Genomic DNA, 72,089 nt, shown 5'->3' on the forward strand with positions numbered 1-72,089 from the left:
CCTAATAAACTGTCTTTATTTCAACCCCTAAGAACCCTTTCAGTTCTCTACCTGATACTGCTGATGGAGGAGTGAGCAAGTGGCTGCCTAGCGCTTAGCTGCTGGCTGGGGTGAAACCACAACACCATCTCACAAGAGGGAAGGCTGTCATGAGAGATGGTCACATCAATAGTTTTTGCAGTTCATTCTCCATCATTTTCACGTATACCTAAGGGAGAGGTTTCTCATTCCCAGTCTTCTCTAGTGCATATTTTATAGCCCCAATAGGGGACTGGTGACTTTAGTGCTGAGGTGTGTGACAGCTGTGTGGCAAGCACAATTTATTTACCTTGCTGGATGTGTGCTGGGTCCAGATAGGGTCAGGTTGCTGCACCAAGTTCTCAGCTCTGGAGCATTTTATGTCCTTTCATGTCTCCCCAAGGTCTGAGTTCAGGGAGATAATCTGTCTTGAGGTTCTTCTATTGAGGCAGGAGGGAGGATTAGTTAGGCTTCCTTGTTTTCAAGTAAGCTGAGGTTCTTTGCAGTGAATTTGCTCCAAGATCCCTTCTCAAGGTACTGCATGCAACCAAACACATTTGGCTACCCCTAGTGGTTCACTAAAGAGTTTTGTAATGAAACACTTGGAAAAAAGCAATGAAGTATGATCCCAGAAAAAGAAATACTGCAAAGGAGAAAGGGATTCAACCCCAATGCAAACTGTTGATCAGAGCTTTGAAGGTGATGAGGCACACAAACGCAGTCCCAGGCACTGGGTAAAGATTTCTCCTATTTCCTTTGTGCCTAAGCATCATTTGGAAGTAGAGAATGTGGGCCCCTTGTGCACTCCACACACACACAGTGAGAGACAATCTCTAAACGGAAAAGATATACTATAAGCAAGGGGGGGGGTGGGAAGCCGGGAGGGGGAGGAAGGAAGAAGAGGTTTTCTTGCTCTCATCTTTGGTTTCTGCCTTACATCAAGCAATGTGTTGAGTTCTCTGTGGTCCAGTTCAGTGACCTACTCAATCTCATGGCCTCTACTTCTTGGTAGAGGGCTAGACGGAGGGTTACAATTGTATTTCCTCATCGCCTCCAAAGAGCTACAAGCCGATCTATAGACTGACTTTGCAGCCAGAGCCCAGATCTGTTCCCTGGGAAATCTCTTGTGGGTTATTTCCAATCTCTCCAGCAGACTCTTAACCCTCAGGAGTCACTGCAATGCCTGCTGTGCACACGGGAGTAATGATGTCGGGATGTAGGAAGGCCAGGCAAGGAAAAATCAGTTCTGGATGGTTATGTTGTGTGTTTTCCTTATGGGGTTATTGCAGCACACTTACATTCAGACAACATCTGAGTATGCAGGCAGCTCTGCTTGGTGGAAGTATTTCATGAGATGGGCCTGTGTTTGAGGTAGGAGGAATAAAATAAGAGACTGTATCAGTGTTTGGGCTTATCTGCTTAGATTATGACTGTGGTCCTAAGAGCAAATCTAGAAAATTCAAAGTGGGAAAAAGAGAGAGAAATCATATCCCTGGCACTGAATTATAGCCCTGACCCCCAATAAACTCTGCTTAGCACCTTGATGTTCTTTGCCCTGGCATTGCAATGGTTAAAAAACACAGCTAAATACAAACTGCTGCAACACTACCTCTAGTAGGCAATGGCTGTCACATGCTCAGCCCTCATCTGAATTCATCCACAACTCACCAGAGGACCCAAACAAAAGTTTATTGTACTCCAAAATCATAGTCAGCACACAGAAAGTGTTGTGTATGAAATATTTGTGACACAGGTCAAAAATTTGGAGAAACTATGGGTCAAACCACTGCCAAATGACACAAAATGTGTAATAGGAATGAAAGATGTAGGAGTCTAAAAGAAAAGGCTCATGTCACTTACCAACAGTCAGGTTTTTCTATGGTCTGTTCTGATTTTAGTATTGCTCCCCAGCATATAAAATGTGTAAAGACAGGAGTTCCTGAGTTATTAAAAATAGGTTAGAAAGCTGAGGATGGTGGCCCAGAGACACTGAAAGAAGTTACTCTGCTTGCTGCATCAAGGGCCAGGCTGTCTGACACACAGTGAAGCACAGGGACTGGGCTTGTCCTCTGTGATGCTGAGCACTGAAGCAAAGCCTATAGGAGCACATCCCTGGAGAGTCCCTTTTGTGGTTCACTGAAAGAAAGAGGTGTTTTCAGAAGAAGTGGGCTGAAATGCCCTCTGACGTTGTCTCTGTTGGGTCAAGGGTGCTCCTGACTTTAGTTAGCTACTTGAGCTTGTATGAAATGAAATCTAAAATCCACAGATCTAAATTGAGAGACTAAAGGATAAGTCAAGGTAGAGCAGAGGAGGTGGAAATGGTCGCTGACTGGCTGGAGGAGGAGGGGGTCCTAAGTGGAATGATAGACTAGAAGTCAAAGGCAGGAAAATAATACGCCTGTGGAGTGAAGGAGACAGGAGGCAAAGCTCATTTCCTGGATAAAGAGGAGAACAATTCTTCACAGCCATCCCCAGCTGTCCAAATCTCTAAATTGTGAACCCCTGTGCTCCCATGAGAACTCTACCAAGAGCTGTGAGAGTAGGAAAAGTGAATTCCCACCTATGTGAAAGTGCAGACAGGAAGTTTACCAGGTACCACCAGGATGCCAAAAAAGCCATGGAAAAAAAACAGACAGAGAGATGCGACTAGCTGGAAATACAGAGATGAGTTAGTTGCATGGGACAGAGGACTCAGACAGAAATGTAGCTGAATCCCAGCGCCCACATTTTTGGGAACAGATGTACTCTCAAGAACACACCAGAAAGCTAGAGGTGGCTCATGCTGGCCAAGTGCAATCAAGGATGTCTGAGGTCTGGTGAGCAGATGTTATTATACAGTCAAGGAAATGCTGGCCAAGCAACAAACGGACAATGAAAATATACAGCATCCCCAGGAGACTTTTGAAGGAACCAGGAAAGAACCTTTTCATCACAAGACACACAAACTACCTCATCGTTGCAGACAAATGTTCAGACCAAGAGGTGGTAGGTGAACTGTCAGATGAAATGCAATAAAGCAAAGGAGCGTTTCAGCAGGCATCTTGTTTGACTTGAAGTAACTTTGCATGACTTTCCCAATAAGAGAAATCCTGTCCCAGCACATCACCCTCCAACCATGACCAAACAACAAAGCTGAACCAGTGATTTTATTTGATAAGATTGTGCTGAAGGAGGCAAAGACAGTGCATGGGGAGTCATTCTCTAGGGGAGAAATACTCTTTTTGACTGGCAGCATGGCTCTCCAATCCAAGCATCAGAGTCCAAATACTTGCACAGCTTGAAGGAACCAAAGAGAGTGGAAAAAAGTACAAGATGGGAAGGAAGAGACCCAAAACCCAGAGCTCACCCTTCTCACAAGCCAGAGACCTTGTAGAATATCTTTTGGGAGTCTTTTCCAGGACCAGACTATTTTCTTGGAACAAAACATGAATGTGTAAGAGACTTCCATATGCTGACATGTAAAAGGCGTATAAGAAAACAGTTCTTTGAAGCCACAAGTATATTTGCATGTTGCACATACAAGCTTCAGAAGCAGGTATAAGAGATTACAGATCTGCTGAGACTTGAGCAGAGGGGCACAGAAAGAAAGATGGGCCATGAGCTAGCAGTGGATAAAGAAATATATGCAAAATACCCCCACAAGAAAGACATTCTGGAAAGTTTCCTGTTCTAAAAGCAAAGGTCAGTCCCAGCTCACTTTAAGACATTCATGAAAATAGTCAAGGTCTTTGCATCAAAGGGTGATATCTCTGGTCCAACCCACTGCTAGACCTTACCTCTGTCTTTTCTTACTCTGTGAGCAAGCTATGGGCCCTACGTTACCTATACGTTAGATAGCTAAACTACAGACTAGGTAGAGACAGAGAAACCTCTCTGAACTTGACATTTAGTCATGTAATACTCCAAAAGTAGTTGGCCGATCTTCCTCCAAAAGCTGCTGCTGTAAAAAATGCATAACACAACCAAAGATAATAAAGGGAGCATGGTGAAATGTGAAGTCTGAGATTTATTACTATCACCTATTTGTACTTTCAATTTTCCTCTTGACAAAAAAACCCAACCCAAACCAAAGAACTTCCAAACCCAAAACTACACAGAAAAGGGGACTTTACCAAAGGTAGCATCTGCCCAGGGGAAGGTAACATGATAGCATGCTTATACTTCAAGCAGTTTTGGGAATGTAGGGACCCCTGATTGTTGGAAATGGTCAAATAGGGAAGGACTGCAATGGAAAAAGAAAGTATTAGGTCTGACTATTGAAACTCCCTGTTTATGCTTGAACTCTGACATCCGGTACAGCAGATTTACTGGAGGATAAGTGAGGAGGGTTATGGTACAAAAGAAGAGGAAAAATGTGTGGGCTGGGAGTAATTTATTGCTAGTGTTTTAAGATTGAAGAGATTTGGCAGATTCCTTCCCTGAAGTTCCTTATTCCAAGTGCAGAGGCTGGTGTAGAAAAATTATCCAACTCTCTGGTTTTTGTATACTAGAAAATGCACCTATCTGCCTGACTGTCATGGTCTTTAGATCGAAACATAATTTCCTTATTCAGTAGGAGGATGGGGTGCACAGGAAAGTGATCATCTGCAAGGCACTAAAAGCTGCATGGAATTGGAAAAAAAATCCCTTTCCCTGCCAATCTGTTAGATTGATGGACCAGAAGGGATATTGAACCCATCATCCTGGGTGTGTGTGTTTAGTGGTAATGGAACATGAAACACATTTGAGTCCCATCTGTTGGGAAATTCAGATGAAAGTTTCCCTTCAGGATATCACAAACACCAAAAGCCTACATGGAAGGGGACCTGAAGGATCTGTGCTGTTGCTTCGTGTGAGGATTGCACAGCTAGGATTGGGCTCCATTAATAAACACTGTGTTCAGAAAATCCTCCTCTGTAGGACTGTGTATACTCTACCAGGAAAGTGAAGAAGCAAAGGTCTGCAAACCTGTGACTGATGATTTTTCACGCTTATTTAAGATGCTTTGATTTTCACAGGGTGCAAAGTGGAAGTTTCAACCTCTAAAACTTGATGCACCTTCAATCAGCAGTGGTTTTATCTCACCAGTTTGGCTCTAGTAATTTCATTCAATTAAGTCCACACAACGAAGACATCTTGCATCTAAAACCAGTGTTCTGAAAATGACCTTCTCGTTTCAGACAGGTAATATATGCCAAAAGGCAGCAGCACTGATGAAGCCCTGGTCATACAGCAGATAGTTGCAAAACCTGGTTTGACTTCAGTGAACAAGGAACGAAACTGCTTCCTACCTGCTGTTAATTTACTAATTTCACGCAAACCTGTGTTCCTCAGTCAACCTCCTTGCCTTATTGGTTTTGTCTAGCTGGATTTTATAAAGCAAGGCTTCCTGTGATGCATTTTAGACATTGCTCATGCTTACCAGGTAGAAGGGACTGTCCCTGCCAGTCCTGTGCATCCAGTAATCCCCAAATCATCTTGAACAACAATGATGTGACATTTCAACACTTACTTCATGAAACTCCATTGAGTGAAATATTCTGAAACATTATGTAGCACAAAGGATCCATTCAGTTCTGGTTTTTATAAAACTGTTGGGCTTTAGCCCATAAATTTCATGTTTTCTAAAGCCAGAGGTCTTCCAAGAGGATGTGAGAAATGCACATATGCCCAACTTTGACTTACACACCATGCTGACATGGGCAAAAATTAAGTTACTCCTTTGTTGTCCATTCCTCTCCCTGTTAATGTTTAAGACAATACCTCTAGGAGCTCCTAGCTGGGAGAAGTTGGTGGTGGTCACATGCAGAGGTCTGTAAATGGTCCATGTTCTCAGCTAATATAAAGCAGGGAGGTTGCATTGCTTGCCTATGGAGATACACCCTGGCCTGGTTCTGTTTGAACACTTTCTGCTGTCACGTTTGGATGATTTTCTCCCAGTCTCAAGCATAAAAAGTATATTTCATAACAAGCATTTTGTATAAGCCTACTTAAAACTTCTATTTTTAAATATCATGGCTAGGAGCTGCCTGAAAAGCTTACTGGAAAGTAAGCTCAGCACACACTGTACTTGTACTTAGTCTGGACAGAACATCACCACTAAGAGAAGGTTGTTTCCATCTCCCCAGTGCTCTCCTTCTGCGTCTAGGATGGTGTGAAGGCCAACTTGGTATTTCAAAGATTCAGGCTCAACGTCTCACCTTGCCACTCACTTCAAGTATGACCTTGGCCAAAGTGCTTCTTCTCTATTCCCTTTCTGGGACAATAATAGTAAAATCAAGAGCTGATGTCACAAAGTATTCAATACCTTGACTGAGTATCTCAGACATGGACCTGCTGGAGCGAATTCAAAGGAGGCCAAAAAAATGCTCTGAGAACTGGAGCCCCTCTGTTCTGGAAACAGGCTGGGAGAGCTGGGAGTGTTCATCCTGGAGAAGAGAAGGCTCCAGGGAGACCTTAGAGCTCCCTGCCAGTGCCTAAAGGGGCTCCAGGAGAGCTGGAGAGGGACTTTGGACAAAGGCCTGGAGGGACAGGACAATGGGTTGACATTCTGATGGTGACATTCTGATGTTTCTGAAGCTGGGACAGGTATTAAACCGATGTCTGTACTTAAGGTTGAGACATAAATTCTACCCTGCCAGCTGCTCTTGGCCTCTTTGTTGGTCATTTACTTCCTCTGCAAGATTTCCATGCCCTTACTTCAAGGAAAAGAAATAACTGCAGTGTGAAAAAATACAAAGGGTCTGAGGACCACCCTTCCCACAACCAGTGTGATGCCAGCATTGCTGCATCTGCTGACATGACTCTCTTTGCTTGAATATTCACATGGGGTTCTGTGGCTGGTCTCCCTTCATTTCCAAAAAGACCTGGCTTGTCCACAGCTGTTGGTGAAAGCATTAACAGGAACCATATTAGGACTGAAGCCAGCAATGACACAGCTGAGTGATGACATCCTGTCTTCTGTGACAAAGGCTCCTTCCCTCATTCCAGGTAACAATGGTGGGGGTTTATTTATGAATAAGCAAGTTTCCAGAGGACAAGAATGAAATCAGCTCAGGCTCAGCTCTTTGGGGACACAGAAATTCATGCTAAATGGGATCCATTCCACAACTGTTAGTGTAAATTAAATAGTTTCTGGTTTAAGTGCCTGGAGATGTACATGCTTGTCAAATACTAATAATTCTAAGTAAGTGATGACCCTTGTGTGACTTGGGTAAGCTTTGTCCAAACCCTTACACGTTTCAGAATCATTCAAGCCTTGATCTGACATCCACTAATTGGAATAGTCTTTCTGGCAGACTAAATATTTGCAGATTCCCTTTCCCCTGATGGTGCAGGCAAATGCTGGAGTCTCAGCACTGACATTCTCCTGGCACTGTGTTCTGGGTAGCAGCCCCAGGGAAGGTGATACTGGACTTGGACATTATCTGGATTAGATTACGATCGGATTTTCTGTCATCCATCCCAGTCTTCCTTTCTGCTATTCCATTTTTCCATTATCCTTAAATTTTTTCAAGCAAAAGGAATTGTTTTTAGCAGCATCAGATTTTGAGGGAGACTAAGCATGTCAGGAGTCACTTAAAATTTTCAAGGCAATGCTGAGCTTGTCAACTTTTTCAGGGTTATTTCTTTTCCCAGAGGGAGGTTATTGTGACTTAACTGTGGCAAAGATTCCAAGGTAACATAGGTGCCAGCCACAGCTTTGGGTTGAGGTGGTCAGCTCCATGGGAAGGTGCTACTGGAATCACAGAGATGTGGTTAGACTCAAAATAACTGCTTAATTCCCCATTTTGCTATAGTTTGTCTTTATAGCTTCTGCTGTCTCAGCTCCCCGGATGAAAACCAGAATGAATCCATCCTTTTTCCACCCTTTCATCTGCACTTCTTACTGCATATCTATGTGGTTTTCCCTAAATAATAATGTAGGAAAGACTGCACGGGGTTATCCTCTCTGTCCTACTTCTGAGAAGATGTAGGAATTCATGGGAAGAATGATCAAGCATGAATACAGCAAGAACTATTTCAGTGTTGCCCTCATTTTGGTCCAGGACCTTAAAAGACATTTATTTTCCATCCTCCTTCCATTGCTGGGATTTTTTATTGAGGCAGTAGACTCAACATCTGAGGAAATGGCAGTGACACATGGTGTGACTTTTGTGTTATCCTGTGCAGAGCCAGGAGCTGGACTTCAATGATCATTGTGGGTCCCTTTCAACTCAGGATATTCTCTGATTCTATGACTGTGTGCTGGGTGCTCCTATAAGAAGTGTAATGGAGAATCCCAAAGGTACCTTCCCATCAGCAGCCAGATGGGTCAGTTGCTTTCACCTTCTTTCAAGCCAGACACACAGCACAGTTGGTTCCGGATCGCTTTTCCACCATTGCAATATTTTCCAAAACTGTCCAAACTATTTGATGGGTTGCTGGGGGCAAAATACAAATGCATGATATCACCAGCAATCCCAGAAACAATGTGAGATGACTTAATTTTCATTTTCTCTAACAGCTTAAGAAGTACATGAGTGCTTCTGGAATTTCTTTATTCAGAGATGTTAAGAGTGGCAGAAACTATGGAACTCCTAATTTGAACTTGCGCATAGTGCAGAACAGATGCTTTCACCTCAAAAAAGGACAGAGCCCAGTGACCTGGATTTGCTTAAAGTATCTTTTCCTGAAGGCACCCTAGTGATCAGCCAACACTTTAACCATTCCTTGATAGACAACCCTAGGCTGTCAACCTCCCCCTTCAATTTACAAGGCTCACTTGCTTGTAACCAATGTTTTTTTGGCTTCAGCTCCCAGCTGTTGGCTCTTGATATTTTTTTTCTATGAGTAAAGCTCTTTATTATCCCCTTATGTTGGGCCAATATGATTGTAGCTTTTGCTGGATGTGTGGAAGCAGTTTTCTCCTCTGAACTTATGAGAGCTCTTGCCCCATATCATGCTCAATTAAGAGTTCCATAATCAGTAACATGGGGTAGGTTTGAACTAGCGGAGCCCAGAATTTGGCAGAAGAGATATCCTCTTTTCCCAAAGCTCTTACCCAGCAATGAACTCACCGTCAGTTTTCTTTCTCAGGAGTCAATAGCACAAATTCAGGATTTCTACTCATGAACATATTTCAACATGTACCAATAGAAGACTCTTAAGTGTACCAGAAGAACAGGTACTTAAGCAAGTCTTCAAGTACTCTCTTCTGAAGGCAGTAAGACTGAGGCAAGGTTAAATCCCTGCTGTATCAGACTATTGCTACCCAGAAAACACTTCAGTGAGAGAAGGCAACCCTATTGCTTCTCTGCTGTGAGGTCATAGAGTCATTGAATGATTTGGGTTGGAAGGAACCTTAAAGATCACCTTCCAACTCCCCTGCTGTGGGCAGGGACACTTTCCACTAGACCAGGTTACTCCAAGCCCTGTCCAACCTGGCTTTGTGCACTTCCAGGGATGGGGCATCCACAGCATCTCTGGGCAACCTGTGCCAGGGCCTCACTACTCTCATAGGGAAGAATTTCTTCCATATCCCATCTAACCCTGCCCTCTGTCAGTTTGAAGCCAGTCTTCCTTGTTCTGTCACTACATGTCTTTGTAAAAAGTCCCTCTCCAACTCTTTGTAGCCCCCCTTCGGGTCCCAGTTAATCTCCTTACTCGTTGCTTCAATGACATTCCAGATAACCTGGCAGTTTTGTCAGTGGTCAGATGGGGTGGGAGATGTTTACAATTGGGTTTCTGAGTACCGGGAGCCCCATGGATCCACCTCACATACTGCCTGGCATCCTTCTGCTGTCCTTTTAACCGTCCTCCCTCTCAGATGAGCCTCCAATGTTGTCCAAAGCCTACTGAAGTGTAACATGTTTTTATCAACTTCAACAGGCTTCAGCTCAGGCTTCCAGTATACATATCTCTCAAACACAGCTACCCCAGCTCAGACACAGTGTGTCTGAAAGCTCCTGGGACTCATGTCCTGCAGCAAAAGCTACTCAGCTCTGAGCCACATTGCCAAGGACTTCATATCCTGAGTACAGGCCATTGTCTGGCTGAATGAGTGTCACCATCCAAACTGCCAGCATTAGCGCCTTGTCCATATGCAACTTTGACCCTGGTCAGTGAAGCAATGTGGCTGTGCTGGTCGGGACTGAAGCTGCACATGGACAAATTTTCTGGGGGCCCACCTACAGCTCTGCACCCCCTTCTCTTCTGTCATACACACATATAAACACATATGTATATGCAGAGCCATGTGCATTCCCTGGCTTTGTTTCAACTAGCAGAAAATAAAAACGGGGAACCTCTGGTCTAATCTGCAGGGACAAGATTCCTGAATTAATAAGTCTTCAATATCTAATTCACCTCCCTGTCCTCAGGAGCAAGCATAATGATTCCCTCCTTGCCTCTAACAAGAGCAATAATAAAAAAATTAAAATAGAAAAAAATTACGATAAAGAAAAGAAAAACATTGTTCAGGAATTTTCTTTTTGCTTCTAACATCAGTAAGTGGGGGTACTTCTATGCTCTTTAAATTAAAACAATCCAGACAAACAATATGTCGAGCTTTGTCCTGCTTCCTGCTACAATTATTCCTAATGTTTGGCCTCAGATCAGAGGCAGCAGCAATCTCTATAAATACAACAGCGTAGCAGAGAACTCTTTCCAACAGAAACGGCTCCTGAATCATGTCAGGAATTTATGAGGCTGAGAACAGGCCAAGTTCAAAATATGTTCTGGATCAAATGGCATTACATAGGTGGCTCTGCTCAGCTTTGCAGTGGTGGGATGAAGATGGAATCCTCCAGATGGAGGAGTGGAAGGATATTTATTGATTTAAAAAAATAATAAAGCTGAGAGTGACAAGAAAAGGCATTGGTATTTTAAAACCCAGGCTCTGCCAGACAGAGCCAGCAAGGAAAAAGCTTTAACAAGTCTAGATTCCACTCCATCTTGTGTCTGTGTGTACTATTCTTACTGCTAAATCTCCTTAGACCACTTTGTGCCTGGTACATAGGAAGAAGCAATACCCATACTATAACCTTTTCCCCTCTAAATCACATTGTTCTGGGGAGATACTTGCTGATTTGTTGCCTGCTGTCATTGCAAACCATTTGGACAAGGTGTCATCCAGTGGGTTTTGTTCAGTGTCTGCCTCCCATCAAGTGTAAAGTAAAATATTTTGCCCATCTGAGACCACATCAGGTTAGACAGAATTCTCCTCAGAGCCACATCAGCTCCCTACACCTCAATAAACAAAATGAGGGAGGGAGGGAGAGCCATGAGGAGGTGGGCTGGAATGTGGTCTCCACTAACCAGCTTGGAAGGTGCAGCACTGAGAAGTATTGGAAGCTGCAAAAGAAGCACCAAAATTTATTTTCTTTTACTGCACTTTTTTGCAGGAACTCATGCCTTCTGATCAAGAAATCAATATGATTACGCAGAAACTTCTTAGTGTTTAAAATACACTTCACTCACACATCTCACAACTTTGATATAATACCCTACTTATACACAGTTACACAGTTCACTTACTTATACATTCTATAACTTACAACCTCCACATATCACACTACTTACACATCTTACACTTTTTACAACTTTTACCTAATACAGTACTTATGCTTTTTACTTACTTATACCTATTACTCTACCTATACATTTTCTTACTTGCTTATACCTTCTACAACTTTTACTTAATACACTACTTATAGCTTTTACTTACTTATCTTATACTACTTATACATTTTACAACTTATCCATAATACAGTACATGTACATTTTGCAACTGCTGTGCACTTACACATTTTACAACTTATCCATAATACAGTACACATACACTTTGCAACTGCTGTGCATGAGATCACACATTGCTTGATTGGTTTCTCTATTTTGTCCCTGAGCTCCACATGCACTTTTCTGATAATATGATTGGTTTTAATATAGTGCAGCACAGTCCTTTTTTATCTATTCCTTGCTGTCTTGGTATTTAGTTTTTCAGCTTCTTCTTTCCCAATTCTTTTCCAAATTAGCACAGTTTACCTTTCATTCCTTGATGAATTCCTGAGGGCTCTAACAGATGAGGCTCCTGATCCAGGCAAGCAGCATCAAGATGATGACAGCAACAAAACCCATCTAGCAACCAAGTTAGCCCAGGAAATCCAAACAACAAGCCAACAAAGGACAGAAAACAAATACATACACCTCCCACCCCCAAAACCTTCAAACTGGAGCTTAAAAACCCTCTTGGGGCTGATGTGCTACAGCTGAAGGTGGAAAGGCCAGGTGAAGCGAGTGAGGGTAATTCCAGCCTGGTCCCACTCTGAGGGCTCTGGTAAAAATAACTAAAAATGGTTTGGCTGGGGCACACTATCAAGATTCAAGTACTTTACAACACTTTTTAGACCTTTCCACCACATTTTCCTGAATCATGAGATAATCAGTGCTGCAAGTCACAGATCTCACTTGTGCACCGGTCCAGACAGACCAACACTTTCTTTAATAAGCAAATTGAATACAGAGTGGCTGCACAGCCCTAGATAAGGATTTTCTAGGGGTGAACTCTTGATTCAGGTTTTTTGGGCAGGGACACCTGGGTCATGATATGCTGAGTTTGGCTGGGGTTGAGTTAATTTTCTTCATAGTAGCACAAACTATGCTTTGGATTTGTCCTGCAAACAGTGCTGATGACACAGGGATGCTTTCATTATTGCAGTGAAGGACTTAGACAGAATCAAGGCCTTTTCTTCTCCCCACTCCACCACTGAGGAGACTAGGGGTGCACAAGGAGCTGGGAGGGAACATAGCCTGGACAGCTGACCCCAGCTGACCCAAGGGATATCCCAGACCATATGGCATCATCCTCAGCATATAAAGCTGGGGGAAGAAAAAGGAAATGGCAGGAGTAGAAGGGGCACAAAAATTACCAGAGGTGAAATGTCTCTCCTATGGAGACAGGCTGGGGGAGGGTAGAGGGGAGAGGAGAGGGAAGACGAGGCAAGGTGAGGTGGCTTCAGGGAGACCTTAGAGACCTTTCCAGTGCCCAAAGGGGCTCCAAGAAAGCTGGAGAGGGACCTGGGACAAGGGCCTGGAGTGACAGGACAAGGGGGAATGGCTTCCCACTGCCAGAGGACAGGGTTAGACGGGATATTATTATCTCAATCCATTAGTTTCCTCACTTTTACCTTTCCAATTCATTCTCCTATCCCACTGGTTGTGTAGGGCTTACTTGCTGAGTGATGTTAAACCACAGCACAAGTTTTGGAGCCAGACTCCATGACCTTTGAAGGAGATGTGACATTCCCAAAGGCCCCAATTAACATTTTGTAAAGACTCCACTCCCAGATGTCAAACCCAAAAGAGAAATATAATATGTTGATCAAGGTAGCACCCATGCATGCACAGGGAGTACAGGGGTCATGGAAAACTCATGTCCTCTGTGAACTCTTGGACCAATTTGCTGATTGTTGTGACAAATTAGCATTTGGTGCAGCACCAACTATGCTTCCTCTACAGTCAATGGAAGGAGATGGGCAATTGCAAGAGGATCATTTATTCACCATGGACAAATAGTGAAGATGAGATATTAGGTGAATGTGGAGGAAATTTTTCTATATGCCAGTGCTTAGAAGCAATGCCTGTCCTTGGCTTCTCATTTATATGCCAGCTGAGGGATGTGGTATAAATGATTTTTCACACTGTCCATACTGTTTATAATAAAAATTATGAGGGAAACTAGAAGGGGAAAAGAAGAGGTCTCTTTATAAATAAATGAGGATATCCTACAGAGCCATAAGGAAGTACGTGTTCAAGAGAGGGAGACAAGCACCAAAAAAAAAGGAATATTTGTTAAAACAGCTCTTATCTTAAGGCTAAAAGCTCCTTCAGCTTCAGCAGGAGTTCCAGAGAATGAAATGTAGGCCTGGTATTTTTGTATTTGAATACAATAGAACTGTACCCTAGACTTGCCTGTGTCAGAAGCCAGGATGGTATTGCAAAGGAAAGAGTCATTACTTACTTTTTAAATACTTTTTCAAACAATTGTTTCTAACAATAGATAGGTAGGACACTGTGTATATAGGGTCCAATTTAGTCTTTTTTTGATCATTTCTTTTGTAAGGACAAGGTTCTGTGTAGAGATGATTTTTTAAAGTGACTCTCCCCAGCTTGTGAAGATTTAATTTTATTCTCCTGTGGAGGAAGATGAAGTCAGTTTAAGAGCAAGATGTTGCCCCGGCTCACACCTACACAGCCTGCAGGGCTGTGCTGTATGCTCATGTCTTCTCCAGCCCCTCTGCACATAAGCTGCAAATATTTAGACTTCTTGGCTCTCCTTCAGTGATGTGTAACTTAAACCCTCATCTGTGTGACCGCTGACTTTTGCCTCAAACTTTACAACTTGTATATCATTACTGAGTTCCTGTCCCATCATTCCTGGGCCTCCTTTGGACTTTTCCATCAGCTTCACTGGAAGTGGAGTTCCCACCTTTTTCCAATATACTTCCACCCAGCTCTGTAATTCCTGGGACTAGTCCATAACGCATAATATTCCTCTTCATGCTCCTGCCAGGTAGGCCTTTATTAGTTTTTGTCTGAGACTCAGATCGTTGTCTGGATTGTTGTGTGACTAAGTCCTGGACAACAACAAGATCTGTGCATTCATTAGTGTTTCTGTCATCATTTCCAGGACTAAAATAGCCCCAGTTAAAATAGTGTAAGAAAAAAAAAGAAGAAACAGAAACCATCCATTTCTACCCTTTATTTCCAAAAGCCATCTCATCAATGAAACAATGCTCCCAAAATTTGGCTCGAAATATTACAGCTCAAGGTCAACAGCTTTTGTCACCTTTGGCAGCTTTTTATTGCTGTTTCCTTCAATGCTGGTCAATATTATTAGCACAATAAAGTCTTTGATGCTAGAATGCAGTTATGTCTTTGGAAACAAGTCCTGGATCTGTTGAGAATGCCTCTTAATATGAAAGAAATATCTGAATTTCCTTAATTTGTGCAGGGATTTCCCTTTCAGTAGCCTGGCTGGCCTTGGTGGAATAATAGCTAAAAGAAAGACTGTGCCCTGTTATTTGCTCCTTTCTCTTTGTGCTTCAGAGGTCAAGATTGCATAAGCTGCAGGTCTGCTAAAATGGAGGAAAATCTGAGAATCACTGTAAAGGCACAACAGAAGATGCAGCTGGATTTTTGTAGGGGAAGCAGCTGTGGGATCTGTTTTGAATGTGTAGGATTTGGGGAAATTCCTAAGGACTGGGAATATGTGTGGCGTTTCTGAAGTGCAACATACCTGGCAGATAGAACATGAACTTCAATGTTTGTTAGAGTAATAACACATGGCCTCCAAAAGCAGAACACTGTACAGAAGGCAGATATTCAGGGGCTCATAGGCCTGCTGGCATATGTTTTGGATGCTAGTTCAAATCCAGCCTGGTTTGTCAGCAGTGAAAACCTGCCATCCCCTCACTACCTAGAGTCAGTAAGGAGACGTATGTCCATTTTATAAAAGCCAGAAGTTGCCCTGTATGATCTCCTTGTCGGCAGAGAGATGGGTGCTAAATGAGCTGCTTCCTTCAGGCTCACTGCAAAAGAGGCTTTTCCTCTTTCACGTTATTTCTGAAGACATATAAAGCCTCTCATATTGTTTGACTGAGACACACCACTCTGACACTTGCAGATGAACTCAGCTGGGGAGCCTGCCTTGTTTGCCTTATCTGACCAGGGATCTCCAGAGAAACTTTCCACAAGGATGCCTAAAGATTAAATAAGGGCACAGCTGTCTTCTTTGAGGTGGGCCAGATGCAAGTCATAGGAGTCTTGTCCCAACACTTGCAGAAATGGGACAGCAGTGTCCTTGTACTCTCAGGGATGAAAGGAAGAGGCTCACGAAGCAGACTGACTGGGAGATGAGTTGTTGGCCTTCACACCTTCACAGGCTGGCTCTTCCAGGCCAATGGGAAAAATGTTGCGTCAAAAGATGCAAATTCATCAAGTCACAGCCTGGATCACTTTTCCAGTGGTGAGTTTTCAGTCATTTGCTCATTAAGCAAACAGAGCCTGAAGTGTGTCCATGTTTTTATACCAGTCCATTGCCTGAGGCTTCTACCTACCTTCCTGCCTCTTCCTTCACAGTCAAGTCACTTATCTTCCTGTAGACCACATACAGGCTGTCTAACTGATTCAGATGATAGGCACTATGGCAGAAAGTCCATTCACATATATAATAGCATATCCGTGGTCATGCTGCATGGGGCCTAGACATTTGCTGTAACACCTACAACAATGTCAAGATACACCTGGAATGTCAAATCCATGCATTCTGGTTTAAAGACAAGCTGAGTTTTCTTTCTTGAAGAGCAGTCCACATCTACTGCCCCTTTGTGGAGACAAAACCCACCATTTGTGAATAGCTGGATGCTGGGGCTCAGAGTCACCACCCAGTTATGGGAGGCTATATGGCATTGCCACATGTTGGCTGAAGTCTAGGAACTATCCCAATGCATACTCTCCATGCAAGGCAAGTAGAAGTTGGACACTTCTGCATAATAAGCTGGGTTGATGTGAATGACCTCACATTTGGCTGCCATGGTTTACCCTGCATTTGATAACCCTGTTATATAGTTTTGTTGTGCTGGGGACTTAACCAGGGATACTTCTGGAGACTTGCTGAGTTTAGAGTGTTGCCATATGTCTTACCAAAGGAAGATTTCTTGGAGCCACCATTTTCATCACATAAGAGGGAAGTGGGAAGTCAGATGAATATACATCTCACAAACTATTTCCAGTGTCTTCACTGGCAAAAGTGTTTCTTGCTTTCTAAGGACGTGGTTCCCCTAAATCCACAATAATTTCTTCTGTAGTGCTAAAGCAAAGAGGGTTGTGCTTCCAATTGCCTTGAAGTCCAGTCGCGCAGCCTGGTTTTTATCGTCACACACAGCTCGGGGTTGCCAGCAGACTGCCTGGTCCACAGCACATGGCATTTAGCATTTGGCCTCCTCTGAGTCCTGCATGATGCCTCATGGCCCGAGTTCATAGTAATTATTGAAGGAGGAGTGGGGGGAGGTTCAGTTCAATGTGTCTGAAATATTAAGTGGGCTGTGCTGCAGCCTGCCAGAGCAATGTTTTTATAACAAGAAATTGAGGGTTGGTGTTATGAGCTCTGAGATGTGGCATAAAGACTTGTGGGGGTATTTGAAGGTGCAAAGCTTGCCGGGACAGTATTGAAAGACTGCGCAGGATAAGAGGGAACCAAAAGTGGTATGGTCTCATCAACAACACCTACTCTACTAAACAGAGCTGAGCAGGGCTGATTCCTTGGCCCTGAGGCCTAGTGTCACAGCATAGCTTATGTCCAAACACCTCAGCTCTTCTCTGCCTGAGAGCAGGGCTTGGGAGTGAGCTAACAGCAAAGCTGCTTGGACAGTTAGTACTCCAAGACCTGAGCCTACACCCTGGAACCTCTCTTACGTAGCAGTAAAGATACTCTCTGAATCCCAGGAATGAGTTCAGGGATATTTAAACCAACTCCTCTATGGCTTAGAAGCAGCAAGGACCTTCATATGGGGACTCCTAAGGCCTTCAGGTTGTATTATAAAATGTGATCTGAAACTTAATGATTGCCCAGCTCTCCTCATCAAACACAAGAGCAGCAGCACCGTTCACCTTCAAGTACAAGGACACTCCAGAAGAGAAGACCATCACTTCTTCTGATAGCCCTTTCCATCGGCCATTCACACAGACTGTACCATTACTAAACAAGGCTACAATTAAAAGTGTAATTTCACATGGGAGCATCAGGCTCAGAACTTCTCAGACAAGGAGAAAACATTCACTGATCTCCTGCCACTAAAACAAAATGGACCCACATTCTTGGAGGTGTCTGTTTCTCATTCCTGTTACATGTGAATGATCCTCAGGTAGATAGGAAAGCAAAAATATTAGCTTGCAGGTAGGGGATAAAAGGGACTACAAGAAATATCATAAGAAAATGTCACATCAATAATCTGTGCCTTTCAAGTAAATCCTGTCCACACCACTGACAAAGGTCGCCTTGTTGGAGAAACTCAAATTTTGTACCATGTAACTCAATAGTTTTAAACAACATCATAACATACCAGTTATATCTTCTCAGCATCTTCCTTCCTATGCTATGCAAAAGTTGGCTAATACATCCCAAATGTTCCAGATGTTTTATGACCAAATACACATTAGCCTGGCTAGCTATCACTCAGAAGAAGGCTTGTTAGGCAGCTCTTTGCCATTAATATTTTTGCCCAGATATTAAACAGCCTCATCCACCTAGATCATAAAATGTCTGCGCAATCCTGCAGATTGTTAAAACGTATGCCTGCAGACATTTACTGTCACATCAGGAAAAGTCCGTGCTATCATAATGACTTCAATACAGATTTCATCAGAAGACACATGGAAATTAAGCTGGATTCACCCAATCTCTTGCAAGCTGTTCCACACTAAGTGTTGGGGTCCCTCCCCTGCCATGGAGCCCTGGGAGAGGCGCCCTGAGGGCACAGACACGGGGCTTCCCTGTCCCTGCTCAGCCTCGTTCCCGTTGGTTGGTTTGTGTTCCCTGCGCGGGCAGAAGGACCCTTGGGTCCCGTGACTGGAACAGTTCCTCGGCAGAGCTCCGGCCATGCGGCTGGAGAAATAAACATCTCTGAAACAGCTATCAAGAATCTGTCTGTCCATATATATTTCCTTTCCACGGGACTCCTGGTTTGATATATGCATGTTGCAGTATCCCCACTGCAACAACTAAGCACATAAGAGCTGATTCCCTCTGCTTCAGGGTCTGCACACGTGGTGGTGCTCCACTTTGTTTGCGTGTGAGTCTCCAGGAATTGGATAAAGCTGCCAGGCTAGAGTTACGCAATTTTCCCTATTCCAGCAATTCTGTCCCTGACTCTGGCTCTGCACATTTTGAATTCCTGAATGCCCCTGGGACCCTGGTGCACAATTCCTTCTCTGATATTTGCTAGCATGATGAAGTCATATTTTCTTCTCTGGAAAGGAAGAAACACCAGATCTGACTTTGACTTATTTAACAAGTGATTTAGGTCAAGACACAGTTCCAGTGTTTGTTTTAGTGCTAATAAGGACTTGGTGCTCTCTAGTTATCACAAAATCACAGAATGGTTTGGGTTAGAAGGAACCTTAAAGATCACTTTCCAACCCCCCTGCCATGGGCAGGAACACCTTCCACTAGACCAGGTTGCTCTAAGCCCCATCCAACCTGGCCTTGAACACCACCAGGCATGGAGCAGCCACAGCTTCTCTGGGCAACTTGTGCCAGGGCCTCATCACCCTCACAGGGAAGAATTTCTTCTCAGTGTCTAATCTAAACTTGCCCTCTTATTCATGAGATGAGATGAGATGAGATGAGATGAGATGAGATGAGATGCCTACTAATTCCTCCTCTTGTTTTCTAGTTGCCTTTGCTCTGTGGTGTGGTAAAAATGCTGCAATGAATTGCCCATGATATGATACAGTGATATGGCTTAATGGTGGTTCCAGAACCTCACTACCACACACCTTGTGGGCTGCTCTGGCAGTAGCTGTGGCTGGAGGAGAGCAGACCCAGAGCAGCCCCTGACCTGTGGTTGCACTGCTCCAGCTGATGGGGCACAGATCAGTTGTAAGATGGTCATGCATTTGCAATGCTATCTTCCAAATGGTTGAGGTTGCAGGGTCATATTTTCCTTGTAAATGTCTCAGTCTGTTCCTGGGGCTCAAAACACATGACTTTGGGGACTTTGCCTGTGAAAAGGCTGTTTCAACACATAAGATATATAGATCAGTGAAGACAACGTGAAATTTTGCAAAACATAGAATCATAGAATATCCTGGGTTGGAAGGGATCCATAAGGATCATTGAAGTCCAGCTCCTGGCCCTGCACAAGACCACCCCAAGAAACATACCATGTGTCACACCATTAAAAACATAGAAATATTTCTTCCTTTAAAAAAGCCTCCAATGTCACAAATCCAGTATTGGAAATCTTTCTGAGAAAAGGTCTTTTCTTTTGGTGAACATAGACAGGTTTTCACTCCTAAGTTTGATTTCAAGCCAGGAAGGACAAAAGTCCTTTTCATGGAAATTAAAAAACTGGGAAAGAAGTACAAAGTTTACAAATTCCTTTCAATGCTCCTCCTTATTTTACCATCATTACTGGAAACCCACTGGACCTGAAACCTTTCTGGCTTGAAAACCAATCAGGTGACATTTTAAAATACAGCCTTGAAAAGCAATCAGTGACTTCATTCCCTGCTTTTCCTTGATTGTTCCACTTAGTTTTCTCCATGGTTCCCAATCCTCCGCCTTCCAGACCACCCTTAAACTTACTACCTACCTTTTTGTGCACACAAAGGACCCAGACTTCCCATTCATTTCTACAACTAGGACACAATCAACTACATATGCTTATCAAAATCACCCACACACTGTGTGAAGAACTCTGCCTTGAGCCAACTGACACTTCTGATTCCCTTTGCAGATCCTTTCCCAGGGATGCAAAGCAGTGATGAAGTGGGTATCAGTGCCCCCACACACACTCTCTTGCACCCTCTTTGCAGGCCAGGCAGTCTGCAGACTGTGAACTGGCCCAAGAAGAGGTCTGTATCTTTTAATATTCCTTCTCCTGGCAGGGAGCTTGGCCAGCTCTTAGAGAAGAGTTTCTCCAACCCGCTCTAGAAAAGGTTACAACATCTGCTTGCCAGTGAGGAAGAAAACCACAGTACAAAGATCCCATCTGTTTTCTGCTTTGATGTGAAGCCAGAAAAGAGAGTTTGTTTTTCATTTCCCCAGATGCTTGAGGAGCTCAGCTCCTCATCCTCCATTTCATGCAGCAGAAATGGAGGGTGCTAGAAACTGACAAGGTTTGGTGGTGCCATAAAGATCTTGTGGTCTGATTCACCAGCCTCCTGCCTAGTTTCTCAAGACAGATAGGCCTCTACTTCCCCTGCAGACTTCTTCTTGTGAAACCTGAACTTCTTCATGCACTCGGGGGTGGGGCTAAGAGCTCCACCTGAGGCATAGACCTCTGTGGCCTAGGTGATCCTCATGCAATGAAACTCTCAGGAGTTTCTTCTTGAAACCACAGCTCCCAAAGTTAGCTGAGCTGCAGACACAAGGAAACTAACCTCTTCTGAAGGATTTTGTGATCAATCCATGGTCCTTGCTGTGTGCTCCTCTCTCTGAACAGCATATAAAGGGATTTCATAAAGGAAGAACAAGCATAATAGAGGTGCAGATGTTCCCTGAGGAGGGATAAAAGGAGAGACCTACAACCTGTTTGTTGCTTGACTTCAGGCCACAGCTATAACAGGATATCCTTCTTCTGCCTCTGTTTTGCATCCTTGAGGATTGCAAGGGTGATAAGTGCATGAAAATGAGAGGATGTCCTTCCAGGACATCCAGGAAGGATGAAGAGGGATATGTTTCAGTACAAGAACCTTCTCTTGGAGAAAGAGGACTGATGGACAACATATAAAGCTGTTGGGACACAGGTTCAGGACAAACAAAGGAGTTAGCTCTTTAGCCAACATCTATTGGGATACAAGAAGGTGTCGGGAGCCCAAGGGGAGAATGGACAATTTCAGGAAAGGGAAACCAAAGGCTTACAAAATCCTTTAATCTTCCAAGGCTATGTCTATATTAAAGAGTCAGCTAGAGTCAGAGCAATGTCTCCAGCTCTGTTCCATGACCACAAAAACTGCTTAAATCTTAGCTTACTCCCCATTGTGGCTAAGCACTAGTGAGTCCAGACAACATCCAGGCATGGTCACACTAGCAACGGACAAGGATCATTGACAAAACTCAGTAGGGGTGAACTCATCTCTCTGGGTGATAAAACCCATCTGGTTGGAAGTTCTGCAGTGCCACTTGCCATGGGCAGTGAACAGGATCCAGCCTGGTTTATTTACTGGTCAAAGGCAGCCAAAGATGCAGGTATCTCGGGGCTGTGCACAGGCACTGGGCTCCAAGAAAGAAGTGTGATTTCCAACACATCTCTCTCTTTGGCAGTGCCTGTTGGCTGGACTGAGACATTCCCCTGTGAAACACTTCAGGCTGCTGTGATGCTGGGATGCCAGTGGTCCTCACTTAGGCATGTCCATCTGGCCTTGCTCCATCTGCTCATAGGGCTGTGTCTCCAGTAGACCTTTCCCCCTTTCTGTGGTCCAGGGAGTTTTAAAAACAAGTAAAATAGAAGCTGGGATGGGTACCTAAAGCAACATGGCACCTGTGACAGGAACACAGTGTCCCATTAGTACCTCACACCTTCCATGACCAACAGACCTGTTCTGGTAGAAACAGTTTGTCTGATGGGGTTTCTGCAAGTGAGAATAATATGGTCCATCTGGTAGCTCCAGAGCTGGGATTTAAGCCCAGCAGCTTGGTCAAAGTCCAAACAGAAAGTTCAGCTGTAGCTGGGACACCATATTTAAAGGATGTTGTGGTTTTCCACTCTCAAGCACACTCTTTTGAAGTTCTGGTTGTAACCAAGCACAAAGGACAGCAGGAAAATTAATTCATGCTTCAGAGCAATGCCTTCCTTTGACTTACTATGCCCATACATTTAGCACATTTCAAAGGTGACTTAGCCAGAACTATCTGAGTTTATCAGGTCCAAGAGTTTGGGATTATTATCACTAAATTAATTCAAATAATAAAATTAATTCACCTAGCTCCACAAGGAATACAATAATTTTGGTTTTTTCCTCTAAGTATCCCAAATATAATTGATCATTTAGTAGACTAATGCTGAACTACTCTGGCAGCTTGCTACCTTAATCACAGAAGATCTGGGCTATTTTACACAAGGATGAAACATGTCCCTGATGCCAATTTCTAAACACTGCTTCTGAAGGGAATCCAGGATGAACTAGCTCAATTACAGAGCTAGCATATCTAGGCAGATGGGATATTGACCACCTTGGATTCTCTTGAAACCTCAACTCACTGCCAAAGTTTGCTGGAGCTGGACATGGAGAAAAGGTGGCATCTGAAAGGATGGAGTTTGGACAAACAGACATTCATGAAGGTGGAAGAAGAATGTTAAAAAATACTCATATCTTTAGCAAATTAGGGTCCAAAATGCAGTTCTTCTAACTTACCGGAACTTGCCACCTCTCCTACAGCTCCTGGCTCTGAGAGGCAAACTCTGGCCAGGTTTGCTGGGACATTTAGGATAGTGCCGCTCCCAAGAGTTCATTCCTTTCCTAACTCTCTGCCAGGCCTAAGCTCACCCTGTGAGAGGAGCAGAAAAGTCTCGTGGGTTCTCAGATGCTCCTATCAGAGGAACATATATAGATTCTCACTCCTTGAATTAATTTGTCCCAGGGACCAATCCATCCGTTTTGTGAGAAAATTAAATACCCCAAATGCCACATCCTATTTTACTTCATACTGTACTGTTCTTCCCATCCTTTCATATGCTGGTTGGACACCTATTTCCACGTTCTTACCACCTGAGTATCCAGCCTTTGGGCTGCATCTGTCACAGTTCCAGATGCGTCTGGAGGCCCCTTACATCCCTGTAAAGCACTATGGACTCCAGTGGGCCTTCCAACTGTCAATGCCTTGTATGGGATATTCAGCATGGCCATGATGTAGGAGGGAGCTGAGGCCGTTATTACCCAGCTCTGGTCTGTTCTGCAAAGACAAGTCCATCTTTCCACTTTACAAGACAGGCCCTCAAAAATCTGCTACCAAGTACCAGAATTCCTATCTTCAGCTGGTATAAATCATTGCTTCTGATTTACACCAGCTGAGAGGCAGGTCACAATTGCCTAATTAAATTGCTTCTCTTTGAGCAGAAAGCTAGACTTTATAGAAATGTAACTGTGAATTACTTTATATAGCCATTTGATGGAAAGAGAGAGAATGCAAGAAAAGACGCCAGGAAAAGTAAGAGAGAGAAGAAGAAAGAAAAGGGAAGAAAATAAGGAAAGACGGAAAGAAAAAGTGAGAGAAATTTATTTATACATTTTGGGAGTTCAGTTCCTTTCATTGTGAAAGAATGGGAAAGTTTGGGAAGCCCAGACTAAATAACTCACAATGATAACAGGGTGATACTGAGAGCAGTAAAACTAATTTATTGGGCTGAGTTTATCTGATTCCAGGGAAAGTGAGTACTGCTGAATGCAGCTCTGACTGTGCTTGCGTCTGACAAGACATGCAGTTCAGATGCAAAATTACATTAAGCAGATGTAGCCCATTAAGAAGCTGAGCTTGAAAATGTACTTTATCCTGTCAAGGCAAATCCTAGTTGAAAACCTGGGCCTCAAAAAAAACCCCCCAGAACTGCAAGATGTTCTATTTTGGGCTTTATTGCTTTAATCTTTTTTGTGTCAGTCATAGTTACAGGGTGATGATAAATAGAAACCCACCTCCACTGTATTTCTAACATAACTCCATTACCTACCCTCAGCTAGAACAGAGAAAAGCCTCTTAACACAAAACCCAGCAGAACCAGTCCTGGGTTCAATTATAACCCAGATTTGGGTGAGGTTGGCCAGACCTCGAGGCCAACCAGCTAAACCACAAATCATATGTTCCTACTCCAGCCAGGGCTAAAACGTAGAATGGCAGAGGAAGCACATCCCTTCCTTGCACCTATCCATCATGGAAACAGTGCTGAGTTAGCTCACGTGTGGGGTATCCAAGATGAGATGATTCTCACTCCAAGTGCCCCTCTGCATGAGAGCACCTGAAAATATGTGGGATATGGTGCAGAAGGAGAAAATGGATGGGATTCAAGATCTGTGGAGTAACATTTAGTTGTGCTAAAAGAGGGTATGAGTATTATTTCATAAAAATGTGAATTGCCATACCAAATCTAGCCTATTTATGCATCTGTATTAGTTATAAAATCGGGAAGTAACACTTGTTCTGGATTAAACCAGGCTAAAATATACATCGTGGGACTCAATTCTCACTACTGAATTTAGGTGTCTAAAAGGCACTTTGGAGTATCTTCCCCCGACAGCTGTGGGGTTTTTTTGCCTTTGGAGTATATTGTGATTCTTCATGATTCCTTTATTCTCATGTATTTCATCCCATCACACACCACTGACAGAAATGTTCAGAAACACCAGCAAGATAACAAAAAGAAAGAAGGTCAACCTCATTAGACTGGCCAAGATCATTTTGAGGACAAAAAGCATGATGTTGGAAGAATGGTCAGTGTCTTTCTGTGCAGGAAGATCTCTCAGCTTACCTAAGTCTCCTGAAGGTAAGCTAGGGCACTTAGGCTATTAACCAGATGATACAGAGTAATGGAAAATATTTTGCAAGGAGAAATCCTCTGCCGGCAATTCAGTGTTCATGTAAAACCACAGTTACTATATGGCATTCATTTTGTTCTTTGAAGTTTCTTTGTTTATGCTTTATTATCTGAAATATCCTCCTTAATGGTTGGGGGGGGAAAAAAGTCAGTTTGTACCAGAGCAATTATCAATGAGTCAAGTTCAGGGGCCTTGAGTCTGACATTTGATTGCAGCTGTAAAGTGTAGAGTGCACTTGAATGGTTTGATTTTCTTTACAAACTCCATGAAAAGTAAGTTTTTTTGTTTCCTTGGAATTCTGTGCAAATCCCAAGATGAAAATGTTCCCTCTAATGGAGAGAAAAAGAAAAAGTATGTCTGACGAACTACATTCACATGTTTACAATGCTTGATTTCATTCATTGAATTTCATTGTTTTATTTGGAAGTGTCTTTAAGCAATTTATGTAACATAATAGATACCAGCTGTAATCATTTTGGGCATAGGAGTTATATAGGCTCATTCTTTGATGCTAATACCAGCTACACTTAATAACTAATTAGCTTGGTTTATAACAAAACCAAACATCAAAACAAAAGGACCCCTATGACAAGCATCAGGCTAAAGATAAGCCTCACCTGACTTCCAACATCTGCTCCATGGATAGCTACATGAAAAGGGTCATGCTAACTCCCAACAGACATAATTCATCTTATCCCAATCCCCTCTTTGGAGCCATGCCAGGTTTCTATGCTCTGAAAATATCTTTATTGCAGAGAGCTGAGAACATCTTGCTCCGAAACCTGCCCAGTGAATTCCTGCTGGGGCAGTTAATTCAACAACTTGCGACTATACTAAGGTCCTGTTTAACTCAGAAGCCCCTCTTGGTGATCTGGAGGTCAGACCTGGACTATGTGTGTCAGTGGCACTTATGAGGCAGAATGAGCCTGATGGCTTTGCACAGCTAATTTTTGGGCGTCATCCAGTTTGTTGGTCTATGGTAGACCTGGAAGAGCCCTTGGGACCAGTCTGTTAAGGGAAGAAATTGTCCTCAAGGCCTTGCATTACCAGAAGCAGGGGTGCAATTGAATTGCTTAAACATTAGTACTACTTGAAATGCCCTTGGGTGTTCCTCTTCAAGCCCTGGTGGGCAGAGAATTCTCATGAGGACAAGGTCACTCTGAAGTGCCTCAAATGACACCAGATGCTTTACTGCAAACTGCTGAGAGGAGTCTTCCATCCAGTGGAGGAAAAGTTGTATGTGGGAGTCAGGGCAAGCTGGGGAGTTACTGCTGTCTTAAATCAGGCCATTCTTTGCAGGTATCATCTCAACGCTTTTGTGTCATACCCAAGAGCTGCTTCTCAAATGTGGGTGCACAGGCAGCTGCTTGCTGTCATTTCCCACTTCCCCCAAAAGCAAAGGTAGTTCCAACTCACACCCCCCACAGCTCACACGCTGCTGGCAGCAAGGAAGGAAGCACCTGCAAAGATGAGCACTGAGGTGGGGTTTTAATCTGTCTGAGCCACATGAGGAGAGCAGCCCTGGGCAGAGCAGAAGTTTAGAACAGAAAATGGTTTTCCCGCCCAAGCCTGACCCTGGTCAACATGTGCAGCACTTTGTAAAATTAATTGCATCTTGAGTGGAAAGTAGCTGCAGGTGGTGTGTGTTTTCAGTGTCTGCAGGCAGCACAGAAACATTGGGATCCTCGTGTTACAGTGTGGATACTGCAACACGTTATCAAACAACGAGGCCCGTGGAAAATAAATATATATGGACGGATTCTTGATAGATGTTTCAGAGATGTTTATTTCTCCAGCCGCATGGCCAGAGCTCTGCCGAGGAACTGTGGCAATCATGGGACCCGAGGGTTCTTGCCCACGCAGGGGAACACAAAACAACCAATGGGGAACGAGGCTGACCAGGAGCAGGGAAACCCCGTGTCCCCCCCCAGGGCCCCTCTCTCAGGACTACATGACAGGGGGAGGGCCCCAACATCCTCCTGTACATGATGGACCTTGCTGACCTGGGGATATTTGACTGACACTGGCACAAGTTGCCCAGAGAAACTGTGGCTGCCCCATCCCTGGAAGTGTTCAAGGCCAGATTGGACAGGGCTTGGAGCAACCTGGTCTAGTGGAAGGTGTTTCTGCCCATGGCAGGGGTTTGGAATGAGATGAGCTTTAAGGTCCCTTCTGACCCAAACAATTCTTTGATTTGAGATATGCCTACCAGTTTGTTTCCTTTGATGACACAGTTGCTGCTATTAATGGCTTTCATAATGACACAGATTTTAGCATCTTCTCCTGAATTTCAAACTATTTTAGTATAATTCTAAACTTGAAATTTAGGATGAGAAACAATGGAGAAGGAAGGATGCCCCTTAGAATAATGGATCTTAAATCTCTCTTTCCTCTGAAATACAGCATGAATTTTGAGAAAGCAGCCAATCCTCAATGTTGAAATAGGGCTATTGCACACCCTAGAGCTTCAGACAGACGCAGGATTGTGAGCACCCAGCTTTACCTGGATTAATTTTTATAGTTCCACCTTCACTCCAGTTCATCATTCATCACCACTGAGTGACACTACAGGCTTCATCTCGGACTGAGCAAATTAGAAAATCTGAAAGAAACATGGGTATTTATTTTAAAAAGCCCATTTGTCCGCAGTTACCACTTATAGAGGTCTGAGATATTGATAACTGGCATTTATAAGATTCAATTATTCAAGGTTTTCAGTACTTTGGCCCTAATTCAGGAAAACACTTATACACTCCTTTGCCTTAGGCATGTGAGCCGTCCCTGTCCAAGTTGTTGCTGTGTCATGGGAGTGGGCAGACTTCACAGAGTAAGTCAACCCATGAAAATTGGGGTCTGAAGCTATCCTTACATTGACAGCATCACAAGAGTTCTGGAGCTGTGTTATGGATCTGGTGGCTTTCTCCTAAGCTCAGTAGTCCTGGCAGCATGTCTGTTTACATCCCAGCTCCTGCAGTTGTGCAATTACATTATACCCTCTTCTGCTGTAAGAGAAATGTCAAGCCAATATGGTTCTGGTAAATACCTTGAAAAATTCCACTTAATAGAGCAAAAAAAAGAACACTTTCCACACAGCCCAGAAAGGATCTTTAAAATTGAAAACTCATTGAATTTTTACAATACAGACAAAATACTGTCCACTCACTCTTAACAAAAGAGGAAGTAAAACGAATCCACAATGTATGCGTTGTTACTATTTTTATTATTATTGTTGCTCTCACAATTAGAAAACACAGCTAATGCAGCTTCCATGAACAGAGGGTAGTTTGTGCTTTAGATGAATAAACCATAGCTTTGCTGAGATATTTAATCAAACTCTGTCTGACTGATGAAACTGGTCCTGAGAGGAAAACAAAACAAAACATGTTGTACATGTTAAAGTCATTAATCTCAGGTGGATTTTAACTTTCCTGCTCTTTCTCCCCCACTCCCAAATCTTGTTCTCTGCTCCATCTCCCTTGCAGAGGAGAGAGTTATGCCTGTGATAGCTCTGATCTGCTCTTGGGAGCAAAATAAGTGTTTCACAACCCCCTGTCTGATGCAGGGAAAGGCAAATACTTTGTCACAGGGTGGAAGTCTAACAATTGATCCCAGGGCTGAATTTTCCTCTTGTTCCCCACATTCCCAACTACCTCCAGCGCCTCCTCCCATCACCTTCCCCAAACAGGTAGCCCAGAGCTGGGCAGCACAAGTCTAGCTCACTTGGAGGATGATAATGGCTGCCTACAGGGATCTGTTTTCTAGCGGGAAAAGGGACGGTCCCTCAGGGACTCTTTTATCACTATCCTGACAGAGACACTACTAGCTGCATTCAGATTTTTTTCTTCTTCCCTCTCTCCCCTTCCCTTCACCAAGGGCTTTTATAGCTGCATGTGAAATATTGTAGACTGCCTGCTTTATTATAATTACTTTCTATTTTTGTAGAATAAAAGACACAATCAGATGCGAGTTTTTTTATAATGAATGGCATTTGCCTACCTTATGGAGAAACCTAAATGATATAAAACTGGAAGGAGGTAAGGATGGGGGGAATAAATCAAAAAATACAAAGCCAGCCAGATGTATACAGGGTATAAAACCTCAGATTTGGAAATAGCATTAAGTCCAAACTCTTTTATTGAATCATAGATATTTTTTTTAAATGAATACATGCTACAAAGCCACCAGCATAATACTCCTCAAGATAGCTTGGCTGTTTCCCTCAGGGATAGTAGTGTAAAACTGTGAAATAATAGTGTCTGTGGGAATAAATCAGATGTATTTTGCCAGCTAGTGTAAATCAACAGTACTGTGTAGTAGGACATGGAGCTTGGCCAAATCATATCAGCTGTTGGGATGTGGTAAGACACGTTATAAGAAGGGAACTGCAGCATCACCTGACAAAGACATTCACAGTAGTTAAAGCCATTTTCTGCAGTAGCTGAAAGATCTGTGTTTCAGAGCAAAGCCATGAAAACTGCTTGCTGAAGGCCTGCAAAAGGGAAGGAGGGATGTATTTTCCTTGCAAAGCTGGTTTGTGACAAATGTAATCCTAGGTATCTTTCAGACCACACATGCACAGAAAATTATAGAATCATAGAATGATTTGGGTTGGAATGGACCTTGAAGATCATCCAGTTCCAAGCCCCTGCCATGGGCAGGAACGCCCTCCTCTAGACTGAAAAAATAACTCGGCCTTTCTGTTTTGGATCCCTGTTGCATCAATAATTAAAACTGAGAGATGTGGCACTTTTCTGGCTTCTCTGTGCTTTGCTGCTGATGCAAGGAGTGAAGCATCAGGTTGCAAGGAGAAAGAGGCACCATGAGTTGTTCCACCAGTATGGCCCTGTGTTCTAGGTACTCTCTTTATTCCTGGTTTTTGTTAAAAGGAAAAGAAAGCAGAAAGCACTGTCTAGTGCTCACAGAAAGACATTTTCTGAAAAAGTTTGGAAATGCCAGATTATCAAGAGGGAGATCATAGAATCACAGAATGGTTTAGGGTGGAAGGGACCTTAGAGCTTCTCTTGTTCTACCCCCTGTCATGGGCAGGGACACCCTTCCACTAGACCAGCTTGCTCCAAGCCCTGTCCAACCTGGCTTTGGGCACTTCCAGGGATGGGGCAGCCACAGCTTCTCTGGGCAACCTGTGCCAGGCCTCACCACCCTCACAGGGAGAAATTTCTTCCTAACTTCTAATCTAAATCTACCTTATTTCAACTTAAAGCCATCAAACTGATGAGATGACCCTAGTTTGCTGGATGAAGCAGGGTTATGTAAAAAGGGAGGCTGCAGTTTATCAGACCTTGCCCTGTGCATGACTCTCACCTTGGGAAGGCACCCTGGGCATACACTTAATACATTGTGCAGCTGCTCCGGAGAAGAAAAGGGCCCTGAAAATTAGAAGTTATGGCAAAAGCAGTGTAGCAGTGTTAATTCATAGACTAACAGCCTAAGACATGGGCTGGGGCCACACAGACTCTTTTCTCAAAGAAGCAAATTTCAAATGAAGCCCATGATAGATTATCTAGAGGAGCCAGCAGAAATTTTGAACCTGAATGGCCCAAACTGCAAAACTCCTAACAATTCAGCCATTTCAGGTCAGTATCTTCAGTAACAGACATCTGTGGCATGAGGTGACGAAGTGTGAGTTACCACCGTGACTAGCATTCTGCTGTGGGTTCACTTCCCACCTGATGGACCTGCAGATGGCTAATTGGTATACTCCCTTCTTTTAATGCCAGGTGATGACTTCTTCTGACATGAGAAAGCCAATCAAAAATTACGGGTCTGACATGGGAGGAGAGAAATACAGCTGAAAACAATGTATATATAGAGTATTTCTTCATTTTTACTATTTTTTCACCAAGCAGAAAGACTCATGACATCAGCAAGGGAGCAAGAAAAAGAGGCATTACAGAATGGCATTGAAATGCTCAAATTTTTCTTCAGTCAGAACTTCTGTGCCTTGTTGTCTTCATCAGAAACTGGAAATGAAAATAAAATTCCTTAAAAGAATGAGAGTAGACAGTTTCTTTACATATCAAAGGAAGCCACATTCTGGCATTGGAGACCAGTGGGATTTGTGCCACCAGCCTGTCTGCATGTCAGCCTAAAGACACCCACCACTCATAACACTGCACTGCACAGACATCAGCTTTTATGGGGTGATAATAATACAAACCACTAACAAACTATGAAAGACCTCTTTTTGTCTGCTAATGACTGGCGGGGGGGAAAGAGGCAAGGAGACGAAACCCATTACAGCAAAGCAAAGTAGCTGAAGAGAACAAAATATCTCTAATTTTGCTCTTATATCACATGATGCTTTTCTCCTCCAACTCCCCAGGGCTGCTCACAGACATGTTAGAGGCAGTTGCCCTCTAGGGAGTGGCTGAGTGGGGAAAAAAAGAGGATTTGGAGAAAGATTGCAGTGTTATTCACATATTTCCCCCAGGAAAGTGACAGAATCCCTCCACATTTGCGTAGGAGTGATTTTTTGGCTGCTTACAGCATTTTGCATGGGGATGGGATGCCCAAGAAAGATCTGAAAGACATCAGAGGCTCTGCTGCCTTCTGTTCCTGGAGCAGCATCCTTCTCCAACATCACCTTTCATAATCAGGGCTGGATGACCACTAGAAAACCCAAAAACCCCACAAACTCCACAAAAAAACCAAACCAAACCAAAAACAAAAACCCAAACAAACAACCTCAAAACACAAATGAACAAGCAAAACCAAAAACAAAACCAAAAAAAACCCCAAAAGCAAAGAAGGGAACCTAGGCTAAGTTCAGACGTCCCCTGTACAGCAACTCCTCTCCATGTGCAGGAGCCAGAAGCCAACCACACATGACATGAGAGGTATGACTCATGTTTGTTATTAAGCTCCTCAGGGGCACTGGGAAATTTTACCAATGAGAGTGATGACTGATAAAAAGAACCAAAACAGCAATGGTGACTCTTCCTTGCTCCAAGTTTTCTTGACTGTATCTAGGCTAGTTCTGCTCAAAATGAAGAGGCTGGGGAGGCAGGAAATAAAGAAACTTATCTGTCCTATGCCTGTGAGTGCCACGAACCATGCTCTTTTCCCATCCTTGGGAGGAAAATCAGAGTTGCTTTCCAAGTAGAAGAGTGAAACAATAATCTAACATTTTGCTGTTGCACCAGTAACTTCAGCATTTATTTCGTATTATTGTTAATGCTTGTTTATAATATAAGGATATATTTATGTAGGAAGTAAAGTAGATGAAAACACAAGATATAAATATTTCTGTATATCTGCATACCAAAGAAAATATGTACAGCCACAGATAGTGGTTCTCTGCTGTGTCAGGGCAGGGCCACATGAAGGACTGACACGTTCCCATTCCTTCCTGCTGGGAGTAGCTGCTGACTTCCATGGCTGCACTCCCTACAGCCGGGACCACTCCACTCTCTGCAGCTTCCTGGGGTTGGACCAATGGTTTTGTGGGGGAAAAAGCCAGTGGCATATTTCCCCAAGGACTTGGGCCAATGTGGAAGTATGTCAGTGACTAAGGGTGTCACACCCAAAGGGCAAAGAGATAGAGAGCAGGAGATTGCTTTTTTTCTTTACTTTGCCCCTGGACTTGAACTTCACTTTGTTATTTTATCCTAATGGCTCCACTACTGTCTTGTGGACCCCATAAAGTCCTTCTCAGCCTACCCTCCTCTCACTGCCTCCATGATTCCAGGGGATTTTTTTCATGGCTGAATTTTGTCCAGCCTGGACAAATCAAGGACATGTTTTCCTTCAGCAGTAAGTTCAAAGTCACAGACCTGTGTAGAAGAAAGATTAAAATTAGTTCTTCATTTCAGAGGATTAACCTGAAATCTTTCCACTTTAATCATTCAGAATGGATGATTCCCTGCTAAAAATTAAGTCTTTGGCAACAAAGGCAGTTATTGCTGAAAAGTTGTAGCATTTTCGCTCCTGGGATGGTCCTAATGGAGACTCAATACCTGTGCTAGAAGGCATAGGTAGGTGTGAGCCTTAGTTATTGTCAAACAAATGCTGGTTTTTTTCCCCCAGGGAAAGTTTCTGTATCTATTTCTCAGAATTCTAAGGCCCTTGATGGCTGAACATCACTGGCAACCATAGGAAATATTTTGGAAGAAGATAGCATCCCAAATGAGGTTTTGTCTTCTCAGACAGCATTTTATTGGTGGGGGGAAGTATTTGTGGGTTTGTTGCTTTTCAGGAGGTTCTTTTACATTCTTATTTTTACCGGTGTGATTGTTGCTTTTCCTCCTACCATCTCTCTTCAAGTCTGTGTCTTTACAAGATAAAGGATGTCTAGTCAAGGAAATGTTTTCTCTGAATAGTGCTGGGGTGCCGCTGCCATCTCAACTCCCAGGTGGGCAGAGGAGGGTTTTCATTTGCACACATATCTCTCGACAGTCCTCTCACACTTTTTACAGGTCACGTAGCAGCACCAGTGGTATTTGCAGTGGCAACGCTCCACCACTTTGTCCATGTAGGGGTTGTAGCCTCTGCCACAGCACATCAAGTCGCAGCTGTCACTCCCATTGGAAGTCTTGTTGCATTGTCTGGAAGAAGGAAAATGCTGTGAGCGAGTGCAAATTCCTGCAGGGATTCCCAAACCACTGCCCTGTGTTGTTGCTGGGCCTGACAGCTCTGCAAGGCACTGGGTGAATCCAGCACAGCGAGCACCCAGCCAACAGCCCCCTATGCCTGCAAGGGTGGCAAGAGAAGCCCCGGGCTGTACTCAGATGACCTGCTATGACACCCAAAATATCATTAATCTCCTGTTCTGCCTCTCAGTTTGGGCCTGGCAGCATTCAGGCTGCCTGTCAGCTGGGCCAGGCTGCTCCTGCACAAGCAGACAAGCAAAGCAATAGGGATACCACCACCAAAAGAGCTAATCATTCCAAACAATCTGTGTTCCCAGGCAGGCTCCAAAATTATCTGAAAGGAGCTGGAAGAAGATGACACTCTAAAGAACAAACACTGGTATTTGTCCACCACTGCCTAACCTGAAAATGGTGAAGGAGGAACCCTGAAGCCAGATAGTATTTGAACAGACTCCATGCCAAGGATCCCAGGCTGGGAAAAGTCCTGGAGCAGGATTTTACAGCCACTTTGCAGTACTGACCCTATCAGGAAAATCACAATCAATACTAACAGGGCTGGACTGTGCACTTCTTTCCCTTTGATTTTCTCCCAGCACGGCATGAGCACCTGGGCAGCTGGCCCCAAAACACCCTGAGTCCTGACCCAGGAACAGGGAGTGTGGCAGGAGCACAGGGTAGGATGACAAGTCACCAAATATCACACAGACTGTCACTGCTTGTTTTTCTTCTGCTTTTAATTAAAGCTAGACTCAGTGAGATAAATCAGCTATTGTGTGGGTTCCCTCATTTTGACTGCTTGCCAGTGAATGGCTTGAGGTTTTCAGAAGCAATTCATGAACTGAGGAATCTCTTTCATTGATCAATTGATTACCATTTCACAGCTGTCCTCAAAAACCATATATCCCATTTCCTAAAATACTCCAAGCTGGGTCACTGGACATGAAAGTGCACAGGCATTGACTTTTGGATGAGATGAACCATGTCATAGAGACACCATTTCTCCATAGACTGGATAGATAACCCAGGATGGAAGTGTTCATGTTTGGTCAGATGGTTGAACTTTTTGGTATGTACCCAACACCATGGGGCTGTGAACTTGATGGAGTTTTGAAACTACTGTAAGAAAGGTGGTTTATTGAGTGGGGTAATTGCTGACATCTCTCCTAAATCTTATTCTGTGTGGCTATTTTGTGACTATTTTGGACAGAAACACTCTAAGGTTGCTTTGGGGCAGGAAAAGGAGAGAGGAGCATAAATTGGACCCTTGAACTAAGCAACTATTAATAGATGAAAACAAATCCATGAAATTTATAGGAATTGCTCATGAGGTAATGCTTTAGGAGAAGTTATGGGATTAGCAAAGTGTTGATATTTTGTTCTTGCTCTTCCTTCATTTTTTCTGCCTCTTGTTTGTTATTCTGATTCACATTCCTCTCCAGGTTCAAAGGCCCCTCCCCAACTCACTCTCATTCGGGAGTGTGTGTAAATATTTACAAGCCTTTGAAAGCCTCTACTGAAGCTGAAGTGTGCAGCCACACTGAATGTGTTTGCCTAACGCTAAACCGAAGGCCTTGTTAATGCCCCTGTGAGCTGGGGCCCCTCCACAAGAAACCTCCAAATGACTCCTCATAAATGTATTAATAAATGCATTAAGTATTCAGGGCAAAGGTTCAAATGTAGGTGTGTTGACATTAGAAGAGGGGAGGGCATTTGTCAACCTTACTCAGCTTTGCTAGTGGATGGAAAGGCTGTTTCCTGGAGGTTCACCTAAGGAGGATGGGGAGTCTGCAGAAGCATGGTGAGGGATGTGCAGTGCATCCTTATCACTTCATGCTGGGAGCTCACTAAAATGGCCAAGAAAAGGAATATGGGTCCTGACTCCAGCTCACCACTGTGGACATTCACTCCCCAAACATACAGAGCACACAACAGTGATATTTACCCCGTTCAAATAGAGAGCAAAACTCTTCTACCTGCTGTATTGGGACCAGGGATTCTCTCTTTCCCTCCATCCACTCCTGTGGTTTGCCAAAAAAAAAAAAAAAAGTGGATCTAGTAGGAGATATGCCTTCCCATATACCTTCCCCATTCCCCACAGCCTGAAACAAAGACAAGAAAAAAGCAAAATCTAATTAAATAAATCCTCAAGCTTCCCTCAGTTTGGTATCAGGAAAGGGATTCATTCAGAATGGATGGGTTGAATAGCCAAAACAAAGCTTTTGACCCCATCATAAACCTATATGGGCTTCTAGAAAACTTTCCTGACATTGCCACTAAGCAGATTTTGTTTTCTGTTTTAAAGCATAGGCCTGGATATGAATTATATTCATCTTTCATTAAACAAGATGAAACAGGTAGTTTCTCAGCCAGTGGGGGAAGACAAAGGAGTCCAAAGACCAGAGTTTAGCCACAGAAGCTGCCCTGAACATTGGCTTTCAGAGCCTAGGGCTGTGATCTCACCAGGCTCCCCACTGATGGGTTAAGTTCAATCTCATTTGTTTTGGGCCTGGTCCAGCATAATTCCAGCAACTCAGAGAAATGCCCTCCTCTTGAGCCTCAGAGAGAAAACATGAAGGGAGGTGATTGCATCTTAACACAACACTGTAACCTCTAGAAGTACTTGGAAGACTGTTGAGAAATTATGCTTCGGCAGTAATCCCAGCCAAAGTTCTGGCTCAAGAACAGGCTTTCACATTGTCTCAGTGCTTTTTTCTTCTTTAAGAAGGGAGAAGGTCAACACTGCTGGCTGGACAAATCCCATTCAATATGCCTGTCCAAAATCTCCCCTTTCCAGCCCTCATTTGCAGAAGCACTGCAATACACCATACAGCTTCATCATGGGGGTGGCTCCTCAGCAGAGGTGCTGAAGGACATCCCAGAACTTCTAAGAGTCTTCCCGCAGAGGAGAGTGGGGATTTTAATTTTAAAAGCTATGGGGAGATCATAGAATTATTTTGGTTGGAAAAGACCTCTAAGATCGATGAAGTTCAACTTAACAATGTCACACAAATTCATTGTGGGTCCCAATTTACTCTGTCCCAACAGCAGATAGAAGGATTAATTTTTTTTTTGTTTGCACAGCTGGCACCTGGGATCCAAACTGGCCAACTCTGTACTGTCACCCACGATTACGACATATAATAACAGGGATGACATACCCACTGGAACCTCACTCCATCAGTCCTATTGATAAGGACTTTTTTACAAGGACATAAAAAAAGTAATTCTGGGGCACAGCAACTGCCTTTCTGGCCCAGTTCATCTCCCAGTGGATGAGGGAGATGCTGTTAAAGGAGTAAAACGTAAATCTGAGCACTTTCTGTAGTCCTTTTTCTCATACACCACCAGCACCTGGGCTGTTGCATTAGGGATGATAGAGAGATGTTCCTTCCTTGACATCTCATCCCGTTGGCTGTGTAATTCTCTCAGCCCTTTCTGACCACAGGGAAACCATCTGCCTTCATGAACTTCAGCAGTCCCAAATCCCAGAACACAGTACTGCTGTGTAATGTTTTTTTCTCTTTTAAATCAAATTCCTCTTTATTTCTTTGGTACCCCTTGCTCCAGTAATATCAAGTAATGCAGCAGTATATAAAAGAAAGAAAAAGAAAAATAAATCAAATCCCTCAGGAGATATGTAACACAATGGACATTTCTAAAAATACATCAAGGTCACAGCTTCATATAAGATTTTGAGGGCAAAATCTTACCTACTTTTAAATTGCGTTCTCATGCACAAGGAATGACTGGAGACTGACACTAAACAACTGTATGAGAAAGAGTTATCAATAGCATATGTCAGTGAGGAGATGTCAAGGGAGATCCTGGAACCAGCCTGTATTTTCATTAATGAGGAGTTGAGAGTGAGCTTCAAAATTTGGGGATAATGCTAGGGAAGAAGGAGTTGAAGACATTTTGTAACAGTGGATTAAAGTGCAAAGTAAGCAACACACTTTGAGAAAGACGCAGCTAAATGTTGGAATGTTCCCAGGGGAGCCAGAGGAGCAGTTCAGAAAGTAGAAAACAATGAAGGAACTGATTTAGAGAAGTATGTAAGAAGGTGTCTTCCCCTCTATAAAAGATAATTGCTACAAGGAGAGAGAAAAAAATGTTTTTTATATGCCAAGGAAAGAGGACAAGAAATTATTAGTTTTATTTTAGATTATGTTTAGTTAAATTTTGATTAAGAAAAGCCTAACACTGAGGATAGTAAAACCCTGGAACAGGTTGTTTAGGGAAACAGCTTTTAGGAGCAGAGTAGAGAAACGTCTTCAGTAACAGCCTAGGCAGTCTCAGTTCAATCTTGCTCCTGAAAAGATCAAGGTCTGTGCAAATCATTCCCAGACCCAATTTTCTCTAACTCCAATGCCATTTGGTTGCAGAGGGACTAAAAATGTTTAAGAGAGCTAGATTCATTATCCATAGCAGTTTTACTGTGTGAAATTATTCTTTTCACAAATAAATTTATTATTCACAAACCTGTTCAAGAAACTTTATGATCAAATTCATGTCTCTCAAAGTAGGAAGAATTCAATCTTCCCCACACATTAATTAAACTAATGAAAAAAAAGCACAGCTGGCCCAACTACTGAAATGGGCACCATCTGCAAGCATGTTGCCTGGGAAAGTAGGAATAATGCCTAAATAAGGCAGCAGAAACAGAAAGCTAATGTTTTTCTGACTTTCATAAAATTATATAATAGTTTGGGTTGGAAGGGATCTTTAAAAGCCATCTAGTTCACCTGCCCCCCTGCTATGTACAAGGACATTTTTAGCTAGAGCATGTTTCCTCCAGTTCCTCTGGGACACTCACAAAAGCATTATTTGCTATTTCTTAATCAGAGTTTGTCGAATCTCATCAAAAAAAGGGTAGCGCATCCGATAACTGTTCCAAAAACAGCTATCATTGAACACATTATAACTTACTCAAAGCTCGTCTTATCCTGTGCCCTCGCTAAGAGAATCTAAAAGAAGCTGTAAAAAAACCAAACATCAAATGCTGTTGTCTACCCATAACTACTACTCTTCTCCAGCGACATATGAGTGCTTCTGCTAAGAAATTTCATTGCCTACGTAATCAAAGAATCACAGAGTGATTTGGGTTGGAAGGGAACCTTGAAGATGATAACACAGAATAGGATCATCAAGGTCAGAAAAAACCTCCAAGATCATCACGTCCAACCCTGGACTCAATACCACCAAGTCCACTTAAACATATTACAAAATGCCATGTTCACTCGTTTTTTAAACACTTCCAGGGCTGGTGACTTCCCTGGGCAGCCTGTTTCAATGCTTTACCAATCTATCACTGAAGAAAATTTTTCTAAACTTGAACCTGAACCTCCCTCACTTCAGCTTGAAGCCATTTCTTTTTATCCTATTGCTGGTTTCCTTGGAGAAGAGACCGACCATGGCCTGACTATGATCTCCTTTCAGGGAGTTGTAGAGTGTGATAAGGTCTCCCCTGAGCCTCCTCTTCTCCAGACTCAACAATGCCAGTACTCTCAGTCACAGGACTTACTCTAGACCCCTCAAAGAGCCCTTCTCTGGACACACTCCAGCACCTCAATGTCTGCCTTGGAGTAAGGGGAACAACACTAACATAGTACTCGAGGTGCAGCCTCACCAGTGCTCAGTACAGGGGGACAATGTAGTCCAAGATCAGCCTGTTCCAGCTCCCATGCCATGAGTAGGGACACTTTCCACTCATTGTTCCAAGGCCCATCCAATATGGCCTGGAACACTTCCAGGGATGGGGCAGCCACAGCTTCCCTAAACAATCTGTTCCAGTGAACACCCTCACAGGGAAGAATTTCTTCCCAGTATCCCATCTAACCCTGTTCTCTGGCAGTGGGAAGCCATTCCCCCTTGTCCTGTCACTTCCAAGTGTTTTTGTCCGAAGCTCCTCTCCAGCTCTATTGGAGCCCCTTTAGGCACTGGAAGGGGCTTTAAGGTCTCCCCAGAGCCTTCTCTTCCACAGGCTGGACAACCCCCACACTATCACACAATGCAAAGCATATTTTTGGGGTAGCAGGAAAGAAGCGGTATCAAGGGCTGCCACTGAATACTGAAAACTGAGCAGTAGATGCATGCTCAGCCAACTTCATGTATGTTCATATCCAAGAAAGCATACCCACCTAAGACATTTGTGACTAATGTTTTATATTGCAGTAAAGAAAGGATATGTGAGCAAGGAGCCATCACCAGAGAGTGGCCACATTTCTTGCCACAGTGAGTCAGCTGAGGAGTGGTGGCTGATCAACCCAGCTAAGCTGCAGCACATTTTTTGTTGCAGCCTGATTTCTGCAGCCTAAGAGAGCTCCTTCCCACATTCAGCTTGCTTCCAAAACTGCTCTGGGAAAGATCAGTAATAAACAGCTCTGTTATCTCTGCAAGGCTTCAGGGGCTGGATGCTTTTGCATGCATTGCAGAATTTCCCTTTCATTGGATTCATTAAGGAATCTTAAACAGCCTTTGAAACATGATACATTGCACCCTACTTATAAAGAAAATTCATATTTTTGCTTATTTTCTCACAAAAGAGATCTAAATTTTATAATCTGCTATTATTTTTCATTTACTCAAAGCTGGAGCAACTTAACTACTTTGTTAAAAGATGAAAAAATGCTTTTGTCCAAGAGATCTCTGAGAAGGGAACATCTACATTTTTTCCCAGTGGTTGATTTCTTTTATTGAAAGTTTTACTTGAGGTTCGCAGATCAGCTTCTTTAGACTTTTCTCCAGACCATTTTTAATTGGTTATGAAATTGTGATGGTGGTATATAAGCACACAGAGTTTGGCTGAAGTCAGTGTGGCAGTAAGTCTTGTTTGCAGAAGACTTGGATACTGCTTGCAAAAATCAGCTCCTTAATCAGCCTTTGAGCACTTCAAAGACGCCTCAAACCTCAGGTTTGAGTTTAGTTCCCTGACTTTGAAATCTGGATACACCCTGAGCACTTGGAGGCATGCAGATTTCTAAACCATTTCTAAATTTCTACAAGCTAAAGAGATCTGAAGTGTCTTAGAAAATGTTTCAGGCTTGTTCTGAAGAAGGCTTTGAAATCCTTTTAGGAAAGAATGCCAAAAGGCTTTTGAGTAACTGAGGGCACATTTTCTGAGTGGATTTTCATATGGTTCATCTACAAGGTAATTCAATTCCCTTTCCTGCCTGAAAAACACACAATAAGTCTACATAATATGATCCCTCACATTAGAGGGATCACCAATTAGATTATCCCTTCCACCCACCTGGCAGTGCAGGATTGTTTCCTACAGCATACAGTGAAATCCAATACATCCAAGGTGTTGCAACTTAACCATCAGCCTCTGTTCTGTTTCCAGCATGCTATGAGCAAGAACCAGAACTTGGGGTGAAGGAGGAAGAAAAGGACTTTTCCTGGATATGCTGCAAAACTGCTCATTTTTTGTCACAAAAATGCATCAATATGAATATTTTAATCAAGGAACAGGAAAAGGACTTGTTAGTGGCATATTTCTCCCTCTGAATCCCTTTGGAGGCAGAAAGCAGGGCTGGAAAACACTGAAGACTCCCAGATCGAAGTCTCCTGGGCTGTGAACATAGGGGACTGCGCTGTAACAGTCCAGGCATGGACTGACCTCTGCACCCAGAAAAAGACCAGAAAGGAAATGGGAAGGTGGTTGAAAAGAAAGTAGATCAAATGAGGGACCACAACAAAAAAACCCCTTTTTGACTCCATTGCCATGGCAGGCCTTAAAAACAGACTACTAGGAAACAGCAGAATCTATCTCCAGAAAATTTTGATGTGCATAAAGATAAAATGTTCAAATGCCTCCAGGACTTGACTCATAAAATAAAAACATGTTTGAGCTATTCCCATGTGAGCATTTTTACGTCTTTCTGGAGTAAGCATGAATCACATTTTGCCATGCCCTCTCTCTAACAGCATCCCTTTTGTGCTCCTTCTACCTTATCCCTGTCATTAGGCATTATCTCTGCAGCCCTGCGGCAGGCTGGAACAGAGCTAGAACATTTAAAATGCATTTAGGCAGCCTTTTCATGAGAGAAAAATTGCAAAGAGAAAAAGGCATCCATGGGAGGAGGAGACTAGGGAAGATCACCTCCCTTTCCCTGCTCCCCCCAGGAAGCATGGACCAATCTTCAAACACACTGTGTGTATTTTACACTTATTTCCTCTACTAATTTAGCTCAGGAAAGGAGTTGCTATGGCTTGTATTACACATGCCAATTTTGAGACACCAGGCATCTTCTCAAGAGGCTGAAAATGGATTGTAATGAAAACAAGCCCAATGACACATAACCTTAACACTTGGCCTGAGTGACGCCTGCAGCTCAGCGTGGGACTATCTCAACCTCCTCTCCTCCCATGGCCATTACCATCTTGCACATCTGAGAATGAGGAGTATTTCTTGACAAGTTCCTTTTGAAAGTCATCCCCTCCTGCCGTAGTATCTTGGTCTTCTAAATCCTCACTCAATCTCACTTACTGTGGACCCTTGGCTGGCAGATTAACAATCACAGCTGTCGTCCAAACAGACACCTGCAATACACATTTTACTTTCCTCATAAGGAAAAAAATACTTCAGGACCTTGACATATTTTTCATCCCTAGATGGGATAAAAAGTTGAAATCTGCTGTAAAATAAGATTAGATGAAGAAGTCATCTAATCTAATCTAAGGGACCTCCCTATCCCTTGAAAGGATTTCAGCTCATGGAAAATGTTTTACTTGGCAAATCTGTAATGAATTCAGCTTTTTTTTAACACAACCTGTTCATTTAATGTAATTACTATAAAACTAATTTCCAAATAATCTTCACCAATTTTTTCCTTGCAAATCAGAAAGGCACAAAAAAGAGGTCTTTTTCAAAGCACAAATATGTCAAAATCCATACAAATCCACAAAAACCTCACTTCCACTCAGATGACATTTTCCTTCAGAAACCAGTTTCCATACAAGCTTTTCCCCTGCTATTCTCAGTGACTTATAAACATCTTCACTTGATAATTACTGCTCCACTGCTGGACTGGCGATGAAGATCAGCCTGGTGTTCCCACCACAGACCTGTCAGATAAGTGCTGTTGTAGAGCAGTCCAGCCACTGATGTCAGAGGATACAGGACATTAACTGTCATAAAACATCAGGGGACAAAAAGAACAGACTTGTCTCACTCAGCTGTCTTATCTACAGATCAGCTCTACCAGTTAAATGCTGATGCAGAATCACAGAATAATTTAGGCTGGAAAAGCCTGCTAAAATCAAGTCCACAGCACTGCCAAGCCCACCACTAACCCATGTCCCCAGTTGCCACATCCCCACACGCATATATTGTTTCTCTTTTCTGCATTTGGGTCATTTCATTTCAGCAAAATCTTCTCTCCATTGAACCATAATGGTCCAAATACCACTATGTCCACTACATTAAAAGGAAGGCATCCCAAAAAAGGCCAGGCACATACTCCTTGCCACTTTTCTGAGCCTCCACCATGACATAACAGAAAGAGCAAAGAAGCATTATGATAACTATCTAAAGAAAGGTAAGCCAACAAGATAGTAACCCCAGAGAGAGATTGAAATCCAGCCATTGCAGCCACCTAACAGAAATTAGGAAAATTCTGGAAACACACAATTTTTTGGCTGTTGATGAGTCTGCACTAGAGAGATCAGGTGGGTCTGCCCACCTAGAGATACCCAGATTGTTGAAATGTTGAGTTAGTTTGTCTTGGAGGAAATTAAACAGATGGCGGGAAGAGAAAGGCATGTCTGCTGCCTGTGAAAGGGGACAGTATGCTGCCCAGTGGAGGCTGGGCTTGACCATAAGGATCTTAAATCCCTAATATTAATACAATAAATTCCTCTGCAGGGTCATAAACAATACACACCTGGACCTTTAATATACAGTAGAAGAAAAAAATTAAATATCATCTTTGTAATTTTTGTGGGGTTTTTTAAGGCAATCTAGGAACACTGGTTCTAACTGGGTTAATATTTGCCTCCTTAGAGGAGCCTTAGAGTAACAACTCTTCTAATCAGCAGTGACTGCAAGAAATGACTGACACTCAACACAGCATAAAGCAGTTGCTTGATCCTTACAAGTTCCCATGGAGGTGAGCTGCCTGGGGAATTCTGAAATGTATCTTGTGCCTGACTGTGTAATGGAAAATGTGTCAGCAGCCCTGTCTTGGCCACAGCCACCATTAACAGGGTTAGGCATTGGTAAACCATATTGTATGTTAGAGATGTGCTTTACCTGCATGTATATGCCACATCCCCAGTTGCCCATTATTCATACATGTTTCCCTCTTGCCCTTTCCTCTTTGGGGTCAGAGTCCAGTGAGCACCTACTGCAGAGAGTCCTCACCTGTCCTGGGTCCCGTGTGACCCCACTTTTTCGTTCTTCATGCAGAAATCAGGTGAGCTCTGCAGGTAAATCAGCTCTGTCTCTTTAACTGGCCTGATATCAATATCCTTTGGCACAAGGTATTTGCGTGTGCCCATGGGCCGATGAACGACCTTGGTGGCAGATAAGTATTTGTTTTTGAGGTCCAATGCAATGTCTTGCAGTTCTTGAAGGCCTTTCCAACAGGTCTTGATAGAGCATGACCCAGAAACTCCATGGCACTTACATTTCATTTCAAGAGAGGCTTTCAAGACCTGCAAAAAGGAATGCAGGAGTTAGGAAATGCCCTTCTCTTACCTCCAAACATCCCACAAGCTTGCTAGTGAAGGCACTTCCTTAGCAGGGACTGCTATAGAAAAGTACTGCTGTTCTCATTTCTGCCCAGGCAGTCTAGAGTATCTGCTTCGCAAAGGGAGTGAAATCCTACAGCTCTTTGGTGATCATTATCAGTCCAGGACTACTTTCACAATGGCTCCCTTACAGCCAGAAGACAGGAGAGTATTTTGAATTTTGATCAGATATCTATATTGGGCTGCATTTCCACCCTCTAAATTACTAAGGAGATGAATACCAAAGCATTCCATAAATTGATAATTAACATCAATTTCAACCTCCAGCAGCTTTGGGCTTTGGTAAGAGACATGTCATGGCTTTGTTGAATTCAGGGCCCTCCCACCCCGCCTTTCTGCTGGTCATGGGGCCAAAATAGTCTTTTACTTTGATTCTGCACTGAAATTCTCATTTTGGTGGGACATGGCAGGATGCTGCCAGGAAGGGCTGAATGCACCAGCCATGGCAACACAATGTCCCAAACAAAAACTTGCCCTTTGCAATTGAAACAAAAACTCAAGACATTACAAATATAAAATAAAATTTTAAAAAATCCCAAACCCCGAACAAACAAACAAATTGAATAGTGTGGGAAGAGTAGAAAAAAAAAAAGAGCCAGGGAGGGAAAGTTCAGCATGGTTGTGCTCTGCAAAGGTGGATTCAGCCTGTAGTTACACAGCAAGCTACCAATGAGCTCAGCATGCTCCAAGTTTTGTGTGCACAGGCAGCCCTGGAAGGACCAAACTGTGCAGTACGAGCAGTCTATGGAACTACTGGAGCCCCAGAGAGATGGGTACAGGGGTCAGTTTTATAGCCCCCCCATCCATTTCTCCAGCTGCATGGAGGCCTGCTATAGGGATTTGCACATCAGGCACTGCACATGGTAAGCATTATCCCTCCACTGGATGCAAGCTGTTAAAAGCAACTTGTGCCAGATATGAGAATAATCACTAGCATAGCAGTTTAAAAAGGAAAAAAATCCTCCCTCCTGGCTGCAGGGATGGCTGGAGGCAACTGCTGCTGGATGCAGATGATAATCCTCCACATTTACGCAGCACTTTGCGTGCGCAACGCCCTTGGCAGAGCACGATGGGACCCATCCCTACCACACCTCCTGGGGTAAGCAAGCCAGAGCCAACCTTGGCTGTGCAACAGGTGGCAATGAGACATCCCATCCATGGTCAAACAGGGCTGATAATAGCATTTGGGACTTCCTGAGTCACAGGGTGAGTTATACAGCCACCATTTTCAGCCGGCCAAAGGAGTTCAGAGCAGTCCAGGAGAAACATACTCCTTTCGCTAGCTGATAGAGACACTGAACCTCACCAAGTGACCAACACTGTAGATGATCGTACAAGTACAATAACCCTTGTGGATTTGTTACCTGTCTCCCTACTTCACTGTTGTGCAGATGCATCAGTTTATTGGCTTGTGATCCTGATTTTTTCATCTTCATGGGAGCATCTGAAAATTTGGACCCCATGATAAGACCATAGTTGAGGTTGTCTGCACATCCTCCCCATCGATACCCAGGTCCAGGTGTCTCACCTGGGATGGGACCACAGGAACAGCCAGGGAGGTCCCCGGTAGTGCAGGCTCTGGCAATGGTGTGGCTGATGGCAGCAGCAGAGAGGGCATACACAAATGCTGACTCCCTTGTGCCTGAAAGAGACAAGAACTCCAGCTCAGCCTCCTGGGCCAGATAAATGCTCCCCAAAAAGAGACTCACACAGTCTCTCACAGAGCTGCCAACACACCAACCCACTGCAGCTGAGATGTCCCATGGCACCACTAGTTTGGAGCACATCTCCTAAGTGAACTCTTCAACATAAGGCAACATCCCAGAAGGGCAAGGAGTCACATGAATTCAGGGATCTTGTTCATTGTGGTGTGATCTACTCTTGGAGCATGTGGATAAGCCCTTCCCTGAACTCTCCTGCCTCCTTTTGCTCCTGTGCTCATCCCATGACTCCCAGTGGGATGAACAGACCAGAATGGTGGTCTGCTTTGTAAGAGCTGTGGTAGACCAGGTCTTGAATCCAAGTCTGGGCATGACTGGCACCATAATGATGAATAGGGTCTCAAAGAACAGGACAAGTAGGCTTTGTAGTCCCTCCGTGGCCTCCCAGGAGCAAGACACTTCTTATCTCCAGCACACACACACACACACACACACACAGGCTGACTCTACTGACTCCAGTCCCAACTGAGCCAGCAGTGCTGTTTACCTCTCTCTAAGTCCAGCAGGTAGTTAGGAGCCAGCTCAATTGAAGAGCAGTTCCACCGCATATCTGAAAAAGTTTTACGGCAGGTCTTTATCACTTCCTGTGCTGCCTGAATAATGGTCTGCATTAGCTCCAGGTTGCTGCGGCACAGCTGCACCTGAGAAACCACCAGGCCTTCAAGCTGCTTGCAGTGCTGAGTTTGATTCAGGGTCAAAGCCAAAGGAGTCTTGGACAGACCTCTGAGGAGACAAGCACATGCAAAAAAGCATTAAAACACATTAAAAATTTAATCTTCAGATCAACATTAATTTCTCCACTCCCAGTCCAGTTGCCTATGTTCACCTGACTTAATTAAAGCTTTCTGTAAATAGATGTAAAAGCTGGTGAGAAAGATGAGCAACTACGTAGAGTGATTTATCTCATACAAAGTAGGCATTTAAGGTGGGTGGGAAGAAACACCCTTTAGCAGTGTGCAATTCTCTCCATTATTGAGGGGAGTCTGCACGAAACCCCAGGGGCATATGTCAAGTCAACTGGACGTGTAAATTCTATGGGGAAGAATTTTTTGCTGAAGAATGAAGAGCACAGACCTCCCAACAGAGTGAAAAATGACCCATCATCCAGATAAAAGAAATCTGAATTCTCCAAGACTGTGGCATTTGGGGGGGAAAAAAGCAACGTTGGTGTTATCAGTGTTTTGCATTCAGCATCTGTCTCACACACTCTCAAAGGATTATGCTAAATGTCATGTAATTAATTATGGAAAAAATCCCCTGCGAGCCCTAGGGAAAAATCCCCAAATTTGCAAAACATATGCTTTCACTTAGAGTTAATGCCAAGGGCCTCCACTGATTCCATCACTGTTGCACACAGATAAGTCTGTTTCTCTAGTCTCCAAAAACCATAGTGCAAAAGCTCAGTGGGAGTATGTGCAGAGACAGTACCACAGTCAAATCTGAGAAGGGATCCATGAATACCAGGACATATGCTACCATGGAAGAAAAGAACAGCATCCCAAGGTGGTGGTTCTTCTACTGTCCAATTGCCAATTTTCCAGGTTAAAAAAAGAAAAAATGGTGACATGCATCTTACAGGGCTGTGCTCCTCTTCCCTGAGCACCCACAAGGATCAGCAGAAGCCTAGTGTGTAACTCTCTTAGTATCTTTATGGCTTTCTTAGGGTAATCATAAAAGTTATTCATTCCCATAAAACAACCTTCTAGCTGGCTGCATCAATAACTGGCATCTGATTCTGGCAACACAACTTTAACACATATTTCCTTCTCTCCTTGTTAAATGTGTTGGCTTTCAGTTTCATCCCAAGCCATCTTGGTTAGTTTGGCTTATTAGCAAACACATTTTGGGGTGCATTTCACTTTAGTACTGTAACATCCACATCCTTCAGAAGTTAAATGAGATGGAAACAGAGCTAAAATTGAGTCCTAACAAAAACTGTAGGTATTAACTCTGATCTTCTGTTTTCAGGAAAACATACCTGTGTTCTACCAGTTCCCTCACGTTGGCTTGAACCAGATGCTGTGTATGTAGGAGCTCCCTTGGGGCTGCGCTTAACTGCAAACCCCAACCGCTCTTCCAGCAGGGAAAAGCTACAATCCTTGCTGGGGCTGAATAGGTCTTCACTGACAAATTCCCAGGTGACTGGAGTTTAGCATTTCTGGAAACTAGATAATTGGAAGGGAAACCACCACTCTGCTAGCTACATAAATATATACATCATACATGTATTTAAAAGGTCTGTTAAACATACTACAAACAGAAGTTCCCACATCTCACCAGTGAATTTTAAGGGAAAGGAAAAAGTGGTGGACTTGGCAGTGTTAAGTTATTGGTTGGACTCAATGATCATAGAGGTCTTTTCCAACCTAAATGATTCTATGATTTAAACATCAGAAATTCTGCCCTGTGGTTCATCTCAGTCCTGTACACACTGGTGTTCATGCAATGTTCCATTTGGAGAGGGGCCCATCCAGAAGGCAACTTATCCTGCTTTAGATGTGAACTTGAGCTGGTGGAGACAAAACTTTTTGGTGATATGCTGGGTGTTCAGGTGTCTCAGCGAGATCACATCCTTGAAGGCAGAGACATGAGTCTCTGAATAGTATGACTGTCACCTGACTGCAAACCTCTACAGTGTGGACCACACAGTAGTCCTTCAGGGTCCTTCTTTAACCCATGGAAAGCAAAAAGCCACATCTAGGAAGTAGTTAGCATTTTGTGCTTTTGAGACCTACAGTAAGATACCATCATGACTTAGAAGTAGTCATTTTCTGCTCTGTATAGGAAACCCAGACACCGAGCAGGGACACAGACATCTGAATGGTATAAGCACAGAGCTGAATGAGATATGTCCAACCCCTAGCACCTGACACCAGGCATCTGTGAAAACTTATTTCAGAAAGCCTATCAGCAACTCTCAGGAATAGGCTGAAACACAAATCAGGCAAAAGGCCAAAGCAGCCCATCACTAATAGAGTAAAAATGATAAATACTCCAGCACACCATGTCCCAGCAGCAAGGGAAGCAGGCAGGGTGTGGCAGGAGAAGTGACAGAGCTTCAAAGCAGGCAAATGAGGAACATTCCAAGTCTCTGAGAAAGGCTGTACTATGAGGCACCAGCTCAGTTTTCTAATCAGAGGTGTTGGGTGGCACTTGAGAGGCCTTGGAGTGTTTTAGCTGGCCCTCCAGAAGGATGTTTATATCTCCTAGGTCTTGCACCACATTTTCTGATCCTTTATAGAAGTCTTCAGCCTCTTTAAAGGACCTAGAAGGCTACATTGAGGTACTTCTATCTCACCATTACAGACAAGTCATGAACAGCAGAAATAACCACCTACAGGTTGGGATGAAAGCAGAATTCAGACCGAAACTCATCCTCAGTGTGAAAAAAGGGGATGTGATGCGATGAGACTGTATTATTACAGATGGCCTGAAGTGATCACCATTAGAGAAGCAGTTTTATAATGCAACAAGAAGGCCATGTACTTCATGGAAGAGGGAAAATACCTTCTGATTGGTGAGAACTCAGTAAATGGCAGCAATGGCTTTTTCTCATAGAACTTTCTCATAGAACTTTCTCATAGCTTCCTGCTGAGCTCCAGGAAGCCTACCAAAAATAAAACTGCAAGATGCAGGAAGGTGTTTTCTGAACATCTGCTAGGCCTGACCTTCACACCTTTGCTTGTGAGAACCTATAATTGGAAACATCTCCAAGCATGGGGAGGAAAAAGTAAAAGGTAATGGAGACGGAAAAGAAAACTCAGTTGCTGTAGTCACTTGCTGAGACTGAAAAGTGCATTTATAAATCACAGATCAGGAATGTGAGAGGCTTCACAGGTCATCTAGTCCATGCCCTGACAACCCAGGTTTGCCCAGTCTGTGTCCTATATTCAGGAATATCTTCTCCACTCCATGTCACTCTAAACCCTCCTCGTGGAAATGCACCACCCCTCCCTGCTTCCTAAATTCTGGCAGCATCAGGGGAGGGATACCCACTGCCTGCAAAGACATTACTGGGAAACAATGTCCATTTGTGGAAAGAAAAATACCCCCAGGAGAGTCTGGTCCATGGTAGGATTTGGTGATGGGTCTCTGTCCTATCTTCACCCAGTCTCCACTGATCACCAGCACTGGGAGGGAAACTGGAGCAAAAGGGGCACAACCATCCTGAAAATCCAGCCCTCAAGGGCATAATTAGTAGAATAGCCTTCATTTTCTCAACTTGGGAAAAAAATCCCTGACAAACATCTTTCTGTGGACTCACACCCTTCATCTGAAAAGGGGATTTTACCTGCTTTCACCCTGGAAATGCTGTTTTTCACTGTTTCCTCCTGATAACATCATGCTCTTCTCTCTTAATTCTCCTGCCCCATCCTTCATTCTCCAGACAACTAAGGGGTGGTTGTTTCAGGTTTTTTTAAATATACATATTTGATTTATCCCTTTAAATAAACAGGGCCTAAACCAAACATCTCCTGCTCTCTATATAACACAGCAGGTCTTTCAATTGAAATTATGGATACTGACAGAAAACCATAAACATAATGGAAATATGCATAGATGATCATGACATTCGTTTACTCTTTTAATTATCTCAGGCAGTTAATAGATTCATTTGAAAACATTAATGCTCTGCAGTGTTAGGTCCTTTGAGAGGTATGGGCCCATTCCTGCATGTCTGGGCTCCATGAAAGGACTTTTCATAGGAGCTGCAGCTTAGGAAGAAGCACCTTCAGATCTCAGCAGATGTCAATGAAAGTCATACATTATTTGGTTTACAAGGTACTCTGTGAGTAGGACACTGCTCCTGGTCAAGCCAAAGGAGAAAAATTCCTTGAATTGAGAAGCAAAACATTGGTGTCCTTTAAAACACATTTGAAGGGTGGAAGAATCTTCTCTCTGGAGGCATCTCCCCACCCTCCCTTGTGTGACACGATCTCAGAAGGTCTCACAAAGGGACTGCTGGTGAAACCATGAACATCTGCTCCAAATTGTCAGCTTTGCTTTCTGAAAAGGCACTCTTTTTAATGCCTATTCCTAAATGGTTTAATCTTGCAGGGATTTGGGTAAAACAAAAAGATTTAGACAAAATTACATGGCTGTGGAGAGTGAAGTGTGTGGTAAACATTAATAAAGAGAGGCAGAGATTGAGGGTTCTTTTTGTGTTTTATCTCATTGCAGGTTTTTAATCTGCAGGACCCTCATTTCCTCAGGTTTTAATCTGGAAAAGGCTTGCAGGGGTGTTACAATACCCTTGTCTAAGCTCCTGGTCGTCAGAAGCAGCCTATGCCCTTGCCACCCTGCCCTGCATCAGTCCCAATCTGGGGACCACAAGTCCTGGGAAAGACACCACATCCCCTGGTAAATGCTTCCCCTGGTTCTGCAAAGCCTTTTCAAACAGAGAAGTAGGATTTATGTGGTTGAAAAAAAAAAAAAAAAGAAAGAAAGAGGAGGAAGAGGGAGAGAAGTGTGTGTGGGGGGAAACCAACCCTGAAAAGCTTAAAATAAGAGCTGCTTTCAGATATGGTGCCAAATTCAGTGCTGGCAGTACTGGGCACAAGGCTGTTGACTTCAAGCCCAAGTTTGACTGTAGTCAATGCCAGCAGTGAGTTGGCTCACCGAGCGCCAAGGAAGGCCACGGAGCTTTGTCAACTTTTCCTGAGCTGCCTATGGAGCGAAGAGCAAACTTCAAAGACATGGCACCCCCCTTTCCTCACCTCCAGACTACTCCCCTCCTGCCATCCCCATCCTGCAGTCCTTTCACAGCAGATCATCTAGCAGTCCCTTGCCAGGCAGACAGTCTCCTCACAGTCTCCATATCCCAGCTCCTTCCCACTACTGATTGAAGGAGAGAAGGAGGAGCTGCCAGGAAGCACAAAATCTTTCCATTTTCTCCCCTGCTTTTTTCTGGCTGCAGAAGGGCTGCTCAAGGTTGGTGGGCTGGGGGACATCCTGTGTTCACCAAAAGGTGTGGCTAAGCTACCTTTTGCTTCTGAAGAGCTACGATTTAACCACAGGAATTGTGCAGCAACAGCTGGGAATGGGACTCAGCTGGGGATGGCTCCAGAGCACGCAAGACATGATTGGGTCACCACAATAGGAACAGTCAGAGACTTCCCAAAGTGACCAAGCTCCACTTAAAAAATGATGGTATTCCTAATGCCAGCACTCACTTGTCCTGGGCATATTCTGCAAGCCATGCAAAAAAACCCCAAATCACTTGCTGCATTTGGCTTATTTACAACCACTCTTGCATTGATGGGGACACTCAATACAGAAGGACTGAGGAGATGCCAACCCCTGTGGAGGCAGAAGTGCCTCAGAAGCTACTCTGTGCTTGAACATCCCAACATCTGCAGACCTCTGGGGCATGCACATCTGCCTGCAGCTCCCTCTAGTGCTCATCTATTTTTCAGTTCTACCCAAACAAGTTGCTGCAGCACCTGCTTGGTCAAACCCAAACTCTCCCAGGAAAGCTAAACGGATTGCAAAAGCAGATGGGGAAGGTGATAGAATTGCTAGATGCATTGGCCCTAAGATATGTCATGGAAACCAATTGCTGCCTCACCTTCCCAGCCACTGTGACACAACACCACAAAATGAGTTAACCTCTCCACATACCTGCCTTGCTCTAAGGATGGGAAAGTGTTTGCAAAAATAAGATGCAGGGTCTCATATACATTCATGAGAAAGGCTGCCTCTCCATAACAATCCTGATCCAGCAAAGATCTGGAGCCATACTCTGGAGCCATACTCTGGCTTTACACCTGAGTAGCTCTCTGGAGCTCGGATGAAAGAACCCAAGATAGGAAATTTCTCCAGCAAGAGAAATGTATACAAGACCAAGAGCATGTATACGAGATGCTGACTGTCCACACACTGTGCTGGATGTTTGGTAGTGCCCAGAACCAATCTCCAGCAGCTGGGGATCTGGACCACAGAACTCATAAAAATAAGCCAAGTAAAATAAAATAAGTAACTCATTTTTTTACCTTCTCCCTGCTTTTACTAATTTATAGGGCATATTTGTGTTACTGAGAAGTCCTAAATGGCTGAAAATTGTGGTTTTCTGCTTCTCCTCCCCCCAAAATTACATCATGCACTGAAACCAAAATTTAATTTCCTATCACCTTTCATATCAGTTGCTCCCTCAACTCCAGGCTGGTGAAACCCACCTCCTTATCTCTCCCTTCCCCTCCCAAATCCTCTTTGAAGCTTGCCTTTGGCACCATGCCTACAAAAATGATGCAGCGGGCAGACTGCTGAGAAAAGTCCACAGCTGAAAACTTCATATAGCACTTTCCTCTTTCTTCATCCCATCCTTTTTCCCCCCTCTCTGCTCATGAGCAAGAGAAGGCAGGAGCAGATTGCAATTGTACAGCACACAGAATATGAGTCCAGGGCTGTGATTGCAGGTCTGAGGTATTACTCAGTATTTGGTACTCTGTTTGCCAAGAACTTACCCATGCAATTTCTAAGGACAGTCCCTGAGCCCCAAGGAAAAAGAGTGATGGGGAGCGGAGAAAATTAGCCTGTTTCCATAGGAAAATAAGGGTGGGGAAATGAAGAGAAAAAGCAAATGAAAGAAAAACCAAACATAATCTTGTGAAATCCCAGCTGCCAGCATCCCAGTTGCAAAGCGTTGTGGACAGGGAGCACAGGTCTCTGCCAGGTTTTAAGCAGGTGTAAGGGGAGCTCAGTGGTGCATCTGGATGCAGTTCATGTTCATGCTTCAAATGCCACTTTAATCCCAGCTTTCATCTTCCCCACTTGCTTTTTGATTGGGGGGATATGTCTGCTGGGAAGGGGGAGGAGCAGCAACTGTGGTGTCTTGCCTCCAACTGCTTCTCCCCCCACTCATCCCTGAAAGCAACCCTTGCAGCTTAACCACTTAGTGGCCAAAAGGCTGCTTTTGACAGCAAAGCTATTAGGGACCTTGCCCTGCCTCCCAGCATTTTTTCATGTCTATTGCTTGTCACCATACTATCAGGTTCCCTCTGGAGCTCATCTCACCCCTGCCCTTTGGAGGAACCCAAGCCCTTCACTCATGATACAGCACCTTGCCTAAAGAGCGATACCCATGCCAAGCATATGATCAAGTCCCTCCAGTCAGTCATGGTTCTACACTTAAAAGCCCTGCTGAACCAGGGTGCCACAAAACAGCTTTATTTCTATGCTGCATAGGAAAAAAAGGTTGCAAAGGAGTCCCATGGACATGTTGCTAAGTGTCCTGTAGAACGGAGATGCCTGCCTTTCCTGGTGCGGGATATAAGCAGAGCTGAGAGCCTAAATACTGGAGGAAGCTGGCAGAAAGAAACAGCTCGTCTATGTAATTGAGCTCTGCTGACTACTACAAGGTGTAAAGCCAAGACAGTGAAGAGCAAACCAGATCCTTACTTTCCTCTACTTCCAAGATGGTCCTTAGAGTATGGAGACAGCAAATGAAAGATTATGGACTGGTTTGGGTTGGAAGGAACCTTAAAAAGCATCTAGTTCCTGCCTTCCTTCCATAGGCAAGCATGCCACCTTGAAAGATGCCCTAAAGTAGGTGATTATTCCTCCCACCTGACCATATGCATTTAAACACCCTATGGAGAGATTCACTCTGCTTCTCTTTATGGATATGAAAGGCAGATAGTGGTGTGGTGTCTAGCAGCTACCTGCAGTACATGGCATCACCAGAGGCTTTAACTTAACATTTCTGTTGAATGTCTCTGTTCGGAGAAGATGAATCGCCATCTGGAAGATCCTCTCTTCCCTGACTGCATGATGGGCAGTAAAAGTACTGGCTTCAACAGGATACCTTAATTTGTAGATAACCAAATTTAAGCCTTTAAGAAGGGTGGCATGAATAGAGCTTCAAATTACAGTGATTGGAACAGCAGAGTGGGAATTAGACATAGCATGAAGCCTGTGGCAGACAGAGCAACAAAACAGGAACCTCTTGTCCCAGTTTCACCACCTAGCCCAAAGATCCTTGCCTCAATGCACTACAGAGTCTTCCTGGCATTGTATGTTATTGTGCCTTTTCTTTTACAGAAGATGCTCATTTGAGGCAAACGCATATTCCCTTATTTATTTTGTGCCCAGCTCCAAACCCAAGTAGAAAAGACAGATCACTCATCAAGGACATGCAACCAGATTGGTGGTGGAGTGGCTTGTTTATTTATTTTGCAGTAAGCAACTAACTGATTGCTTGCTTAAGCAAAGAAATGAGACAGTGATGTTTTCACTTTGCAGTGACTTTACCTCCAAGGAAACTCAATCCCGATGTGACCACAACCCCTGGTATTTCTTCATTCTCCTCCCCCCTCCTTGCCTCATTTTTAACGCCCTTCACAAAATCCAAAGGTTAAAAGGTCCACAAAAAACCTGTGTTATCTGTCAAGCATCCTCTGTGGTTGGAGATGGGCAGCATTATCTCAGCTGCCATCCCTGCCGCTCTCAGTTCCTACTCAGCATAACCAGTGGTCCTGGTGGGAGAGTTTCCCAGCATGGCAGGAGCTAATACTAGAAACTTCATTAAGTGGCTCATGTGAGCATTCAAGTGTGTGCCTTTCCCTTGGTATCAATGAGGAGGAAAAACCACAAATGAGCCTAAATCATGCATATTTTAGTAAGAAGATGGAGACATATTGTTAGCATAAGCTTATAGTACACACACTTGAAATCAATCAATGCCTGGAGAACTGCAGTGCTTGCTGCTCTTCAAACAGCTTTACAGCATGCCTCAAACAGCAGTTGTACAAAGGGGTAAGAGACCAGCAATTCATTGAAGACCAGCAAAAACATTGAAAATGCAGAGATAGAGCCAGGTACTTACATCCATTTTATCCCATAGCAAAGCCCTGTCTGCAGAATCAACAATAGAAAACCAGCTAAGAAAAATTGCAGACTTGGCTTCATTTTCTCCACTTTCTCCTGCTTGCCAAAGGAAATCACCTTCTCCAAAGAAAAAAAAATTAAAAATGAGTTTTTCTAATATTTTGTGCAATGTATTTTCCTTCAGTTGGGTGTTGCTCGTTCTTGGAAATGAACAACCTGAAAGGAGAGAGAGAAAGAGCCCGAGCTATGGTTAACTCTGAAGTTTAGCGAGTCACTGCGAGAGAGAAATCTATTATCCAAATTGCAAAGGAGTGGTTTATGAATCACAAAAAGGTTTGGATTATCCCTTCTGAGTCCCCTCCCTTGCCAAGCCTTGATACAACCTTTTGAGTCAACAGGCAGACAAACCGTATGGGTTGAATTACACAGTTATGGTCTGATTGTGTGTTTCCATTTAACCCTGCATGTGGCAAGACTTTATTTGCTGTTTCACTTTAGTGGGGTTTTTTTCTCCCCTTCTCCCAAAAATTTGTGTAACTGCTCAGGAAGAAGAAAAAAAAAAGATAGATCTTTAGACTAGCCCAAATCTTCAGCTATTCATCTCTCCCTTTCCTCTCCCCAGATTTATTTTTCCTCTCTCTTTTTCTGCAGAGAAGACAAATTATAAAAACCACATTTCCCTACTTAATGTAGATGCCCTTGCCCTGCAGATGTTTCTCTCTGATCTGTTACAATAAATGTGTTTCGCTCTTTACCTTTTGCTTTTCTTCTCACCTCATTAAGTCTGCCTCTCACTTCTTCCAAGGCCTTGGCACCTGGAGCTCACCGAAAAGACTGCAACTTTGTAAACATAAAATCCCATTTTTTGTCTCCAGCGAGCAGCCTGGAGGAGACAAAAAAGGTCTCAAGGATTCCCCCACACTCCTTTTCTTTTTGTTGGTTTTTTCCTTCTTCAGGCCAAACAAGTAAACAAACCAGGTGCAGGACTTAAATACTGTCTCCAGGGCATGGCTTGCTTATTTTAGCAGCGGTAATAATAGCAGTAAATGGGTTTCCCGTCAGTTATTCACTTCAGACACTTCTCCAGGCTGCTTTTTGTGGTCTTAGCAGTGGTTTCCCATCCCATGAGAAAGACAACAACAAAATAAACGGAAAAACCTGCCCACCACATTGCATCTCTGGAATCCCACAGCCCATCGCACAGCACACTGGCATACCCAAACTGTAACTGTGCATCTCCCCACATCACACCCTCAAAGGGGTTTGAAAATGGCTGGAGCAGTCGGCTTCACTTTGGGAAACCACTTACCCTGGAAAAAGGGTATCCTACCAGATCCCCAGCTCTGGATTTGTCCAGCTGCAGCTTTCTGCCTCAATATCCCCATTTGGGGAGCAACTGGGTTGGGGGGAATGAATATTTCTGAGTGTTTTCTCTGCCATCTGCAGCGTATTTTTCTATTCAGGCTGCTTTTTGGCTATCCCAACCCTAGTGCCTGGTGTAAAGGGTTACTAGAGGAGTGCTGCTTTACAAAGGATTTTAATAACCTCTAGGGGCGAGTTCCTGGCTCCCTTGAAGTCTGAGACAAAACTGACTGCCTACAAGGGAGGCAGGATTTCATTGCCATGGATTGTTTTTCTTTAATGCCCACTTGGATTTGGGTTTGATGCATCCCTTGAAGGCAGTGCTCCCACAAGCATCCAGGCATACATACTTCTTGTTTCAGAGTATTTCTGTGTCTTTTAATCTTTGGGAGCCCTTTTCTTCCCACCACTCCACAAGTACACTGGAAACCTTCAACCCTTAATCCTGCCCATGCCTTTCAGTGTCTATTTAGGTATTTCAGACCCCTTATCTCACTCCCATGAACTGCTGGACGACACAAGAGTCAGGTGTAAAATGTTTTAGATGGTCTAAAACCCTCTCACTAAACCTGACCAGCCAACACCATTCTCTACTTCCCCCCTCCCTGCCTTGAAAAAGTCACAGTTAGGGGTTTTTTCAGCCCCTGTAGAGGAAGAGAAATTATCTAATTCCCCCATACCTACCCAAAGAACTGCAATCTTTGCCTGCAATTGCACCCCTTTTATTGGGAGAGGTAATAATGCCTTTTTCCACTCAGTCTAGCAGTGGTTACATTTGCAAGAGCAATTTGTACGGGGAGGGGAGGGACACACTTTCAGGCAGATGTGATGTTTAAAGCTCTGTGAGCTCTGGGTCAGTGATCAAACCAACAGCAAGTGGCCTGTGGACTCCTAAAAACAGGAGCTGTTTTTAACTCAAAGCTCTCTTTTTTCTTCATCTCAAGGCTGTTTGCAGCCAGCCCCACCCTGGCACACAGAATACACTCCCATCAGACACCTCCAAGACTCTGAACTCAGAGATGGGAATAGGCAATTTTAACTGTATATAAACGTGTGAGTATACAGCTCACATTTTTCCAGTTTTCCCATCCAAGAAACAAAGACATCCACTTGACTCTGCTGCCAGCCTGCAGCTCTCTCCAGGAGCACAGCAGCCTGATTTAGGGGTAGCACATCCCTAAATGACCTGCAGTGAGGACTGGGAGCAGAGAAAAGGAATAGAGGGTGGTGGAGCTGATTCCAGCTGCCGGGTGTCACCTGCCTCTTGTTGTCTTCTGCATCTCCCTTCTCCCCTGCAGCCCCTGGGTGTCCCCACTACCCTGCAGCCTCCCGGACTCCTCTCTCCGCTGCAGCCCCTTGCATTGCCCTTCACATTTGCAGCTCCAAGGCCCCCCTCTGCCTTCAGCCCCTGGGTCTCCAGTCTCCCTTCCAACTCTTGGGTCTCTCCTCTCCCCTGCAGCTCATCGGGCACGGGTCTCTCCACCCTCTGGGTCTCCTTCTCCCCTGGGTCCTCCCCTCTCTCTTGCACTCGTACTTCCCCTCGCCGGGTCTCAGGTCTCTTAATTCAGCCTCCGAGTCTCCTCCTTCCTTGCATTCCCTCGGGTATTCCCTCTCCCTTGCAGTCTCCAAGCCTCCTCTCTCTTGCATTCCCCCGGTTCTCCCTGCCCCATGCATCCTCCCGGGTTTCCCTCCTCCTTGCAATCCTCCGGGTCTCCCCTCTCCCTTGCATCATCCAGGTCTCCATTCTCCTTTGCAGTCTCCAAGCCGCCCCTCTCCCTGGCATCTCCTAGGTCTGCTTTGCAGCCTCTAAGAATCCTCTCTCCCTGGAACCCCCCGACGTCTTCCTCCTCCCATGCATCCCCTCGGAATTCATCCCCTCTCCTTGGAATTCTCTCCACGCCTCGCAAACCCCTGTTCTTGGCCAGCCCCGCACCTTCGGCGTTTCGAGGAGCTCCGCCGAGACACTGTCCCCTTCCCACCCGTCCCGGCAGTGGCTCGCACCCCCCTGCGGTCCCCGCTTACCTCCACCCGGGCCAGGCTGCGCGGGGACCGGGTCCGCTCTGACGGGACGGCCCCCGGAGCCGCCTTATATGCGGCCCCGTCGGCTTTGATATGCGGAGTGATGTCAGCTCGGATTAGCATAACAAAAGGCTCCGCGCCCCGCGGATGCCCCCGCGGGCAGGGCCAGGGCTCCGCGCGGCTCCGCGCGGCTCCCTCCCCGCGCTCCATCCCGGCACAGCCCCTCGGGAGCGGGGACGGGCGAGCGGGGGGGCCCCGGCCGAGGCCCCCGGGGATGGCGGGGACTCGGCGGGACTCAAGAGTGTTATTCTAATGAGCGGTTAATGATTAGCAATCATTAGCAACAAAAACAGCGAGTTGGTGTTTTCGCCGGAACGTGAGCTTTCCCGAGGATGCTCCGCTCTCGGAGCTGAGCGACCGCTGCCCGGGAAAGGGACAAGGATATTTGTCGCGCTCGGGGCTGTCAGTTAGATTTGGTTCTTCTGCGAGGGTAAGGAACCCGGCAGTCCCTCAGCACAGTCGTACCTCACCACTTCCTGCTGTCGCCTGCAAGTTCCACAGCCTCTTCTCTGATCTGTCCGTAATCGGTGGAAAGAGAAGATGCTGAGGTCTGGTTTTTGCTTTCAGGTCAGAAGCAGAGATAGAGCCAGGTACTTACATCCATTTTATCCCATAGCAAAGCCTTGTCTGCAGAATCAACAACAGAAAACCAGCTAAGAAAAATCGCAGGAAAGAGCAGATGTTGAGGTCTGGTTTTTGCTTTCAGGGTTCGGGGTTGGAGGCTTGGTGATTGCCTCCTAGCAAAAGAGAAAGAGGAAGGAAAATATAAAGAAAAAGAAGAAAAGGGGGGGGAAGGGGGAAAAAAGGAAAGTTAGTAAAAAAAGGAAAAGGAGAAAAGAAAAAGAAGGAAAGGAAAAAACAAACATACAAGAAAAGAGGAAAAGTAAAAAATAAAAAAGGAAAAAGAGAAAGAAGACTGAGAAGAGAAAAAGGGAGAAAAATGGAAAAGAAAAATAAAATTTAAAAATTTAAAGAAAATATCAAAAAGAAAAAGAGAAAAGGAGAAGAGAGAATCAAAGAAATAAAAGCAAAAATTATAAAAAAGAGAGGTTAATAGAAAGAAAAGAAAAAGGGAAAATAAAAAGGAGGAAAAAAGAGAAAGGAAAAAGGAAAAATAAAAGGGAAAAATGAAAAGAAGAAAAGAAAAACAAAAAAAAGGACAAATGAACAATGAAAACAAAAAAGGGAAAAGAAGGAAAATAAAATGAAAAGGAAAAGGAAAAAAATTTAGAAGAAAAAAGATTAAGATAAAAACTCTGTAAGAAAGAAAAGCACAACTGACTTCTGAACATAAGGCCTCATGAGTCTGAATTTAAGACATCTGTCAGCCATGGGCTCTGAAAAAATGGATGCTGGTTGTAAAAGTACTTGTGTAATTTTTTTCATTTGGTTTAATTGTGGGTTTCAGGTGAAAGGAAAGAAGAGAATAAATGCTTTAATCCCTGGATCAAGAGACTCAAAACAGTTTCCTTAAGGTCTGTTTTCAGGACAGCTATTTATATAGGATAATTTTTTTATGTATGTGTCCCGGTGCTGACTGCATTCATATACACGTCACAAAAGGTCCTGTGTGAACTGCTAAGAACCTTGTATACACAATCCCAAATTCCCAAAGCCACTATATTATTTGTTTAAGACCCAGTTTGCCAGCAGCTTTGCACAGTATGTCCATTTTTCTTTGTGTGACAGCTGCCCAGAAGTACTCAAACTGCTCCAAACTTCCATTTCCCTGGCCTTCCTCCCATCCCACTGACCCCCAAAAATGTGTACCTACAAGGAGGAGGTTTTATCAGGGTTCACCAAGGAGGACATATTTACACAGGGAAATTGCCGGGTATCTATTGCAATCTGACTTGCTGTGCAAATGCTCTGATTTCTGTATAAATAGCCTTTTTCCAAATTACCTTAACTTTTAAAGGGCAGCAGGGAAAATGCAGTTGTTATTAGTCAATAGGAGTAGAAGTAGTAAGTCGTGGCTGTTGCATTACTCATGATTATGCAGTAGGTACCTACTGTGCTCAGAACTGTGCAAACAACACAGCTACATGAGTCCTACCATCAGATCTTCATGGTCTTAATATTGGTGCTGAGAGGTGACTGGCCTTAATAGGTGCTGAGAGGTGATGGTGTAGAGGAGGAATATAGAAAGAAGGAGATGGTTCCAATCTGCACGGTTTTCTTGAGTACTAACAGTGTGTTAAGGCTCAGAATTGTGGAATCATTAAGGTTAGAAAATCCCTGTAACATCATTGAGTCCAGCACTGTCAGGGCCACCACTAAACCATGTCTGACATGCCAGGGAATCTTTAAAAAAATGGCACTGGAGTACAAGTATCTACCCATTGCAGTGTCCATGGGAGCTGCTTGTCCATGTGTTCATCAGGACAGAAGGACATAGGAGATACAAGTGAAAAGGTGGGACAAAGAGTAAGAAACCAGAAGGATGCACACATAAAGGATATAGGATAAATATGCTCTGCACTATCCACGTGCATAGAGGGAACATTCAGGAAGAGCCTTGGGAAGTTTAAAACCACTCCAAACCTTTAATCTGAGACAATTTTGTGCACAGACAAGCCCCCAGGCCCTGATATGACAAATTGTTTCAGCACATATTTAAATACTCTTTATGTGACATGTTGTGTTCTAAGTGCGTTGATGAATCAGGGAAGTCCATTGTTGAATTGTTGCAGTTTTATGTTTCCTGCTCCTCATGCACACATTGGGTTGTGGGTCTGGTGGTAAAGCATGGGTGCTTTTGGAGCACCTGGGAGGTAGGGAGCTGCCAAGGTGTGCATGCGGGGGTTTATTTGACAGGACCTGGGTGCTGAATCAGTAACCTAAATCTAAAAGTTTAGCAATCATTACCTTTCCTACTGCTTCTATGAGTCAAAGCTATTACCATTTTCATCAGCAGGAGACAATGATTCACCATTTTTCATGGGATTTTCAGAAAACAGAACTGGTCACACCAGTGTGACAATTAACAAACCAGAGCTGGGGCTTTCCATTAGCATTTAAGCCCCAGGGGAAGCAAGTGGATGTTGGGCAAACAATCCTCTTTGGCTTTGCAGACTGCAAAGAAGATTTTACATAGAGTGTGGATGTATCCATCCATTAATAGAAGTGGAGGCAGCTGGATGATATTTTCTGGACTGCATTTCCTAACTGACCTAGTTGTTAGACTTAAATGTTTGGAAATTCATCTTTAGAAATACCTTTGGGGTGCTATAAGAAATTCATTAGCATGTCAGAAAGATAACTGGACTGGAAAATAAGGCTTTATTGTAATCTGTTGCACCAGTTAACCTCCAAAACTTGAAGGCCTCTCCAAATCTACCATCAAAGTCCTTGCAGGATTTATGAAGAGTGTTTATGGAGTTGGGACACAGAATCATAAAATCATTTAGGTTGGAAAAGCCCTACAAGATCATCAAGTTCAAGCATTCCCCCAGCACTAACCCACGTCCCCAAATGCCACATCCACGCAGCTTTTAAATCCTTCTAGGGATCATGACTCCAACACTGCCCTGGGCAGCCTGTGCCAGGGCTGAAAAACCCTTTGTGGGAAGAAATTTCTTGTAATATACAACCGTAACCTCCCATGGTGCAACTTGAGTCTATTTTTTTGGTCTTATTGCTTGTTAACTGGGAGAAAAGACTGACCCCCCCACCTCCCTACAGTGTCTTTTCATGCAGTTGTAGAGAATGATAAAGTCTCCCCTGAGCCTCAGAAGACTAACATCAGTCTTAAAAGCTACCATGGGCAGCACAGGTGAGACTCCCTGCACCCAGATTTCAGCTACACCTGTCCCTGATTTCAAATGTAACTCAGAAGGGGTGACTCTCACTCAAGAAGGAGTCCTGCAATCCCTTGCAGAAGTCCTAAATCTGTTACAGACCTTCCCAGACTTGCTCTAGATAAATCATAACTCTGCCATTGAGAGCAAGATACCACATAGGTATTGGACTCAACTGGATTTCAACCAACCACACAGACACAAAAAAGGCATATGCTGTGTCTTGGTTTGAAAGACAGGTGTCTGCTAAGGAAGGCAGAAGCCTCCCTTGAAGTGGCAGATGTAACCCCTTTCCCTCCGAGTTATTATGATTTTGAAATCAAGGGCTTTTAGGCAAAGATGTGGGAAATAGGAATAACAGTTCTCTACTATTATAGATATAACCAGTCAAACAAAACAACAACAACTATGGCAGTAACAGCAAACAAACACAAACCCAGTCCCAGCCTTCCCGGCAATCGGGCCCTTTCCCCTCGGGTGCAGTTCCGCTCGCAGCCGGCAGGGGCGCTGGCGGCTCCCGGTGAGCAGGGCAGGTGCGATGGTTCCCCCGCGGCTGCAGGGGGCGCTCCGGAGCGAGCTCGGGGAGCACGCGGCACCAGTGCCCTGGGATCCCGGGGAGGGATGGAACAAAGGCTTCACAAACCCCTGGGCAGCCGATCCCGGTGTCCAGCCGGACCTTCGGGAACAGCAGGCTGGAATGGCAGGCTGGAACGGCAGGGACAAGCACAAATCCCGGGTGGCAGACAAGATGTATCCAAGCAGGGAACCCCCCGGAGGTCTAGGCAGGCAGGGCGAGCACGGCTACAACACAGTGAAGGCTCGAAATCAGCGGCGGGGCAGGACGGCCACAGCCCGACCTCCAGTGGGGCAGGGAAGGCAGGCCGGGGATCCTGGGATCTTTCTCTGCAGAAAAAAGAAGAACGGCCAAAAAGAACCAGCAGCTTCTCTCTCCCCAGCTTCTCTCTCTGAACGCTGCTGAGAGCGAACTGACCCCACACCCAGGTGAAACAAAGGAGTAGCCAGGCCCACCCCACCTCCAGTGGGCAGCTCTTTTGTCTTTCCTCAAGCACCCAGCGATTTGTCATCTTAGTAACAGAATGGGGGAAAATTCCTTTAACAGAAAAAAATCTAGACCTCTTAAAACCCCAATATGCTGTTACTAATGCACTAGGACCACCCATGCACCCCTCAGTAGCATTTCATTTATCATTTGTTTTTCTGTGTGTATCTCCTCGCTCTCTCGTCTTCCATCCCCCCCACAGGAGAAGACCCTCCATGAATGACTCAGGATAACATTAAAAATCTGCAGATCCAGGACCCAACTGAAAACTCTTGGAGCAGAGGGCCATGCTCCTTCATTTAAAAAATCTCTACAGCAGTGTGCCGAGTCATGGCACTCTCCAAATATTTAATAATATTATACAATTATGTGTATCGTGGGGTGTGGTATTATGGTTTTATCAGTGAGTTTCAAGATGGTGTGTGCTATGAATGAGCTATGAAAGCTATCATCCCCCAAAGGGGTTAGGGTAGCATTTCACCCAGCATTAGTGTGTGTGTTCTTCATGTGGAAGACAAAGGAGCCATGGACAAATGTCCCCAAGCAATTTTTTAAAAATTATTTAGCTGGGGCCAATGGCTGGAAGGTGCCAGAGCATGTGACAGGATGCCATTCCTACATTTTAAACAAGTATTCTGGCCATCTTGAGGCACAGGCTCCAGCTACAAATATAAATAGCTTTGAGCTAATGGCCATTTACTGTCCCAAAGCACAACTGGAATGGAAAACTAAGCTCCATTACCCACACTCTGCATCAGGAAACATCTCTCCTAAATCCCCCAAGCCCTGCATTGACTTAAGTGAGTGGTTTTTTTGGTGAGAAATGTTGTATAATAATAAATTAAAGGTCAGTGACCAGGTTTGTGCCCTTGACCCTATTTATTTACTAGTTTAAGCAGATACAAGTTTTTCACTGGGTCTCTAAGTTTCAATTTCAAGCATTGATAGGGACATTTTTTTTAAAGACTCTGCCACCTACTAAAAATAAGTCAAACTATTATCATATGAATTTTGAATATTCACCCACATACTTTATTTTCTGACAGGGAGAACAAGCAAAGACTGATGCTAAAATAATTTACGAAATGCTGAAGAGCAGGAGTATATATGAAAAGGTAAGGACTCAGAAATAAATCAAGAATAGGGAACATAATTGAGGAGTCATTCCTTTGGACTGCCTCATAGCAAGCATTGATATTGCTGAGGGGCAAATACACTGGTACAAGACTAATCTGTACAGCATCCAGGGAGAAGTTCCACATCTCTGTGAAGAGGAAGGTAGCTTCTGATACATGATTTTTGTTTTAAACATGAGGTTGTTCTGAAGCCAGGCAGTGGGTTAATAAAAGAATACACCTTGGCTGGGACCCAGCAGGGACTGGGATGCCGAGGAGCATCCCTGCAGATGCAGAGGAGAGATGTGTGAGCATCTGTCACAGCCACACCTCATTGTGCATGGAGGAGAGTGCAGCTCTAGCTGTGCCTCAGCAATGCCTGGTAGTTCTAAGATAAATAACTCAAAGGAGGTTTTTTGTCCCAAGATATCGCAGTCAGAGGTAGGCAAAAGCTCTGTGGTTCTTCTTGTAGTGCCCAAACTCTAGAGATGGAGGCCAGATCCTACAGAAGCCATATGCAAACTGTCTTGTACCTATAGCTTGGACAGCTTTATAAGGGGATGAGGCCACTCTGTCCTTCCTCTGGCACCCAAGGCTACCTTTGTAAATCAGCAAGATTCTAGCAACCTGAGATTTCTCCTCCACCAGACATCTTGCAGAAAATTATAGCCTTTTCCAGGGTGAAATGCAAGCCTGAAGAGTTATTCTGCCTTTATTTTCTTCCCACCCTTAAATAGCAGACATATTTGTGCACTACCATCCCAATTACCTGCCCGTAAAGTTGTAGCCACAATCCATTTTCCCTAAATTTCAGTAGGTTTTGTCTCCCTCGCCTTGTCTTTAATATCATAACCCATCACCTGTGCTGTAGGAGTGCCCAGTCCATGCCCAGTCCAAGCCACAGCAGTGACCAGTTCTTGTCCCACTGCACCAGCCCAGCTCCCATCACCAGCCAGAGGAATACAAAGCAGAACTTACTGAATTTTGTGCCTTTTGGCTGGAGACCACTCAAGCCTGACCTTCCAGCCCTGGGACTGACCAGAAGTCTTCTCTTCCAGACCAAAGTTCCCACACCTACCCCAACACTGCCTTTTAAAGACTAATAAAAACCAGCTGTCAACTCCTCTCTCCAAAGTTGAATGCTTCCTTCAGGGTGGATGAGTGCTTTCCCTTCCCTGAAGAAGTCCAGTAACCCCTCCTTTGCTGCAGTGCTGGAGCTGGAGTCCTCCTTCAAGGAGTGCTTATCTGTAGATGCATAATTAATAGCAGTGATTTGCAAGAGTGGAGAGAATGACACCAACTGGAAAGGATAAAATGCCTAAATAGTCTTTTTGGAATAGGAGGAATAATGTAAAATGTTCAGGCGGATGTGTTTCATTATGGTCCCTGCTTTGCAGCTGCTGGCTGAGAGTAGAAATGCCTCATCTGTAAGCAAGATATTTGTTAGACATGCCTGTTCCTGCCCAATTTTTTTCTGGTCCCTGACCCCAGCGTTCATTCTGACTCTGTGATTTGAAGCAGGGAGCAGGAGAAAGCTGTGCCAGGTTTTGCTGTGAGTCAGTGGTTCTTGGGACGATTTCATGCAAGGCAGCATGAGGGCCAGGTTATCCAAAGGGCTTTTGGAGAGGTTTTCAGACAAGACTGACTTCCAAAAAAGAGGGTGGACTTTTTGCAGGGCTCAAGGCAGCCATCCCTGCTACTATATCTCCTGAGCAGATATTCCAGTGCTTCCAATACTTCAAAAATAAGATTTCTGTAGCCTAAGTGAGAGCTGAGCATCTCTTCAAACCCATGTGTGAGCAAAGGGGCTGAACATTTCTGAAGATCCAGACATAACTTTCTCTACTGAAAGGACATTCTTCTCCCAAGTAACAAGCAATGTAACAAGAGGAAATGGCCTCAAGTTGTGCCAGAGGAAGTTTAGATTAGAGATTAAGAAAAATTTCTTCCTCAAAATGGTTGCCAAGCCCCAGAACAGGCTGCCCAGGGCAGTGGTGGAGTCCCCATTGCTGGAGGGATTTAATAGATGTGTGGATGTGGCACTAGAGGACGTGAGTTAGTGGTTAGCTTGGCAGTGCTGGGGGAACGGTTGGACTCCATGATCTTACAGATCTTTTCCAACCCAAATAATTCAGTGATTCCATGGTTCTATGACACATTTTTAGACTAGGCGCAGCAAAGCAAGACTGAGATGGGCCATGGGTCCCCTTGGTTAGTTGCAGTCCACAGCCTTGAGCAGAGAATGTACAATCCCCAGACTGGGGAAGGATCTCAAAGCAACCTACAGCACCCCAGCTCAGCCAAGTATTTCTGTTTGCAACTGGGAAAAAAGCTGCTTTGTGATGGAAATTTAGGACAGCTAGGAGATTAATGGCATGATCACCTTATGACCTAACTTGACAAGAGCTGGCAAAGTAGCAGAGAAGATAGCAAAGAAGGTACCATTCTTGGAAACTCAGACTGGAACCATTTGGACAAGGAAAACTTCTCCCAAATACACCCTGGGCTATGTAATCATAAATCACAGACAACATCAGACTTTTATGTTTTTACCTGAAATCTTCCTTGTTTTTTACAGGAGTCAATTCATACATCTGTCTCACCCAATCCTTTCCTGACTTCAAAACATAAATTTTGAAGCAAATCTGTACAGCTCAAGTGGGGTCTACTTTTCAAGCATCCATGTCCCATTTAGTCCTGCTAATACTCTAGATGCCGGCTTCTCCCAGCTGGGACACAACCGTGGCTACCCAGAGTTCCTCATCTGCTTGCACCGCTGGGAGACCAGCAGACAAAAACCTGGCCTCTGATTTATGTAGGCATTCTTTAAAAACGTCCTTCAGACATTCTTGAGATATTCAGCCTGAGTTATCTTCCTTTCCAGTTGGTTTCATTAAAGAATGGTCTTTAAGGGGATGCTATGAAAACCTTTCATTCTTTCCTATAAGCACCCAGGCTTGGCTAAACTGCCAGGAAAACACCAGAGATGAATCCTATTTGTTGACAGCAGTGATTTTTTTCCCCTGAGTGATTTCTCTGTAATCCTGATGTGATTTCTCTCTGATTTCACCTTATGGTTCTGTTAGGTTTTCTGTTTACCTACAAACACCTGATTACAGGCTTTGGTTTGTCTTCCATAATGGGGTATGTTCATCATAAAAACATTGTGAAGTAGGTGCTGAGCAAAGTATAGCACTTTTAAGGCTGTAATATGGGTTCATGGCCTGACTCAGCACTGAGTTACTTGAATTTTATTCTAGAGCCATTTCAAGGATTAATTACAGGTTGGCACAAAAGCTTAGGCAGGCATTTGTTCCTTTTGCTGCCTGGTATCATCACTCTTGAAAAACAAAGGCTGCTACATATTACTTATTCACTTAATTGCACAGGATCTACAGAACAAATATTCATGAAGATATTTTAAGTGAGGAACTCTGTGGGGTAAATGTTCATGAAGCTTGTTCTCTCCTTAGCCAAATACAAGATGTGTTTGAAAGCCATATGTCACTTCGTTCACAGAGTCAAGTGCTTGTCAGCATGAGTACAGGAAGTTTATTAAGGTGAAATAATGGGGAAAAGAAATGGGGTCTTGTTTGAGCCACCTTACTTGGACATATCCCCGCAGCCACCAGTGCTGATGGACATGGAAGCTGAGTTGCAATGGGGAATGGCCACAAAAGCCTGAATACAGCACACAAAATTTGGTCTTCTGATCCCATGTCCATCCCTCATCCCCACCAGCCCCTGTGAGCTGGGTTAAGCAGGTGTCTGGATGCCTCTAGAGGATGTGCCTGACAGGGTGGTCATACTGGCATGACCTAGCTAGGGGTTATAATGCTGCTTCATCAGCTCACGGAGGCTTGGGACATGAGTCCTACAGTGGACAACCCACCCCACCTGCCCAACATGCTGTTTTCCCTGGAAGTGAAGAATTTCCCTGGAATTCAATAAGAAATAATACAACCAAACAGCATATCAGCCTCAGAGTAAATAATTTCTTGAAAGTATCTGATCTAAATTTACCCTCTTTCAGTTTAAAAGAGTTTTCCCCGCTCCTATCACTATCTGCCCATGTTAAAAATCACTCTTAATCTCTTTTATAAGCCCCTTTAAATACAAAAAGACAACAACAAGGTGTCCCCAGAGCCTTCTCTTCTCCAGGCTGAACACCCCCAGCCTGTCTCCAGAACAGAGGGGCTGCAGCCCTTGGAGCGTCTTCATGGCTTCCTCTGGACTCATTCCAGCAGCTCCATGTCCTTCTGATGTTGGGGTCTCTAGATCTGGAGGCAGCTCTGCAGGTGGGGTCTCACCAGAGCTGAGCAGAGGGGCAGAATCATCTTCCCTGAACTGCTAGTAAACAGTATTTAAACATGGACATAAAGGCATCAGGTCTCTGTGAATTACTCCAATCTGCTGGATTGGTATAGCTGCCTAATCCAACAGAGCCACAGCTAGCACATGAGTGCACGTATGCTTTAACAGTCACAGCTGGGAAGGAGCACCCTGCCCATAAACCCAAGAAGTTCAGATGTCATCCCAAAGGACGCATTCACACAGAGGCTGAGGGCTCTGTGCTGTAACCATTTTGGGATATATTCCCTGTCCCTCTCCAGACTGGAGATCTAACCCAGTGCTTTCTTCTTTTCTTTCAGTTTCTGAATCTAGTCCCTGATTGACTCAGGGGAAAAGTTCTACTAATATCAACAGGACATGATCAGTTGTGAAAAGCCACAGCCTTGATAAACTACAATAATTCATATTCACTGAGGAGCTACTTCTCCTTCTCACTGCTCTGTTTATCCCTCCCACAGCTGTGATAACAGCATAACTTTTTCTAGAAGAACAACCCAGAACTTGCTGCTTCCATGTGAAAACACAACAGCTTCAGTTACTGACTCATACTAATACTCTGTGGGACAACTCCTATATTTCTACACTTTTTAAACATTTTGTACTCCCCTGTTCTTCTGTCTTCTGCTCTTTTTTCCTTCAGCACAAAAAATGCATACAATGTTCTTTGGTTGTTGTTTCATTTTTTTGCTAGTTTTGGTGGTCTGGTGGTTGTTTTTTTTTTTAAACTGGAGAAGGTGAGCCAGGGAAGGAGCATATCAGAGCACATTAAGGCAGACACTAGAATGGCAAGCCAGCAGAGATACTGCTGGCAGAGATATATGTGGCACAGAGCATCTCTGAATAAACAATAATAATAAAATAAAAATAATAAAAGTAAAAGCAGCAGAAAGCTTTCTTTCATTCAACCAGGCCAAAAAAGTAAAATTTTGGCAAGAAATAATCTGAGAAAGTGCCTGAAGACCTGGAATTAGGTTCTGTATCATACAGAAGAGCCAAAAATGTGTTTGGCCACAAACAGCATGTGATGCATTGCAAAATGCTTCACAAGGAGATATTTAAAGGGTGGGATGGTTGGCATGGAGAGGAAAAGGGGGAGAGGCATTGCTGTGGAAGGAATATCTTTAGCCTTCAAACAACAGCCACTAAAACATCCCAAATACTCTGCCTCCCCAGAGGTGACAAGAGTTGAAAGTTTTGTGCAGGACAGCTTTTCAGGGATAATATAATCTCATCTTAAATTAGTTTTAACTGTTGTTTTCATAGTGAGAAGGAAAAGCCCACAGATAGGGCCTGATGCAGGGATGTCAGAAGGCTTTGGATTAATGGGGTTTGGATTGGACCCATGGTGTAAGAGACAGTGTTCCAATCTAGCCATAAATAAAGTGACTTCCATTAATGTTTATATTTCCTTTAATTTATTTAACCAAGAAAGTCAGCAGAGGCCCATAGGTCTCCATATTAAGAATGAACGGGCCAAGACAGCAGCAGATAAAACTTGCACCAGTGTAAATCAAAGCTTCCATAAGTCATACCATACTCAAGAAACCATGGGTGAGTAAGGCAATAAAATGTCACCATTTTTGCTTTATTGTCTCACTCTCAGAACTCACTTTCTGCTGGAACCAAACATATTTTCTCCTTTGTCTTTTTAAGAGATCCTGAAGACAATGGATCGAACCTGTTGCAAACCCAGGGTCCAGAGTGGCAGTTCAGGAGCTGGGATTTGCGTGCAACTCGCAAATGTTTTGCCTCCCTTTATGGCCAGATAATAACAAAGATGAACTCCAGAAGCTTTACTACTTCTTTTCTTACTTAATGTTGGAAAAGCCTTCACCTTATTAGACCCACATTATGAAATATTATTGCAGTCCAGCATTGTTTTTCCCTATATAATTTGAGTTTGTCCATATATAGACAGCTGTCTATCCTGGAAATGGATGTGCTTAATTTTTCCCATCTCAGGGTGCAAAGAGTCATGGTGAGCCCTGCAGAGGGGCTGGTTCAGCATCTCACCTTCCCTAGCATGGGGCTGCAGAGACATTGTGAATGCAGTTTTCACCAGGGTGAATATTTAATTCTTGAAAATTCATCTTGGCAAGTAGCCCTTTTCCCATCCAGTCATGGAA

General features: G+C 44.0%; 1 protein-coding gene across 8 annotated transcripts; it reads right to left on the bottom strand.

Moving 5' to 3' along the window:
• Window positions 1-28,488: 28,488 nt before the first annotated feature.
• On the bottom strand, window positions 28,489-60,227 carry WNT11 (Wnt family member 11). Of its 8 annotated transcripts, none has more exons than XM_042031407.1 (8): window positions 59,579-60,226; window positions 56,193-56,311; window positions 46,857-47,092; window positions 46,177-46,290; window positions 46,013-46,092; window positions 44,260-44,552; window positions 35,870-35,914; window positions 28,489-33,851 (listed from the first exon to the last, which is right to left on the bottom strand). In XM_042031407.1, the coding sequence occupies exons 1-8, from the start codon at window positions 59,783-59,785 to the stop codon at window positions 33,677-33,679; spliced, it is 1,269 nt and encodes a 422-aa protein (XP_041887341.1). In that variant the 5' UTR covers window positions 59,786-60,226; the 3' UTR covers window positions 28,489-33,676. The 8 variants fall into 8 exon arrangements, with proteins under 8 accessions (XP_041887341.1, XP_041887345.1, XP_041887338.1 ...); XM_042031411.1 differs by adding an exon at window positions 56,969-57,077 and having other exon boundaries at window positions 46,013-46,290; window positions 56,193-56,410; window positions 59,579-59,666; XM_042031404.1 differs by having other exon boundaries at window positions 46,013-46,290.
• Window positions 60,228-72,089: the final 11,862 nt, after the last annotated feature.

Source organism: Corvus kubaryi, unplaced genomic scaffold (genome assembly GCF_017639235.1).
Source record: "Corvus kubaryi isolate FWS band 111438036 unplaced genomic scaffold, C.kubaryi_AGA036_p1.0 37341, whole genome shotgun sequence".
In the NCBI taxonomy this organism is placed as follows: Eukaryota; Metazoa; Chordata; class Aves; order Passeriformes; family Corvidae; genus Corvus; species Corvus kubaryi.

Excerpts from the sequence above, each read along its gene's own strand:
- WNT11 (XM_042031404.1), bottom strand. The coding sequence starts at position 59,785 with ATGGAGCGCGGGGAGGGAGCCGCGCGGAGCCGCGCGGAGCCCTGGCCC. Across the intron at positions 47,093-56,192 it reads TGCTATGGGATAAAATGGAT|AGGTCTGTCCAAGACTCCTT; the intron begins GTAAGTACCTGG and ends TTGTCTCCTCAG. Across the intron at positions 46,291-46,856 it reads CCTGCTGGACTTAGAGAGAG|GCACAAGGGAGTCAGCATTT; the intron begins GTAAACAGCACT and ends TGTCTCTTTCAG.